The sequence below is a fragment of the Panthera leo genome, chromosome E3 (assembly GCF_018350215.1).
Source record: "Panthera leo isolate Ple1 chromosome E3, P.leo_Ple1_pat1.1, whole genome shotgun sequence".
Classification (NCBI taxonomy): Eukaryota; Metazoa; Chordata; class Mammalia; order Carnivora; family Felidae; genus Panthera; species Panthera leo.
Window position 1 is genome coordinate 18,125,807 of NC_056694.1, and position 68,620 is coordinate 18,194,426.

The following is a 68,620-nucleotide window of genomic DNA, read 5'->3' on the forward strand; positions in this document are numbered from 1 at the left end:
GGCTGCCCCGCTGGCTTGAGGGCATCTCTTACCCGCCCCCCAGCCCCCAGCCCCCAGCCCCCAGCCCCCAGCGCTGAGTGTTCCAGGCACATCGATCTGTTTCCATTTCCCTTTCTGCAACTGCTCAGTGTGCTCTCTGGCCTCTCCAGGCTCCCAAAGTCTCAGCTGCGAATCCACCCTCTCTGATACATTAACCCTTCCCACCCCAATCCCTGGCAGCGGTCTAGACACCCACCCGCTTCAGCCACACCTAAGCGCTCCGGGACTTCTGGACTTCCTTCTCCTGTCCCCTCCTCCAAGCACCACCAGACCACCCCCCCCTCCCCCCAGCCGCCGCTCACATGCTCGCCTGTGACCTCCAAGAGGGCTGACCTAATCCCCTGGGCCTAGCACAGGCGTTGAGGCTCTATACCCATCTGCTAAATTTCAGCTCTCCGGGACACGAAGGCCTCCTGGCCAAGCTATTATAAGGATGAAATGAGTGGCATCCGCAACCCCCCAGCACAGGATCTGGCATATGGTAGGCTCAATATAGCCTTAAAAAGCAAGCTGGTGCCAGACAGCAGAGAAAGCTCAAATGGCAGGGCTAGGTAGCTATTAGGGACAGATGCCCAGAACAATGTCTACTACAGCAGGTGCCCAGAACTGTTTACGAAGGAACAGTGATTCTCAACATTATGGGGAAGAATCGGTCACCCGCAGTGTATTAAACTTGCGGACCTCTGGGCCCATCCCTAGAGATTCCAACTCCAAAGGTCTGGCACAAGGTCCGAGCAGCTGAATTTTAAACCAACTCTCGAGAAACCAACTGATCTGTTCGTGAATATTTATTAAGTGGCTATGATATGCCAGGTTCAGGTTAATCTTCATTGCGGGGACAGAGGAAGAACAAGAAAAGTCTGTGCCCTCAGGGAGTTTACATTCTGGTGGGGATAGAAAATATGAGGTATACAAATAAATGGAGACAGCCAGTGACGAGGTCATCAAGAAACTAGGCAGAGACAGGGTACGAGCTTGGGTGGCAGGGAGGGCCTCTGTCTGAGGTCACTGTGGAACGACAGGACAGAGCCAGACAGTAAGCAACTAGGGGAAAGCATCCAGATGAATCTTCTTTTTCCCCAAGCTCCCCTCAACCCAGGCCTTGGTCCAACTGTATCTCAAAGGAAACCAAATCCTGGAGGGTGACGTCCCCCTCCCCCTTTATTACAGAGGTTTTCAGAGCTGGGATAGACCAGACACAGGAGGCTGGGATGGGAAAGGATCTACTCGGCTCCTTCTCTCTTGGCCGTGGGACCGCAGGCTTCCTCTGGCCAGGGGCACAGGCCTGACTCCCTGCCTGTCGAGAAACCTGGCCCCTACCCCATCTCCCTCATTCAGGTGTCTCTGAAGCCTCAGGCCAAGCCAGACCCCAGAGCTGAGCCAGCAGGTGCGACAATGCCCGGCTCTCAGACAGGTCTCTTGGTGCCCTAGGAGCACTGCCCGTATGGGCGGGGCCTCCTGAGCATCCTTCCTGATTTGAAGTCCAGGTCCTGGGGAATCCTACTGGTGGGACTGGTCCTCAGGATTTCAGAGAACATGGCATCACCAAAGAGGCCGACGCCCTTCCCAGCAGGCCGGACAACACATTAGGAAGACGTGAGCCTGGGACCTCGCGGGAGTGAGAGGGGGAGCCGCGTGGCACAGCGAGACTCCCAGGGCAGGTGGGCAGCCAGGGGCTGGAGGTTCCGGGGTCACTTCTTCCTGGCACGGTCCGCGGCGTCCAGGGCAGCCATGTTGCGGGCGGCTGTGATCAGGTGGACGACACTGATGAGAGACTTGAGCACCGCGATAGGGGCGGTGACCCAGAGGCCCACTCGGAAAAGACCCACAGAGCCAACTGCAGAAGGGAGCACGGGGGGGATACAAAGAAAATGGGAGGCAGGTGAGGGAGAGGCCTGGGAGCTGGCGGCCTTCAGGCCTTCGTCACCCCGGGGCAGGCCAGGCCCCCCTCCCACGCTCCTGCCCAGCCCCTCGCCTCCTACCTAAAGGTCCCTCGGAGAAATTGAACAGGTAGAGGAGACAGTAGAAGAGCTCGTTTCCAGCACACAGGGTAAACAGAGCGGGCTGCACAAACAGCAGATCGGCTGCTTCAGCAAGGGTAGTGCCGCCCCTCCCCCTGCGAAGGGAGGGGGGACCAGAACCCTCTGCGGATGGGTAGCCGCCGGGAAGAACCAGACCCGGGAAATGGGTGTGCAGGGTGGGGCAAGGGTGAGAGGAAAGAGCAATCTCAGCTCTCTCTTTATTGCTTCTCTCTTGAAACATCCTTTCAGACACGACCTCCGCTTCCAGAAAAAAGCCCACACTTGACGGCCTAAGACTCCTTGCGCACTGGCTCCACAGGCCAATCTGGCTTCGCTCTCTCTCCTTCCCTCCCGGGGAAGGTTCCCCCTCTCTGGATGCACCTGCCCCTCTCTGGGTGCACCGGGCCTCCAGCCCACCTGCTGCCTGCACAAGTCCTCCTCACCAATCCTGCCCTCCCCTTCGTGCCTCAGCTTACAGGCCTCCCCTGCCCCCTCCGGAGAAAACTCTGGGTTGGTTCCTCCCTCCCGACCCCTAAGGTAGGACTAGGGCTGGGCCCCCGCAGGAGCTGAGGGAGCTGGGGGAATAAGGGAGGGGCAGGAAATGCTCACCCTGGAGGTGTAGTAGATGCGAAGCACGGGATTTCCAGACAGGTCGATCATCTTGTGACTCTCACTGCCTCGGACCACAGAACTTGGGGAGAAAGCAAGGGGAATCCATGAGCACTCCTGACCACTAACGCCCATCTAATCCTCCTATCCACCCTCACGACGTAGGTGCTGGGATCTGGGATCGTCCCTGCCCTACAGAGGAAGTGGGGCACAGCTGAGGACCACAGTCTTGCCTGAAGCCACACAATTACCTCCTTGGTAATTACCTAGCAGAGTCAGGATTCGAAGGCTGTTTCAAAAGCCCCCAGCTGTTATCTATTTGGAATTCTGGGACCATCCGGTCTGAAGAGTTTTAGGGATTGCTTAATTCAACTGTGAACAGGACCAAGAGCTGACCGACAGAGGATTTGCCCAGGGTCCTTCAACAAAGGAGAGCTGAAAGGGAGACCTCCCAGGAAGCCGGAAGCCGTCCCAAACACCCTCCCAGACAGCCTCCCCCCCTCCCCACTCTAGTTTCTTCTTCAGCTGGTCGGCACCCCCAGAATCACAGACCTGTGGAGGTGCAGCCAGTGGCTGGCCACATCCAAGCTCATGCTGAGCTGGAAGAGAAGGGTGGCCCGTGGGTACAGCAGGGCCAGGTTGACCAGCAGACACATGGTGGAGCAGCGGTCCGTCAGCATGTCCAGCATGGCCCCAAACCGGGTCCCTGAAAAACGGGGGCTGTTAGGTGGGAAGGGGCCATCAGGGGCAGGGACCAGGTTTGCTGTGTCTTTCTGATGCAGAGTCTAAAAGAAGCCTGAAAATGTCAGCACCTACTTGCCTGGGGAGGAAAACAGGCTGCTGCTATCTGTGCGGTGTGAGGTCAATGGACAAGGGTCACCATGCAGGAAATGCAGAGACACAGGAGCGAGTAGCAGGGCCTGAGAAGGCTAGGTCTACAGCTCATCAATCCCAGAATCAATGGTCCGGGACTCAAGACAAGCAGACTTAAAGTCTTAGGGAAAGTCTTGCTGGTGGGTTTGGAGAACAGAATAAAAAAAATCAACCCTCCAGAAACCATCCGTCTTCCTTCTCCATTCTCCCTCTAAACATGCCTTCTGGAACCCCTATTCCTTGTGCCTGGCACACAGGAGACCCCCCAGCAAACACCTGTCGAGTGGATTTTTATTCAGAGAGACCTTCAGCACTGCCACTGCCACCTCGTCTTGCTTACCCCACACCCTATCAGTGAGTTCTTCTTCAGAGCCCGCTAAAATCCCTTCGGTTACAAAACCAGGCCATTCTGTTCTGCCTTCTAGAGATGGGAATGACGGAGCCCTCTGGTTCCGAGTACCCGCCCGCCCTAAGGTCTCAGGAAGCAGGAAAAGGGGACCGAGGGTTGTCGGGCCCCAAGGCTGGTTGGGAGGAAGGTGTCAGTCACCTTGATTAAGGGCTCGAGCAGCGTGTCCATCGAAAGCGTCCAGAAGTCCGCTGAGCAAGTAGAAGGAGGAGGCCGTGAGGGGGCAACAGGGCATGAAGTAGAAAGAAACGATGGCAAAGACAATCCGGGCATAACCTTGGGATGGACGGGGGCAGAGAGGGTGGAATCAGAAACCCCGCCCGAGGCCCCTCACCCTCCCGTTCGGCCCGGAGCCGCGGGCAGCACTCACCGATGAGGTTAGGCACAAACAGGAAGATATTTTCGCCTGGCATCGCGGCGACCCCCTTGCAGCCCCGGGCCCGATCTGGAGGTGGCAACTGAGTCCCAGCCCCGCCGCGCGGCCTCCCCCTCCGGCCCGGCGCACCGGCAGCGCCAAGAGCGCGCAGCTCCCCGCTGTCCCCGCCCGGCCCCAGGTGTTAGAGCTCGCAGCCCGCCGGAGCACCGGCCGGCCCAGATGTGCGTCAGGCGCCGGGGCGCGCACACGCCGCCCTCCCCGGGGGGGCAGGCCCTCGCGCCTCCAGCGGCCGCCCTCGCCACCCCAGCTGAGCCCCACCGGGCAAAATTGGAAGAAAAAAGAAAAAAGAAATAAAAAGCTTAAAAATGGCTGCGGCCCCTTTAAGACCTGCCCGCTTCCTCTTCCCTTTCCTCCCTCCGCCCCTTTCCATCGGCGCGTACCAAAACGCAGAGGGAGGAGGGGGCAAGGAACCCATGACGCCGAGGAGGGAACCGAGAAGGAGAGGTCAAAAGAAAAGGAGGCCCAGAGGAACTGCTTCCACTCTTCCCTCTCCGGAGGGTATAGCTTCCTGGAGACGAAGACACGGAGAAAATATTCCGCCCTCCTAGACCTACGCGTCCCTGAGATACAAGGTTATTTAGTACAGCCCACATGGTTTCTTCCCCGCCCCTGTCTCGCCCTTGCTCTCGCAGGCTCCAGGGAGCGAGAGAATGGCTAGAGAGGTTGGAAGGCGGCCGAGGGCGGGGTTGTTTCTTGCGTGCCCCTAGTGGTAGGAGGACTGGGTCCCAGGCACTACCTGTGATCTTCCAAAGTTTTTCAGACTTCTGGTGCTGGGCCCAGCATCCCCAAGGAGGGACCCAGAAGGAGGTGGAGTGGAGACCAGAGGAGCGAACGCGACATGCTGGGAAAATGCTCCCCGTCCCCGGCCCCCGCCTTTGGTTCTAGAATCCCTAATATCCTGGCAACCGGGCTGCAGAACGTCCGCAGACACCAAGGGTTTTATAGCGACGGTAGCCGCACCACCTCGGTCCCCCCCTCTTTCCAACCTTCCTCCCCAGCGCCTACTCCCCGTCCCCTGAGACCTAAATAGGAGCTCCTTAGCCCTCTCCGTTTACCTCTTCCCGAGACTTCAACTCCTGCCAGGTCTGGGCCGGCAAGCCAGCTGCCTTGATTTGGGAAGGGCCTTAGGTGGGAGGAAGGAGAGTGTCCCTGGGAGAAGTGGGGGTGGGGAGAGGATTGTTGTGAGCGTCCCTATTCCACTCCCTCCCCCCAGGAAGATTTAAGGCAAGGATTTCCCCCACCCAGGGAGAGAACTGAGACAGCAGGATGGTTCACCTAAAGGCCTTATTTAAATCTGGCCCCGAGGAATGGTGGTGGGATGGGTCTGGGGGAAGTGGGCTGGTTTCTCAGCCTAACACAGGCTCCACCTGTTCCCAGGAGGATGGCGTCCACACCTACCAGGAATGAGGAGGAAAAGGGCAGCAGGATGTCCCAAGCTGCAACCTCCTTGGGTGGAGGTCCAGTGAGCATGGGGGTGAGACGGAGTGGAGAGCTCCTAGGCCAGGGGTTAGAGTCTCCAGCCTTGAGAGGCTAGCTTCAACCCTGAGCCCATAGCCCCCAGCACTAGGCCCTCAGGTCCTCAAAGAAACTCCCGCCCCCCCCTAAAAAAAAAAAACAACGCCCCCCTACTTCCAGGGCCGCCTTTGTCAAATCTCAAGACTCAGCCCTCCAGTACCAGACTCCTTAGACCCAGAGCCCCAGCCTGGGAGCCCCCAGTCCCAGGACTCCCATGTGGGGACTCCTAGGCTGAGTCTCTCTGATTTCCCCTTTTGCAGGTTTCATTATCCCGTTCTGAGGAATTCCTGACCCAGATCAGCACAGAACTTACTGATGAGGCCTTGTTTACCGCTGGCTACGGCACGAACCCTGTGCCCACCAAGGAAAAACAGACCCAAGACCGAGGGACTCAGATATCCAAACACGGTGACCCCACCTCCAGGACCACTGTGTCCAGAGACCCCACCATACCCCTAGTTCCAATCCCTGACCCCTCCCAACCACAGCTGAGCTCTCCAGCAATCTCACGTCTCACAGCCCTCCCTGGGACTGCTTAGTGCTTCCCCCGCACAACTCACCCAGTACCCACTCCCCACTGCTGGCCAGGAATCACCTCAGCCCCTTCCTCTCTAGCCACATCTCTTTCTGGCTAGAGGGGTAGGAAATTCTCTGACTGGGGCTTCTACTTCTAGTGTTCTTCAAGACCCGAGGCACCGACACCCCGTGAGTAAATCTTCAATGGAGATGCCCTTTGTCCTGGGAAAAGGATAAGGAGCCTGGAGGGGAGAGAGGGAGGGTTTGACAACATCCTAGCGGGGCAGAGGGATTTTTAAACCGGGAAGTCCGATTCTCTTCTGGTCTGATCCTCAAATTCAGACTTCTCAGCCCTCCCCTTTCCGTCCGCCATCTCTAGTTCTGACAGAAACCGTACCCGCACCAAGACCCACCTCCTGCCATCCCCTCGTGACAAGGTTTGTACCGAGTCCATGAATGACAACGCCATTCAGTATTAACCGAACGTGTGGAGTTCACAGGCTATGCGAGTCCCCGTTTCAGGAGGTTGGGACCCAGAAACGAACGATACGGTCTCTGCCCCTGAAGAGTTCACGGTGTCGTGTGGGACCGGTCAAGTAGATGGTCAGTTACAGCATAATATGTATAAGAGCCCTGTAATAGAAGTGTAATAGAAGTGGAAACAGTGAGAAGAGCCCTTATCCCAGCTGCAGTTGGAACAGCAAGGAAAGGAATCATGGGACTTCCTGGAGGGGGTGACACCGAAAGAAAGAATCTTCCAGGGGAAAAAAAAAAAATGGATTGGTCAGTGTATTCCAAGTGGTAGGGCTTGCTTGGGCGAAGACACAAAGGCGAGTCTCACTAGATGCTTAGGGCAGGGGAGAGGGTGGGGCCAGAGGCAGTTTAACCGCGGGAGGACTCAGGCAGGGTAGCCAGGGACTATTCAGAGACCTTATGTGTGCTTATTAAGATCAGAAGTCACTGAAGAGATTTGAGCAAGAGAGGCTGCAATTTTAGATCAGTCACTCTGGTGGTCAGTGGGGAGAATGACCTGGAAAGGGAAGACCGGAGGTGGAGGCCAGTTAGGAATTGTGCCAAGAGACTGAGTCGGTGATGATTAGGTCTCGAATTGTCACAGTGATAGTATCGATGAGAAGAGGAGCAGATATGAGAAATAAAGACCAGGAAGACTGAGTTTGGTAATTGATTAGAAATGATAGGGGAACAAATAAAAGAGGGAATCAGATGACCCCTCCCTCCCCCCAGGTTTCTGACTTAGGTAACAAGGCTGATGACCTCATGCTTCTGCTCCAAACTCCACACTAGTTCCCCGTTTCAGAGTAAAAGCCATAGCCCATCATAGCTTATAAGGCCCTACATGATCTCTGTCCTTCCCCTTGTTTGCCCCTGTTCCAGTCATGCCAGCCTTCTCACTCTTCTTGGAGTATGGCAGCCATGCTCCCGCCTTTGGACAGATCCCACTCCGTGTGGAAACGTAGTGTAGATAGTTGGAAATACGGCTTCAAAACTCACTGGAGACATCTGGGCTGGCGACAGAAATTGGATTTCGGAGGGAGTTGGCAGTTGAAGGATGTGTGGTTGCCCCCAGAGGTGGGGGTTATGCAGAGTAAGAAAAAAGAGGACCCTGAGGGCAGAGCCCTGAAGAGTGTCTCCATGTAAGGAGTTGGTGGAGGAGGAGACGGGGGTCATGAAAAGGAACTGACAGCAAATATTTATTGAGTGTCTTGTTCGTGCCCGGTCCACCAGGTCTGAGGGATAGTCATTTCTCCAGGGCTGCTGCTTCAAATGTTCATGACCAAGACCAGAAGCACAAGAGAGCTGAGAACAATCCACTGTTCTTATCCTCAGGGAGCTGGCTTCCTAGTGCCTTTGGGACACTTGAGGTCTCCCAATTGGGCTTTGGTGTTAGAAGCAGCTTGAAGTAGCAGAAAAACCCTGGGTTAATCTGGTGTCAACCTAATAGTTAGCTTAGATAGGAAGCAAGTTGCTTTCTTCCTCCCCATGTGTCAAATGGGAGCCTTGGACAAGATGCTCTGTAAGGGCCCTACCTGCCCGTACAGTGGTTTCCTGCTTCTTCCCAAATGGCACTTGATTGAGAATTTCATCCTGAGCCAATACCCTCTCATCCCCCTGGGCAGCACCCCATGGTCCCAACGGATTTTTTCCTTCCTCAAGAAAGAACGTGGAAGCCTACAGACCTTTGAATTGCCCCTTGAAATATAGGTCATTGTAGGTGATCGAAATGTTGAGTGGGGGGATGGGTGAGTGGATGGAGAGGGTAGGCAAATGGATGAATGGATAAATGGTTAGGTAAATTCACTGAATGTTCATTGGACACTTTCTATGTGCCAGCAGTGCCATAGGGACTGGAGGCTAGAAGTGAGCAAGATAGAGTCCCTGCTTTTGAGAAGTTTAAATGGGGGTGGAGTGATTAGGTGGAAGAGAGGTGAGTGAGTGGATGGATGAATGAGGGATAGGTGGATGGGCAGACAGATGAGCAGAAAGATTGATGAAGAATGATGGGTTGATATGTGGATAAATACGTGGATGGATGGATGGATGGATGGTGGGTGGGTGGGTGGGTGGATGGATGGATGGATGGTGGGTGGATGGATGGATGGTGGGTGGGTGGGTGGGTGGATGGATGGATGGATGAGTGGGTAAATAGGGAATAGTGGTTGCATAAATAGGTGAGTGGGGTATATGGGTTAGATGGATAGGTGAAGGATAGAAGGATAAGAAGACACGAGCCTTGGGTCCAAAGAATCAGAAGGATTCTTAACATCTGAAGGATGACCCCAACCCTCTTCGGTGCTGCTCTTGGCCTCTCAAGTCCTCCCCTGTTCTGTCCTTCTAGAACGTGCATCAGAGCTCCTCTTTCACGAGTCATTAACACTTCACTTTGCTGGGACTTCTGGTCATGAGCAACATACCCCTGGAAGCTTCCTAGGTGTTCAGGAACCATCACACACCTCTCCCCCTCAACTGGCAAGAACATCACCAGAAATCAAAGGCTTTAATAAAAAGACAGAGGTCCTTCCCTCCTCCCAACCCAGGTCATGCTCTGGAGTGACTTCTCTGGGGTGGGGATATGAGAGGGTGGCCCTGTCTCCCCCCGTGCCTTCCTTCCTTCCCTCCTTCCTTCCTTTGTCTCCTCCCCCCTCCTCCTGCTCCTTTTTTTTGTTTTGCCAGATGTGTGGGCATATTGGTGGACAGGAATATTCCATATTATTGGAATGGCTTTAATATAGGCGGTTAACAAACTGTTATCAGTCAACCTGTTGGCAGAGATGAGTTCATGGATCTAAACCCAGCCTCGTAGCCAAACTCCAACAGCTTAAGGTCTAGGCCTCTGGCATCTGACAAGATACACCCTTGCTTCTGGCATCTGAGGAGCTTCTCTGCCACTAATGGCAGTGCTGAGGCCTCCCCTCCAAGCTCTGGGGCCTCATGCCTGGGGGAACAGGTCACACCCATTATAGCCAGCTTTGTAGAGTTTGCATTTAAATCTGAGGGCGGGGGGTTGGGGTGCACCTGGGTGGCTCAGTTGGTTCCGCATCTGACTCTTGGTTTCAGCTCAGGTCATGGTCTCACGGTTTCATGAGATCGAGCCCTATGTCAGGCTCTGCACTGCCACCGTGGAGTCTGCTTGAGATTCTCTCTCTCTCTCTCTCTCTCTCTCTCTCTGCCCCTCTCCCACTCGTGCTGTCTCTGTAGCTCTAAATAAAATAAAATAAATACATAAATAAATAAATAAATAGAAACTTAAACAAAATAAATCTGGTCCGGCCACTTATTGGAGCCTCATGAGGAAGTCCATTCATATCTCTGAGCCTCAGTTTTCTTGTGAGAAGAATGGGAATAATTGTCCCTGTCTCACAGGGTCCTCGTAGGGGTTAAAAACATAATGCATAGAAAGTGCTTAGCACAATGCCTGGCACAGAATAAACGCCCAGAAATGCAGGCTGTTATTACTAGTAAGATCAGCTTGCATCATGTTCTCCTAAATTCAACCTCCTTTTGAGTATTTCAGTGTCCTTTCGAGTGTCCTAAGAGTGTTTATATTTAAATATAAAAATCTGAATTAAGTGAAATTCAATTAATTCGGAGATTCTTTAGACAAATGGGCTACAAATTCCTTATAATGTTCAAAAGTGGATATGCCGGAAAAGGAAGCCCACAGGGTAAAAAACAAGCTCATTCTTTGTGAAATGCTACAAATTTGACCCTTCCTTAGTAGATGTGTAAGAGCAGATGAGGGGACAAAAGAATGGTATACTTGGATGGATACAAAAGTTCTCAAAAGGAGCTTGCATTTTAGGTACACTGGTTATGAAACAAATGGAAAGCTGTTTGCCTCCTGCCTACTGTCCGCCATCTCCTGACTAGGTGCTTCTATACGAGCCTAGAAGCACCAAGCCCTGGCAGAGAGACAGCTGAGGCCCAGAGGGGCTCAGCTTCCACAGAGGGTGAGACGAAAGCCAGGCTTTTTGACCCCTAGCCAGCCCGCCTTGACATTGCCCTGTGCCCAGTCTTGGAATGCCATCTTTTTTCCAAATTGTTCCCCTTTCCCCAGGCCTCTCCCCAGATGGGCCACCGTCACTGTGTCCAGCACTCTGTGACCCACCTTCCCACGCCCCACCAGCCCAGTTACAAATGGTGGTTTTCTGTTTATTGCTCAAAAACAAAAATCCATAAGCAAAGGCGGGGAGATTGTGGGCTGGGAGACGGCATGAAGTGGGTAGGGGCCTTGTCCCTGTTTTCCTCCTACATCTCTCTTCCTGTGACTCTCCAGAGCCCAGGGGTTAGGCCTGGGGCCAGAGCGTCTGGGAAGAGGCTTCATGGCCAAGGGAATGCAGAGCTCTCAGGCAGTCCTTTGGCAGGGGGCGGTGGGGGGGGGGGGGTTGCCCTGGGCTGGAGGGGTCCCAGGAGTTGCGGGGGGGCCGAGTTCCCCTCCCAGGGTCCAAAAGCCAGTAGGGCCAGAGGGGAGGGGCAGGCCCCTTGTTTGGCAACTGAGAAGAGGAGGCTTGGGCGGCAGGATGCTGGTTTATTTACTGTAGGGTCCCCAAGGGCCATCAAAGCCCCCTCGTGGGACCAGGAGACTATTTACACATCAGGGAGAAAGGGAGCCGGAGGCAAGGTCCTGTACTCCTCCCTGCCCAGGAGGGAGAGGGGAAGGGCGTCCTGGGTCCTGCGGCCTTAGTCTTGGGGTTCAGATGGAAACTTCATACTCCCGTGTATCCTGGAGACAGAGAGGTGGGATCAGTTGCTGGAGTGGGAGGGGGTGGAGGAGGGAACAAAGTGAGAGGAGGCACCCACAAGGAAGGGGAGAGACCGTGGGCTTTTTAAAAATAACATGGATCGCGAGGTTTGGGAGCCAGGGGGTGGGAACAGCCAGGGGATGTTCGGTTTATCTTATAGTATCTTAAAATCACATACAAAATCAGAGTTTCTGGATTGTCTCGACCAACTGGAAGATCTGGCAACTGCGCCCGAGTCTCCACTACGGACCCGATGGGGTGCAAGGTCTCCATTTAGCCACAGTCCTCACCACCCTCTATTGTTCACACCTGACTTGCTTTGTTCATTGGCGTGGCCTTGGTAGGCAGATGAGGTTGAAATTCCCCAGACAGGTATTACAGAGACTTTGAGAGAAGGTTATGGAGTCCTGGGGGAGCTGAGAGGTGTGGCGCTCCGGGGGGCAGGGGAAGGGCTCACCCCAGCTTCGTACAGTGGATTGCTGAAGTCTGACTCCACAGTGATGGGGCTGTAGGAATGGGAGCCCGAGAAGCCGAAGAGGGATTTTCCCTGTAGCCTGGGAAAGGGAGGAGATAGAGGGGCTTATCGAGAGGTGAGCCCCCAACCCCCCCTCACCCAGGCGTCTGTGCCAGGCAGGCAGGACGTCTGCCCTGGCTCGAAGCTTCCCGAGTAGGGTACTTACTTGGTGTAGTATATGTAGACGCCGCTGCCGAGGACAATGACCAAACCCAGGGGCAGCAGGATAGCCAAAGCCAGGTTCCCGCCCTCCAGCTGACGCGACGGATCTGTGGTCTGGGTCACTGGGGAGAGGAGAGGCCAGTGAGCTGGGGCTGGGCCCAGCCCTGGGCTCTCCCAGCCTCCTGCCCTGGGCCTCGAACCCTGGGCCTCACCCCTCCGGGGCCTGGCCTCCTGCCCCCGGCCTCTGCCTTGCCCCCCCGACTCGGCCAGGCCTGGTTCTCCACCTGTGCCCTCACTGACCTTCCAGTTTTCGGTTGTCCAGGAGCTCCTCATAGGCCACTGCAGGGAGAGGAGGGGGAGGGGACGGGGTCTGAGCCAGGGAGGGGAGGAGGCTGGGTAGAGGCCGGGAGCCCAGGGGGGCTGGGCTGGACAGCCTGGGTCTCTCTGCCCTCTGCTCACCCTAAACTTTATCCTTCCCTTGGCGGGGGCGTGGCAGGAGTAGTCAGGGCAGGGCCTTCTTCCTCCTTCTCCAGACCCCTAAAAGTTCAGCCTTCTGGGGCAGTCTAAATGAATCGGGTCTGTGGAATTTGTCAAAAGTAGGGAAGTGGAGACTGCTCCAGAGGGCACGGGACTTCCAAGCCAAAGCCCCCTCTGCTCCATCATCCTTCAGGACAATTCTGTAATACCCGTGAGGATCAGAGCCCTCCGTAGGTGAAGGGGGAGCTCGGCAGGGTTAACCGCTGGTCTCAAATTCGCTTCCTGACTTTCCCAGCCCTGTCACTCCCCAGACACTGCTGCGCCCCCTCCGGCCCTGTCTGCCCAGGCACCTTTGCAGAGTGGGGGCTGGCTGGTCCACTGGGAGGGGTGGCCGGGCACACAGGTGATGGTGACCTCGCCGATGAGCTCAAAGCCCTCGTAGCAGAAGAAGCGCAGAGACTCGCCCGCCTGGTAGTGATGTTTATACAACGTCTGATAGCCATTCTCTGGCACCCCTGGGTTCAGGCACGGCTCATACTTCACTGCAGGGCACATGTCAGTCACAGGCCAGCTCGCTGCTGAGCAGGCCACCCAGCCACCCTTCCCAGGGTGTCCCCAGACTCACAGGCACACTTGGGGACCCGGTCGCTCCACTTGGGTGTGCCTGTGTCCCGGCTGTAGCAGGTGAGTACGGCCGCCCCCTCCAGGCTGTACCCGGGCAGACAGCGGTACTGGACGTGGGAGCCAACAGGGAAGCCAGCGTCCGAGGTGGTACGGTGCCCATTGGTGATCTCACCAGGGTCGGCACAGGTCATGACTGTTGGCAGGAGGGCAAGGTCAGGGGGAACTCGGCCCTTAAAGGATCTCCCAGAAAGCTTAGGGCTGAGCCGTGGGCTGTCTTCCCTCTAGGCAAGCCCCCCTCTCCCCCTATTTCCTCTGAATGAGGAGATCAGAAGCTGGAAAACCCTAAACCCCCATGCATTTTAGGTTTCAGGCTTCTTCCAGAAAAGAGTGGTGGAGGCAACCCAGGCCCTCACCCTAGGGTGAAATTTGAAATATGGTGGCCCCTGTACCAGAGCAGACCAGCTACATCCCAGCACTGCCAGCCCTGCATGGTGGATCTTGGGCGGGACAGCAGCTGCTCTCTTTAATTTTATTTTTGAGAGAGAGAGGGAGGGAGAGAGACAGGGGGGCAGGGAAAGGGGGGAGAGAGGGGGAGCATGAGCCGGGGAGGAGCAGGCAGAGAGAGAGACGAACAGAGGGTCCAAAGCAGGCTCTGTGCTGACAGCAGAGAAGCCAGTGTGGGGCTCGAACTCACAAACTGTGAGATCATGACCTGAGCCAAAGTCGGACGCTTAACCGACTGAGCCACCCAGGTGGCCCAGTAGCTGTCCTCTTTAGAGCCCTCCTGCTCAGCTCATCACTGTCCTTCCCAGCCCCTTGTGTGCTCCTACAGCCCGCCCTGCAGGTGCTTACTTACTTGCAAGAAGTAACAATCATAGCCATTTCTTGTACTTAGACCTGCACAAGGCACCCTGTTAAATGTTTTACATCCACGGTATCCTACACCCTGATGGTCCCGAAAGGCCAACGTGTCTCCTAGGGCTCAAGGCGGTCAAATAACTGGTCCACGGCCACTCAGCCAGGTCACAGCCCCATAACACTGGGCTGAGATTCGGAGACTTGAGTCTCAGCTCAGCTTCAGGCTCAATGTGCTGCCAGGCCCTTGGCCAGGCCCTATCCCCTGTCCCCTATCCCCTCTGGGTCCTGCCTCCGTCCCTTCCTGTCTCTGTCCCTGTCCTGTCCTGTCTGGGTTTCAGACTGGACATCCTGTGAATCCTTCCAGAGATGGGGAGCTGCGTCCTCCAGAACGTTTTCCTTGTGCGCAGCCCAAATCTGCCTTCCTGAGCTTAACCTCATCGGGCCCACCGTTGCCCCCAAGGACCAGGTAGAAGACCTCCCATCCCACGTCCTCGCGGCCGGCTTCCCCAAATTTGAAGAAAATGACAGCAACCACCCCTTTCTGCTATTCTAAGAGATAAACACTCCCAGCTCCTTTCAATGTCACCTCCTCTGCGAAATCTCCTGTCCCATCCCTGGAACAACGACCCCCCTTCCCTTCCCTTCTTCATATTTATAGCAGCTACTACTTACTGCTGCTGACACGCGCGCTGTGTGAACTTGATTTGCTCTTCACAGCCCCTTTTCCTATCTCACCGATGAGGCAGCCAAGGCTCAGAGATGTTAAGCACTTTGCCCCAAATCATCCCGCAGTTACCACTGTGCAATATTCTGAGTTGTTTAAGCGTCTGTCCCCCTTCTGGACTGTGAGCTCCGCCAGGGTCGGGAGGGACCCCAGACCCTCTGCATAACCCTAACCCCGCATGGGGCTTCAAAGCCTGCATTGAAATAAACCGAATTCTCTGACCAGCCTCGGCCCTAGTACAGTGACTCCCCGTAAGGTCAAAGGTTAGGGACTGAGAGACTGGAGCAGGGTCTAGAACGAAAAGAGCGAGCGGGAGCTGAGAGCTGACCCGGAAGGCCGGGAGGGGTGGAACTCGGCCTCAGCAGAGGCGGGGCCAGTAGGCTGTGGGGCGGGGCCGCGAAAAGGTGAAGCTGGACCCAGGGCGCGCGGGGTCAGAGCCCAGAACAGTGCACTTGAGGGATGCCGCCCGGAGATGAGAGTGGGTCCAGAGGGGACAGTTTTGGGACACCGAGGATCGGAGGAATGGACCCCAAAGGGAAAGGGGGACGGGGCCTGAGCAAGATCTGGGCAGAATCCAGAACGAAGGGATGAAACGTGGCCGGGATAGGGGCGGGGACACAAAGGGACCGAAGCGGGACGCAGAGGGGTCTGGCGGCGCCCAAGCTGAGCCGCGAAACCCAGATGGGAGGGGCGGGGCCATGAGAGATGTGGGCGGGGCCCGAGCTCACTCTTTTGGCAGGCGGGCGGCGCTGCGCTCCAGGACAGGTCCCACTGGCAGGTGAGAATGTCGGAGCCGAGGAGCTCGTAGCCAGGCTCGCACTGGTAAGTAAGCACGGTGCCCCGGATCAGGTCCCCGTGGGAGGCCGTCCTCCAGCCCCACTCCGGGGTGGCAGCTCGGGGCACGTGTCGTTCCTCGGGACCTCTGCAGGGGAAAGACAGAGAGTTTGGATGCTACCCTGCGAATGACTCGGGGAGCCCTTCCAGCCTCGGGGACCTCGCGCTCCTCCCGCGATCTCTGGCCTACCGGACCCCTGCCCTTTTCAGGACCTTAGACCTCGGTACCTTTGAAGTGCAACACGAAACCCTGCCCCAGGCCCGGGTTTGGGGGCCCTGGCGGTGCCTGGAACTGCAGCGTGAGGTCGGGCCCAGAGGAGAGGAGGCGGCGGCGCGGTTGGGGTCCCCGCAGCTGGGCCAGGACTCGGGCGCTGGGACCGTCCCCGTCGAACAGTGTCAGCATGTCCCCTTCGCGCACATTCAGGCTGCGGGGAGTGGGACCAGATAAGGGGGCTGGGTTATGATCGGCCCCTCCTATCCGGTTCTGCCCAATCCCTAACTCAGTTCATTAGTAACCCTACCTACTCTCCAGCCCTGCCCACATTCTTCCATCCAAGGCCCGGCCCCGCCTTTTGACCAATTTTGGGCTTCTCTGTGCTAACCACTCCAGGTTCCACCTGTTCTGTGGCTCTTCCCAGTTCCTGCTTCCCCATTCCCAGTCCAACTCCTTGCGAGCTCGCAGTCATTGGTCCCTCTTCCATCACGCGGTGAGCCACAGTCTCGCACAAGCCCCGCCCTGACCAATCACAGGCCATGTTCATTTACCACCAGCCCAACTCCAGGCCCCACCTGAGTATCTGCAGGCCCGCTTCTGGTTCGTCACGTGACCACCTCACACCAAATCAGCTCACTGGATTCTCCCCACACCCACACGCCCCTTGGGTGCTGGTGGTGATACAATAGCTTGGGCCTGGGCCCCTGGAAGTTACTCCAGGGGCGGCCTCAGAAACAGCCAAAGAGTGGGAGACTCCAGGCCAGAGCCCCCTGTTCACTATACCTACCCCCCCCCCCCCCCCCCCCCCCCCCCCCCCCCCCGCCGCAGAAGACTGCATTAGCCCATTTCCTTGTCCAAAATCGCCTGGCTAATAATTTGTACCTAGGTCTACCCGACAACGCACTCCCCCATCCTGAACCCTTAGTTGCCTCTTTCATTAGGTCGTATATTCACCAAATCTCGTGTAGACGTGCAAGCCGGCCAGGCTCAGAATGCAGGCTAGGCTGTTGTCATACCACACTTCACCGACCCACGCCCGCCGCACCCCTGCAGCACCCAAACGTACATCTCCACTTGGAGCAAGATGCGCTTCTCCTCTTGGACATGTAGGCCCCACACGCAGTCCTGGCCGGGGCTATAGCTCTGGGGCCAGTCAGGAGAGAGGACCACACCAGCTGCCTCTGACAGCTCCCCACCACACATGGCTAGGGTGGAAGGGGGGGGGTGTCAGATTCAGAACCCAGGTGGGAGGGCGGTCTCCAGTTCACCACAGACCTCACCTCTCCCAACTGCATGCACTAGACCACCTCACAGGTTTCCTGTTACCTATTAAGACACCTGTTTCTCGATGTACCCAGTCCTGTTGTACCCAATCCCCAGCCCTGCTCTCAATTAGCCCTGCCCATGCTCCAGCCTATGCCTTACCCCCCCCCCCCCCAGCCAACCCATAACTTAGTTCTATTTCTAGCTCTTCAAGACATTTGGGTTGTGACCCCTAAGTTTTGTAACAAACCCACCAGTTATTTAGTTAAGAAAACTATTTCTGAAAGGGACAGGGATTTGCCCAAGGCCTGGGTTTATTAGGTTTGGAGAGGCAAGTCTCCTCCCTGAATGGCCTTCCTAAGATTCCCAGCCCGGGGGGAGTCTGTAGACTGAAGGACCTCCTGGCGATGTCGAGGGCTCACCCTTGCAGGCTGGCTCTGTGTCGTTCCAGTGGGGCTCTGTGGGATCCACACACTCGATGGCATTGGGGGGGCCCGGGGGCTCTAGGGCATATCCTGGGAGGCACGAGAAGGTGGCCAGTGCCCCTGGGCGGTACTCAGGGTCCGTGGTGGTGACATTGCCATGTGCCAGGAAGGGGGCAAAACAGCGATCTTCTTCAAAGGCTAGAGAGGAGTCAGTCACAGAAATTAAGCATTAAGATAGGTCTCAGGGGTCTCAGACTGGGGGGACTTAGGCTGAATTCAAGTGTCGTTTGGCCATTCCGTGGTCTGTTTACAATGGAATGCTTAGGGCTTAACTTTCACTCTCCAGACTCCTCCAAACCCTAACACTTCTCATTTACACATTTCTGTTACCTTCCTGGCCTCTGGAGGAAAACTGCTAGGCTAGTCAAATCCCAGCTCCCATTCTACAGATGAGGAAACTGAGGTCCAAGGACGAAAAGTCACTTGCCCAGTGTCATACACTAGGGCAGTGGCAGAATCAGGTCTCAGACTCACATGGCTTGATTCCCAGCTAGAGACACTTGGTTTTAGAAACTGCAGAGGAGGGAGAGGAAAGGGTGCCTTTGGAGAACTGGCTCATGTAAGTGTGTTCTCCCCTCAAAAATAACAGATTCTGATTACCCCTGATCATCCATGCTGTGGCTAGAATCCAAAAGTGCAGTGAATGCAGAAGCTACTCAATTTTGATTTTGGACTAAGTCAGCAAAAATAAACATTTGGAGAGCATTTTAGTTTTGGCCCACGTGATCATATCTTAGCTGCAAAACTACACGTGAAGAGGAATCTGAAGCTCATGGAACAGCAATGACCCACAACTAGGGAGGCAGGCCTTAAACCTGGAACTCTTTTCACATTTTCAAAGACAAAATGCAAATTATTTTTTAGATCCACTGTTGTAGTTTACTGTTATTTAACCCGATGAGGTTAAGTGTCATGTCCAAATCCTATGCACCCATCAGGGCCCAGTGCCAATTCCATTTCTCCCTTGATTCATACCAGAGACCAGCCCCTCCCATCTCTGAGCATTTCATTTTCTTTATCTCTCTCCTGCTACTGTTTGCACAAATCCTCTGCTCCAGTCACACTGAAATTTCCTGTTTCCCAAACATACCAGGCCTTTCTATGACTCTTTACTATTGCTCACACTGTTCCTTTCACCTGAGATGCTCATCCCTAATCTCCCTCTCTTATTTATTTATTTTTTTAAGTTTATTTATTTATTTTGAGAGAGAATGAGTGGGGGAGAGGCAGAGTAAGGGAGAGAGAGAATCCCAAGCAGGTTCCACACTGTCAGCACAGAACCCCACTCAATGCTCCAACTCAAGAACCATGAGATCATGACCAGAGTGGAAACCAAGTCAGACCCTTAACCGACTGAGCCACCCAGGTGCCCCTAATCTCCCACTTTTAAAATTCTCTCTATCCCAGAGCCTGGCCAGTAGGTAGAGTATGAGACTCTCAAAATTCTCTCTATCCTGTAAAGGTGTTCAAACACCTCTTCTCCCATGGTCGGCTGACCTCCTTGTTTCTACCTGTCCAGTATCCGGTCCCCCTTCTTCTGTTTACAGCACTCCTTTTTTCATTTTGGGATACATGCCTCCCCGGTCAATGAGGTCTGGTTGGGGCCAACTCTGGATGGTTATGTGATGTGGATCTGCCAATCCTAACACCACTTGACCCTAGCTTTAATGAGGCTCGGGTGTAGGCACATGACCTAAGCCAGGGAAATGAGAGCCCTTCTTGGCATTTCTGCTGAGAAAGTGCTATACTTTCTCTTTCTGGTTGACTTACTAAGTTGGTGGTTTATCAGTCAGAACTGCTAGGTCCACCACATATGAGAGCCTGACAATGAAGCCAACACAGAACAAAGAACTGAGAGATTAAGGTAATTGGACTCTTGGCTGTGTATCTAGAGCCAGCCATATATGAAACTTAAAGAGAAAAAGCCACTTCAGGAATTAGAAGGGGTCCATCAGAGGGGATTTTTAGAGTTTTGGGGTGGTAAAGCAAGTTAGGTTCCAGGGATCCAAACACAGAGATGAACAGGGACAGTGTTTGTGCTTGTGACTGTACCTGGCCATCAGGAAGAGGGGAGAGTGCAGGAGTTGGGGCCCCGAGAGGAGGGCGGTTACCTTCAAATCGGAGGCTTAGCAGCAGGGGATTGGCAGGTGTCTCTGAGAGCAGCTCCACATACAGGGACTGGGCATCACTGATGAGACCCCGCTCTGGGACATCATCCATGTCTGAGTCATAGATGACTGGGGAGAGGGGACTGCCCCCTGAGCGCACCATTAGCCTGAGATGGACAGAAGGGTCGTCAGGAGCTCAGTTTCCCCTCAGAAGCTGCCCCACTTCTTGCCAGGCTCTCCTCACTCATTTTCAAGCTATTGTTTTCAAAGGTCGACTACATGCCAAGTATTCTAAGCCTTTACACATTTCGTCTCATTTTCTTTTCTTTTTTTTTTTTTAATTTTTTTTTAACGTTTATTTATTTTTGAGACAGAGACAGACAGAGCATGAACGGGGGAGGGGCAGAGAGAGAGGGAGACACAGAATCAGAAGCAGGCTCCAGGCTCTGAGCCATCAGCCCAGAGCCCGACGTGGGGCTCGAACTCACAGACCGTGAGATCGTGACCTGGGCTGAAGTCGGAGGCTCAACCGACTGAGCCACCCAGGCGCCCCTCTCATTTAATTTTCACAAGAGCCCTTGAGTGGGTACTCTTTATTACTCCTTACTTTAGAGATGAGGACACGGAGGCCCAGAAAGAGTAAATAACCTGCCCAACATCACACAGCAACTCGTGGCAGAGCTGCGATAGCAGTTAGATAGAGGGGGCACCAATGATGATGAGGATGCCAAGCACATTTACAGTGCTCTCTGTGGGCCAGGCACCCTTCTAAGTATTTCATGTGTCTTAACATGTATCCTCGCAGAAACCTTCAAAAGGAGGTCCTATTATTGCCACTCTACAGGAGAGGAAACTGAGGCACAGAGAAGTTCAGTGATTCATCTAAGTTGACACAGCTATACTGCCTAAGAAGGGGAAGGACCGATCTGTATTTGACACAAATTTTAACTGGGATCCACCCCAGACCTGTCTGACCACCCCCTGCAGCCTCCCTGTTTCCCAGAGGTGGGGACCTCTGACTCAAGGCGCAGATCCTCACCGGTCATTGTCCTCATCCAGTGAGACCCTCTCGAAGTGCAGGTGAAGCCGGCGTCCCTCAGCTGCTTCAATGACCCAACGGCAGGTGAGGTTGGGCCCTGCCGCTCCCCCAGGCTCAGGGGACACGATGCGGCCCAGTGTAGCATTGTGGATGGTGCCACCACAGGATGCTGTGGGGGGGGGAATATGTTAAGGTGACTTGTCCTCCTGTCTTCAGAGCTGTTACATCCACACCTTTGGTTGGGACCTGGCCTCAGGGTGCCCTACAGGCTCACGGCAGAGGACAGGACATTTCCAGGCCACCATTCAGGTAGGGAACCAGCCCTAAAATAGGAAACCCCAGAATGGACACCTCCTAGGATGGAAATCCTGCTAATATGAACACTCTCCAGATGTGGATACCCTGGCATCTGGAGTTATGGGGGATCCCCCAAATTGAAGCCCTCAAATGGAAAATCTTCCAGACGGGATCACCAGGATGAAGACTCTCCAGGATAGAGACCCTCTAGATATGGACCTCAAGAATGGTTTCCTTGAGGATGAGGAGTCCCTAAGAGAAGAGGCAGCCAGAATGGTGACTCCCCAAATGGAAAGCCTCTAGGCAGGACATCCCCAGATAGAGACCCCCAAGAATGGAGATTCTCAGAGGATAGGGACATTCAGTGTAAGGAGCTCCAGATGGAGACACCAGGATAGGGACTCTTCTAGGCAGAAACCACTTCAAGATGGATGTTCCCCAAAGATGGAGATGCCCAAGATAGTACCCTCCCAATGGGGCTCCCAGGACAGGCCCCATTTAGCATGCAGGAGACTCACCCATACAGCTGGGGGGTTCACCACTCCAGGCTGGCCGGGTGCCATTGAGGCAGATAAGGGTCTCCTCACCCTGCAGCTGGTAGCCCGAATCACAGTGGAAGGTGGCAGTACCCCCAGGGTGCAGGTCTGTCACGCTCACATCCCCATGGGTCGGCCGGGGAGGGAAGCCACAGCTCAGGAGATAGGCTGGATAAGGCAGAGCAGGGAGAAGGACTCTTTTCTCCAGGCCACTCTCACCAATCACCCAGCACTTCCTTCCCCCTTTCCACATCCCCCTGGAAGCACAGACTGGCTCCTTACTGGAGTTTTCACATGGCTACTTGGTCTAATGAAGAGATAACTTCAATATCTCTTATCTCCCCTAATCTTTGTAATCTACCCACTTTGGCTTCCATTTTACAGATGAAGTATCTGAGATTCAAAGACATTCTGACTGTGGTACATATTTGGTGTGTGACCTCAGGCAAATCAGTTGACCACTCTGAACCCATCCAGCTCTAATAATAACAAATAGTATTTCCAGAGCCTGTTCAGCTGCTAAGGTGAGTTTATGCAGCACTTTTGAGGTAGCCAGAGTAAGACTGTGATACGTTTTCCAGATGTAGAAATTGGTTACTAAGTGCCTCATCATGTTTTCTCCCTCCTTTAAAAGCATTTTTTTTAATGTTTTATTTATTTTTGAGACAGAGAGAGCATGAGTGGGGGAGGGGCAGAGAGAGAAGGGGACACAGAATCTGAAGCAGGCGTCAGGCTCCGTGCTGACACGGGGCTCAAACCCACGAACTGTGAGATCATGACCTGAGCCAAAGTCAGAGGCTTAACCAAGTGAGCCACCCAGGCGCCCCTATGCTTTCTCCCTTCTACACATACAGACTCTCTTCCACGGAGGTGCGTGGTAGTAGGATTCCCTCAGCTTTCATCCAGAGGAGCCACATGAAACTCCTTTAGGAACTTTGACCATCTTGTCATTAAAGACCTTCATACTCAGTGCCCCCTAAATGAATCCTCCAGTGAAAGTGAAGTGCTAGGGAAAGCTTTGCTTTCCTTTGTTTCTCTCCTCCTCTCTTGCAGTGAGAACTATCCAATCTCTCTTTTTGTGCTGGCTGCTAAGACGCTCGGAACCAGATCGAGGCTTGTCCCTAGCAACAAGGGCCTGTCCATCCACGTCTATTTTTTCATCTTTAATACGCACTTCCTGGCACCAATTTTCTTCTTATTTTATTTAATTTTGCTGTGTTCTTTTTTGAAAGCCTCCTGAAAACCTTGTGGAATCCTATGAGAGAAATAAATAGAAAGTGACTTTGGGGATGCCTGGCTGGCTTAGTCAGACGAGCATGCGACTCTTGATCTCAGGGTCATTAGTTTGAGCCCCATGTTGGGTGTAGAGATTAATTAAATAAGAGAAAGAAAGAACGAAAGAAAGAAAGAAAATAGGAAGGAAAAGAAGGAAGGAGGAAAGAAGGAAGGAAGGAAGGAAGGAAGGAAGGAAGGAAAGAAGGAAGGAAAGAAGGAAGGAAAGAAGGAAGGAACAAAGAAAAAGAAAGGAAGAGACTTGGTAGTAAACAATGGACTCTAAATTTGGTCCTGACACAGTTCTGTGTGTCTGTTTCAGACCAGTCACAGTCCATCAAGAAGGGCTGCCAGGCGGAGGTGCACCAAAGCTGGGTCTCTGTAGCAGGGGTAGGCTCTGGGTAACCGTGCTTGGAAGGTACCAGTTTGCCTGGGCCTTTGTTTTTGCTAACTCTCCAGCCCTAAGTGATTCTGTCAGAGACCTGGTCTCTCCCTACTTCAAAATTCAATAAGCATTTCCTTGGCTGGGCGCTGGGCACAGAGAGGCAAAAAGGGCCCCCAGGCTTTGCCCTTCGGGAGTTCACAGTCTATGAAGATAAACAAAAACCTTCCAGAATACAGTGCTTTAAGTACATATTAGCCTCTTGATGACTCTCCACAGTTAGCAGAATCAAGTCCAAATGCTTTGGGTTGACATTCAAGTGCCTTCCATAGCTGGGTCCAGCGCAACACTCCCAGCGTCAGGTCTTAGCACCCGCAATCCGTATATCCTACCCAATGTAATTTTGTGACTTCCGTATCTTTTCACACCATTTCCCCCACCTGCAAGGCCCTCTTCTCGCCCTTTTTCATTTCTCAAGGAGTAACTTAAGAACCACCTCTTCCAGGAAGTCTTCCTCACCCCTCCCCTTTCCAATTGAGTTCGTTTCTTTCTTGCCTCTCCACATGCACCTGCATAATCTTATCATCACATTGACTGCTGTCTATTGCCATGATGAGACAGAACCACGCCTTATTTATTTTGTCTCCCAAAAGCCTAGCCTAACTGGTCCACTGATGCGGCGGCAAAGAGGATTTTTGGAACAATACACAAGAGCACTGGATTTGGAACCGGGCAGACCTGAGTTCTGGGTCCAGCTCCAAGACTTATTAGCTGTATGACCTTGAACAGGTGATGTCACCTCTAGGGCCTGTCACCTGTAAATGGCAGTAATAACCGCTATCATTGACAACTGGCCTTCAGGTTAAAGGAAAGAAACACGCAAAGCACCTGACACATAGAAAGTACTCAGAAAAGCTTAATCACTTGCCACTCCACCTCAATTAATGAATGCCTCAGAGTCAGGGCTGGGGACTGACTGCTGACTCTGCAATGAACTTACAGGTGGTTTAGCATCCATCTGACCTTTCATCCTCTCAGAGCTGGGGGTCACTCTCGGGGGTGCTGGGAGATGCAAAGGAAACCACAGTTGGCGCAGGGGTTTTGTAAATGGGAACGCTCGCTGGGCTTGGGGCGAGCAGTGATGGAGCCTTTGGCCTTTCAGAGAAGCTAATGAGGCCACTTTGGACCAGAGGCCCCTTCTAGTGCAGACTGGGGAGCGCTTAAACAGGGCCTCGGTCCCAAAGGTGCCCTGAGAAGCTGCAAAGCAGGGAAGACCGAGGCAGGTAATGAAGGCCAATTTATGCAATAGCCCTGCTTCCCCAAATGTTCTACTTAGTCTAAAGAGTCCTATTTTCAATGCCCTAGGGAAGTGGCTGCTTAAGAGAGCCAGCAGGGAGCCATTTTGTAAAATCGGAAGTCCTGCCCTGGGCCCGGGCCCTGGGCCATGCCCTTGCTTCCTGCTGATCCGACCACCAGTTACATGGCCCCCACCTCACTGGGTTCTCCGCGAATAGGTCTCTCCACCTTGCACACATGAGCCCCTGGGGCTGGGCAGAGGCCTCAGGAGAAACTCAAAAGGGTGTGAGGAAGGGGTACGGGTGGTGTGTGAGCTGGATAAAGCCCACAAGGGAAACGGGGGGCAGCAGGGCACACAAGAGGCAGGCAAGGCCATGAGGTGATGTAAATGGGGACATTGGGCCCAAACATAGTTCCCTCTCTGTTTTCCAAGGAACACAGGGACTTTGGAGATGGCAGCAGGGTCTGGAATGGGACAGTGGGCTGGGACTGTTGCCTCATACACACGTGTATGCTAGAACATACCCTTGCACTGTGGGAAGGTTCCCGTACACACGGGTGAGCACCAATGTCCACCTGTTTGTAGGCTGTCCGTGGGTGGTTGCTCATGAATGCAGTTGTGCCTCTTACGCCCCCCAAACCCAGCAGGATCTTTCTAGGTCACATATCTGAGGCTGTCACTATCTTGCTTAAAACCTCTCAATCCGTGCCCCTTGCAGGATAAAGTCGTCTGTACTCCTTACTGAAGCTGATAAGGCCCCTCATGATCTGAATCCAACCTACCTCCCAGTCTGGTCTCTTAGAGCCTGCTTCCCGCCCACCACTTTCTGGGTTTTTCTGTAGCAACAACTGACATTGCTGAGCTCTCACTGTGTACGAGACACTATTTTAAGCACCTGACATGTATTAGTTAATTTGATCTTCCTAATAATGCCATGAACTAAGTATTATGATCCCCACTTTTCAGGTGAGAAGTGAGGCACAGAAAGGTTAAGTAACTCCCCCCAGGTCACACAGCTAAGACAATTCTGTCTTCCATGCTGAATCACTTCAACTCCTCAAGGAGGCCATGCTTTTTCATCCGTCAGGACACTTGCCTCTTTCTCCCCCTCCCACCTTCCCCTAGCAGCTCATCTTTTAGTTCCCAGCTTAGTTACCTCCTCCAAGAAGGTGTCCCTGTATCCCTTAGGAGAAATTTAGGTCCCTTTGAAATTTGTTCCCTCTGCCTGTGTTTCCTTCATCATAGGGATATAGGTCCGAATCTCACTGAATTATAATCATCCTGATTACTTGCCCATCTCTTTACCTAGATTCTGAGTTCCTTGATGATTTACATCTAGCTTGTTCATTTCTCCCTCCAGGGATAACACAGGGCCGGTATGAAACGGGTGCTCAATAAACATTTGTCGAGTGAATGGGTGAACTGCCACCTGGATGTGTGCACACCCAGACACAGGTCTGTGAGTGTGTGAAATAAGTGTATGTAGATCTCCTCTATGGGCTCTGCCCCCAGGGTCCTAGACAGGAGGAAAGGCTCCTGGTGATGTCCCTTGTGCCCAGTGTGGCCCCTTCCCTTTCACCAGCACCCCAGACTCCTCACCCTGATAGTGGATCCTGAAGCCACCGCCCCTTGGGACCCGTGGACTCTGGAAGTGCAGGAGCAGTCGGTTGGTTGGACTCCTAAGGACCTGTCCTTCTCCCAGCATGGAGGAGTTGGCCAGGAGTCGGGGGGCCAGGCCTGGGGACCCCCCACCAGCCAGCACCAGGAGTTCCTCCTCCCGAGACAGGTTCAGCGTCTGCACCTAAAGAAGCCAGACCCAGACCCCCCGGGACAAGTCAGTGAGGGCGGGTGATCCCTAAGTCCCCCACCCCTCGCCTTCCCCTCCCTTGTGCGTGGCAGCCAAATATCACTGTGACATCGGTCAAATCATAGAACTCTAGGAGCGTCTTTGAGATCCTCGGAAAACAGGCCCGCTTCAGTTAGGAAACAGGTTCTCTGGTTCCCAGGCCAAAACTGTGCACACCCCTGGGCCTAGAGGAAAGGGCTTGGGGGCTTCAAAGTCCAGTTACCTGGATCTCAATGCCGTAGCCAGGGTAGACATGGATGCTGTATGTGCAGTCCAGGAGCCCCACGGTGCGGCTGGCTGCGCTCCCCAAATCTGGAGACTCCACGTGCCCTTCGCCCTCAGAGATGTTGTTATTACACAGAACTGAAGAGATACAAGTGGCTGGAGTTGGGAGAATCACTGGATTCTTGCCCTCCCAGCCAAGCAACTCCGGGGGTCCTCACCTGTCTTGGCCCCAGCACCCCTCACCACCTTTATCCGGTGCTCCCTCTCCCCCCTCGCCCTCCCCCGTGCCCACAACTCCCTTCCCCAACCATAATGGAGATAAAACACATAGAGAGGTGCTGGTACATAGCAAGGGCATATGAATGCCAGCCTTTATTATTATTGAGCGGAAGCCCAGACCCCTTCTTCCACACGTTCCCAGCAGCCTCTCCCCCTGCACACCCGCTCCTCTCCCACATTCGTACTCCTGCACACTGTCCCCATCCCCTTTCCCTCGCCTCACCTGGGCTGGTCACCGTGGTGGTAACAGTTGTCGTGGTGATGATGGTGGTCGTGGTCTCCTCCTCTCCTCCCTCGGGCCCGAGGGGTGGGCCTGGGGAGGCGGGGCCAGGAAGGGGCGGGGCCGTAGTTCCTGGGGGCGGGGTCAGCAGCTCTGGTGCGGTGGGGCCTGCCCCCCTGCCCCCTTTAGAGGTTACGGCTGTTGTCAGAGGCCCTGTCCCTGGCTCAGTGGCCCGTGGCAGGGAGGGCGCTGCAAGAGTCTGGCCGGCTGGAGGGGTGGCTAGTGTGGGGTCTGGATCAGATCCTGGGACAGTGCAACGGAAGTCAGGGCACAGAAGGAGCAAATCGGGGGGGCCATGGGTAGGGAGCAGGGCTGAGGGAAACTGGGGGCTCCCCCACTGAACCCCAAAGACCTCCCCCACAAGGTGCAGCCCCCCCCCCCACGTCTCCCTTCCCCACCCGAACTTTGAGCCTCCTCCCAAGGCGTCCACAGCCTGACCCCCCATCCCTCGCCACCTCTCTGCCTAGGTCCTTCCATTCTGACAGTCTCCTTGAGCCTCTCCATGCCTCCCCCTTCAGATCTGGCTCCCCTTCCTGTGTACCCCTTTCTCTCTCCTCTCTCTTTCGCTCTCTCTGGAACTCTTCTCTGTTTAGTATTCCCGTGGCTCTCTGACTTTATGAGTCTAAATTTGCTACTCTCTGCATTTCTCTCTTTCTGTGTCTCCCTCCCCCCTGTTCCTCCGAGTCTGGTTCTCTGAGTTTCCCTCTATGTTTCTCTCTGATGGTCTGTTTTTCTGTCTGGCTCTGTCTCTTGATCATTCTGTCTCGATTTCCCTGGGTCTCTGTCTATGCCCAGTTTTGACACGCTCTAACCATCACTCTCTGAACGTCACTGGCTTGGGTTCCCATCTCCCTGAGTTTATTCCCTCCCTCTCTGTATGCCACTCGTGCCACTCTGGGGGCCTCACCCGGCAGGTAGCCCATCTCTGGACCCCTCCTCAGCAGGGCCCCATGGAGCAGCTCGGCCAAAGCCTCGGAGGCTACTGTGGGGGCCTCACTTCCGGGCTCTGGCAGTACCTCTTCTTCCTTCAGGGGCAGACCTAGGAGATGAAGTTGTGTGAGCCCTTCCACTGCCCCACACTCTTTCCTTCTCCAGAAAGATCTTTTCCAGAGCTCTTCCCCTCTCCCCAGTCAGCAGGGCCTGCAGGAGCTCAGAGGGTCCCAGACTGGGCTGAGAGCCAAGATTGGAGGAGGGGCTCCCAGCTGCCTCACACACTCCTGCACCTTCCCCTCTCCCCCCACCCCCCAGGCTGAGTGGGCCTTCAGTGAACCCTGGACAGCGCCAGCAGCGTGGCCACAGTGCTACCTTCATTTTCCCCTCACTGGTGCTCTTCCCCAACCCTGGAGCTCTGCAGAGGGTCTGGCAGTACCTCCCAGCCCTTGCTTCCGCAGTGCCCAGCTTTCTTTCTGGGTTTCTGTCTCTGCAGTGTGGTGTTCTCTCTCTCTCTCCCTCTCTCTCTCTCTCTGTCTCTCTCTCTCCCTCTCTGCAGTCTCTGCCAGCTTCCCTGGAGTCTGGCGAGGGGTCAGATTAGAGGACTGAATATTTGGTCTCTGGTCTCTGAGCACTGCCTCTGTTCATCTGTCTTTGTCCATTCGTCCAAGAGCGTTTGTGTGTGCAGTGCCTGGCGTTTCTCCCCCCACCTCCGTGTCCCACCCAGGTACCCTGCATGCTTCATGCCGCCTCCGCAGACATCTCCCCAACTTCCCCAGCCCTTCTTCCTGGATTTAACACCCCCCACCCCGGCTCTGGTAAAAGCTCCCCTCATTCATTCCCCCACCTCTTCAGTATTGGGGGTTAGGGCTCCAGGCACCAGCGAGAAAGCCCTGGCTTGCCCCTTCCCCATCAGCTGTACCCCTCCCCTCCCCCGGAAGCTCGGAAAGCCCAGGATGTTCAGAGAAAGGATGGCAGAAGACCCAGCTGAGGACCTTCCCCGGGCCTACCCCCACGCTCCCATGTCCTTACCCTGAATCCAGGGACAGCTCAGCAGAATTAGGAACAGCAGCTGGGGAGGCGGCGGGTGCTGGACCCTGGGAGTCCCCATGGCGACTCACACCGATTTCTCTCCTCTGCGTCTCTCCTAAATAATCTGTCACCTTTCCTCCGTCTCCTTTTATCTTTCCCTTTCCTTATTTATTTTTTTCCCTGCTAGCATGGAGCAAGAAAGACAATTTCTCTGCCCCTTGGGTTGGAGGGGCAGAATTGGGCTGGAGGTCGCCTGGATCCCACCCCTCCTTGCCCAATCTCCTCTGTCTTCTGCTCTCGGGTCTGTGGGAGAGGGGGCGCGGCTCCGGCTGCAGGGGGTGGGACCAAGAAGCCCGAAGGGGCCGGGTCGCTTGGGTTACCCTCTCGCTCGGGCGCCTGGGTCCCCCCAGCTGGCTGGATCCCAAGCTGGGGGAGTGGGGAGAGGCAAGGCAGCTTCAGGGGGTCTGGGGTGGGGTCGAGGATCAGGAGGGTCCCTACTGTGCTCTAGCGGGGCTTGGCGGGGAGGGGAGGGGGTTGCGGAACCTGGAGAGCCGAAGCTCGGGCACAGGAGCTGCGGGAGGGAGAAGCTGAGAAAGGTGTCGAACCCACGTCAGATCCTGGGGACGGGCGAAGGGAGGGGCCAGGATTTATTTGGGGGCGACGGGGAGGGGGGAGGGAGAAGGAGGAAGTGCAGATGGAGGAAGGAGGGACCACATGAGCCAGACCGTAATCCTCACTCCCGCGGCCCCTAGGGGAGGCAAAGGAAACTCTGGTCCTAGCTGTAATTACAACCTCTTCCCCCAGCCTTTCCAGCACATCTGGAATCTGAATCTCCTCTTCCCAGGGTGCCGAGGGGCGGCACAGCTGGGTTCACGCTTGGTCGGCTTCCCAGTATGCCCCCTACCCACATCCAGGACCCCCACCCCCCACAGGACTTCCCTTTCTGTTTTACAATTCATGTGCAATGGGCTCCCCTCTTCCAGGAGAATGGCAAGTTTACACGTTTATGAGAAGTCGCAGGGGCGACAGGCCGGGATCTGGGGAGGGGAAACCCCTTCTCTTACATTCACGACCCCGGCCAGCGGCCAGGCAGCTTCAACTTTGATTTTTTTTCTCCTGGCCTCTGTCACCACGCCTCTGGGGCGCCCTTTTCAGCACCACCAGCCAGCGGACAGCTCTTCTCGGCCCAGCCGGAGCGGGCCCGGCCCCCCGCGCCGCCGGCGATTGGCTGAAGCCACCCTCACTATCAATCAGGCTCCCGCCGGGGGCCGGCTCTAGTGAAGGCGGAGGGGGAGGGGAGTCACAGGCCGACTGGTCAAGGGATCTGCAGACCTATGGACGGGCCGCAGTGTCCCTGTCCTCAGTCCGCGAGCGCCGGCCTTGTCCATCAGTCCGCGCGCCCGCCCCGCCCCTTGCCTTGCCACGCCCCTCCTCAGCCCCCGCCCCTTCTTTTCGCATTGCGGGGCGGCTGGAGGTTGGCACAGTGCCCCCTGCGCCCCACGTGGCGCCCCGTCGGGGCGGGGAGGCAAATCCGGAGACGACCCCCCCCCCCCCCCATCCCGGCTGAGATGCGGCTGCCACTGGGTGGGGGCGGGGGTAGCTAAGCTGAGAGGACTGTGGGGATGGGTGACGTCAGGGTGAGTGGGAGCCAAGGAAGGAACGAGTAGGAGAGAGGGAGGGAGGGGGGAGAGAGAGAGAGAGAGAGAGAGAGAGAGAGGAAGAAGGAGAGGGAGAGGGAGAGAAGACCCGCGGGTCGGGTCGAGTGAGAAGCGAGGGCAGAGGGGAGAAGGGGGAGGAAGGAGAGAGAGAAGCCGCTGCGGAGGACGACTGGTTGCGGGTTCCCGGGGCTGCGGGTCCAGGTGGGGTAGGAACTGCTGTCCGGGGAAGCTAGAAGGGAGGGAGAGCTTAAAGAGGGGCGGGGAAGGGAGGGAAGAGAGGAGAAAGGAGAGGGGGAGACAGAGAGAGTGGGGAAAGGAGAGGCTGAAGGGGAGAGAGGAAACTGCCGGAAGGAGAAAGGAGAGGGGGTTGGGGAGGAGGAAGAGGAGAGTGTTGAAGGAGAAAAAAGAGGTAGAAGGAGAGAGAGATAGAAGGGAAGAAAGAGAAAGGAGGGTTGGAGGTATTTGAAGGAGGTGAGAAAGAGGAAGCTAGAAGGTGAAGAGAAGACCTCAGAAGGAGATAGAACCAAGAGTGGGAAATGTGGAGGGGAAACAGCCCAGGGGGTAACCCTGGAGCAGCCACAGAGGGAACCGGTGGAGAACTGGGGGGACAGGGGAACTGGGGTCTGGAAGATGCCCCAGGCCTCCTGGCCAGGGCCTCCCTGCCCATCGTGCCTGCGTGGCCATCGCCCCTGGCCTCCTCAGCCCTTACCCTGCTCCTTGGAGCCCTCACTTCCCTTTTCCTCTGGTACTGTTACCGTCTGGGCTCCCAAGACATGCAGGCCCTGGAGGCTGGGGGTCGGGCTGGGGGTGTCAGTGGAGGGCCTAGGGGATGCTCTGAGACTGGCAGGCCAAGCCCTGGGAGCTCTGGGGAGCCTGGGGAAGGACTCAGGACAGAAGGCCTAGTGAGCCGTCGCCTGCGGGCCTATGCCAGGCGCTACTCCTGGGCGGGCATGGGTAGGGTGAGGAGGGCAGCTCAAGGTGGTCCAGGCCCTGGGGGAGGGCCAGGGGTCCTGGGCATTCAGCGCCCAGGCCTGCTTTTCCTGCCAGACCTGCCCTCAGTCCCCTTCGTGCCACGGGATGCCCAGCGGCATGATGTGGAGCTCCTGGAGAGCAGCTTCCCTGCCATTTTGCGGGACTTTGGGGCTGTGAGCTGGGACTTCTCAGGGACAACTCCTCTGCCTCGGGGCTGGTCCCCACCCCTGGCCCCTGGGTGCTACCAGCTCCTGCTGTACCAAGCAGGCCGGTGCCAACCCAGCAACTGCCGCCGGTGCCCGGGGGCCTATCGGGCACTGAGGGGCCTGCGGAGCTTTATGAGTGCCAACACCTTCGGCAATGCTGGCTTTTCTGTCCTCCTGCCTGGGGCCCGGCTTGAGGGTCGCTGTGGGCCCACCAATGCCCGGGTCAGATGCCATCTGGGTAAGTAGATGCTGCCTACAGACAACCTGTTTGCCTTCACGATTCCTCCTCCAGACTCTTCTCTGCCACCAGAGCTTTCTACACTATGGTTCTGATCATGCCTCTCTTCTCAGAAATCTTCCATGACTCCCTGTTGCCCACAGCAGCATTTCCTGAGCTTCAGTTACCTGCGAACCATCTTCATAAGCTTTGCCATGGTCATTTTCCACCTGTACTGTTTTTCTCGATACCGATTCTCCCTACATTTTGTCTCGCTTATTTAAAAGGAATCTTTAGAGAACAATGATAATCAGTATTACTTGCTCCAAATAGAAAGGACTCATAAAAACAAATTTAAACTTAAAGAAAGAAGCAAGCTTTAAAAATCCCAGCTAAATACTCTAGTCTCTCTGAGGCTGAAGCCTCCACTCTGTTCCTTTAGAAGGGAGCAGTGTTGGTGGGGTGTTAAAGTTATGGTAGCACCAAACTGAGAGTCTCTTCTTCATGTTTTAAAAGCTGAAAGAAAATGGAAAAGGAAACATTTTTTTGTTATTTAATGTGCTGTTACTTAAAACCTTGTTTTGCCTAAAAGCATTTTGTGTGCCACCAGTTTGACGTGTCCTTCACTTCGAAGCACACCGGTCTCAGGATCAAGTCCAGATTCCTTCTCTCCTCATCTCCCACCTGTTCCCTTCCTCCCCTTCCCTCCCACCATGTGTTAAATCATGAGAGCTTTCTGGCTGATCCTGGCAGATGCCACACTCACGCTATCCTCAGTCTAGAATGTCTTTCTGCCTTATCACCTCCTGGAAAAATCCTACTCAGCCTTCAGGACTCCACTTTCAAGTGCCGCACCGCCTCTGGGAGGTCTAACTATTCCCCATCATTGGAGTTGGTGCCCACTTTTCTCACAGCACTCTACTGTGTTGTGGTCCTGGGGCCAAAGTGGATCCATCAGTATTATACTAATGAGGGCCAAGCACACATTATGTAGCTTCTTGAGTTAAATTGGCAGAAGCCCAAGAAAAGATGTCACTTCCTCCAGGGAGCCTTCCCTTTTCTCTGAAACAAATATTGTGCTTTGCACTGCCTTTCCTGTATCTCCCAGCACTTCAGCTGCTACTATATCGTAATTACATTTGGGTCACCTTCCAGACAGCAAAGAGGGACACTACATGGGGTGCTTAAGACTTGCAATTCTGCATTTTGACTAAATGGGGTGGGCCCATTTGACGGAAGCAGGGGTGTTGGATGCCCGGGTCTCTTTCCACAGGCCTGAAGATTCCTCCTGGCTGTGAGCTGGTGGTCGGGGGCGAGCCCCAGTGCTGGGCTGAAGGACACTGTCTACTGGTGGACGACTCGTTCCTGCACACAGTGGCTCATAATGGTAATGGGCTCCCGTTCTGCTAGGAGGGATGAGAGACTGAGTGAAAGGGAATAGAGACTGCAGAATCAAGCCCAACCGGCTTCCTGTCCTAGCACCATCATTTTCCAGCTGCATGACCTTGAACGAGTCCTATAACTTCCCCAAACACCTGTGAAATGGGGCGATCACCTTCTTTATTGGGTGACTGCAAGGATTAAATAAGTTAATGTAGGTGCATAGCCAAGTGGTTAACAGCACAAGAGTCTGGGCCTGAACCACCTGGGTTCCAGTCCTACTTCTGGCACTTACTAGCTGTGTGATCTTGGGCAGGTTACTTAATCTCTGTGCCTCAGTTACTTTGTATAAAACGGGAATAATTGTGGTACTGACCCTCAAGTTTGTTCTGATGATGAAGAGTGAACACATACAAGGGGTTAGAACAATGCCTGGCACTTATTTACAAAGTGTTTGCTGTTAGGAGCACCTGGCGAGTGCTCTGGCATATAAATAATTAATGTCAGCTGCTCTCTTGTCTCCATCCCCATGTGCCCTAGGCTCCCCAGAAGATGGGCCTCGAGTGGTCTTCATCGTGGACCTTTGGCACCCCAACGTGGCTGGGGCTGAGCGCCAGGCCCTTGACTTTGTCTTCGCACCAGACCCTTGAAGGAAGGGGCTCCCTTCAGACATCTGGGCTGGAGAGATGCTGCACTCAGGGATGGCTTGAGTGGTAGCCAGGACTGCCTCTCCACTGCAGGGGGTGGGGTGGGGCTGCGGGTGGGAACGGACCAGCCAACACTGAAATACAGATTTTAAATCCTCTCCTAACTCCTGACTACCTTTTTCTAGCTACCAGCCCAGTTCAAGGCTTTGGGCAGGAGCTCCTGGCCTGTCCCATCCAACTAGCCAAGTACCTCCTTAACACAAGCCATCTCCCCGATCCTCTCCCTCAGAGCCAGCACCAGACCCTCAACTCAACTTTATTCCAATAATTTAATAGAAAATTAAAATAAATAATATGAAATAGATTGAGAAGATGGCTGAGCTGGTGCAAGCCCAGGCCAGCCTAGTACAAAGTTAAGGAGGTGGGGGGGGCTGGTGGGGGAAGGACAAGGGAGGGAAACTACCCTGTACGGTGGTGGGGAGGTGGTTCAGAACATGGTGGATGTCAGTAAGGGCTGGCTTGACACTTTGGCGTGTACAATGTGCTGAAAAAGCGGGGGGGGACGGGGTGGGGAGAGAGAGAGAGAGAAGGGGAGAAAGGGAGCTCTAAATCACTCTAAACCAGCTGGTGAGGGAAGAGCAGGACAAGAATGGGATAAGGGAACAAATGCAGGCCTCCTGAAGGGCTCTGACCTAGGGAGGGGGCTGGAATGTACCGTGCTGTTAGCAGTGAGGTGGGAATGAATGGAAAAGGGCCACAGTGAACTGTACCATGCAATGAAGGGACAGAAGATGGGCCCACGACTTGGCCAGCAAAGCCGGGCAAAGGTATGGGAAAAGGAGGGAAAGAGAGAGGAACTGGGTTCCAGTGGCAGGAGGAAAACAGGGAGAAAGGTCAAAGGTCAGTCCTTGAAGACAATCTGTTGGCCATGAGGACGCTCGTCGTGGGTGATGTGGCGCCGGACATGGATCCTGCGGACACGGTGCTCTCGGTTCTCCTCATCCTCCCCTCGGCCTGCCCCACCACCTCCAGCTGCACCCCCTGTGGCCTCCAGGAGGGCTGGGTCTGGGCCCCGGGGAGTCTCGTAGATCAGGATGTTCAAGGTCTCCTCAAAGATCCGGGCCTCTGGGAACTCCACCTGCAAAAGGCCAGCAACCCCCAGCTGCAACCCTCTGATCCAGATACACAGACGTGCCCCTCCCCCAGCTGGCCCTGCACTGGCACACCCCTGAGCCTTTGCCATCACAGGTTCTTTGGCCTGGACTATCTTCTTTGCAAATTTTTTACTCAGCAAAGTCTTACTTATCCTTCAAGGTCCAGCTCTAAAGTCAGGCAGAGTTAATTTGTTTTCTCTCCTTTGCTGCCAAGTCTTCTTGGTATGTTCTTTCATTTGACAAATTTTTACTGAGTGACTGCACTGTACCAGACATTGTTCTAGACATTGAGAAGATAGCAGTGAACTAAACAAAGTTTCTATCTGCAGGAAGTTTACATTCTAGGGGGAGGACACAGACATACAAGTAATAAAAAGGGGGCGGGATTGTCATGGCCAGGAATGTTACAATTTTAGAGAGGGAGTTCAGAGAAAGTCTGGTGGAAAAGGTGACATTGAACCAAGAGACAAAGGAGGAGGGAAGGAGCCGGGTGGATAAGCAGAGAAAGAGCAGTCTGGGGAACAGGCAACATCAAGTGCAAGAGCTCTGGGGCAGGAGTGCACTTAGTATAGTAAGGAGGGAGGCAGTGGAGAGAGTGGAAAGGAGTGAAGTGAGGAGGTGATGGAGGGTCTCTTTGTGTGGCCTGGAGGGATATAACTAACTCTTAACAAGCTGCATTCTCATTACTGGTTTATCTTGTTTTCCCAATTACAGTGGAAACTTCTTGGAAGGTGGGTTGGTCACTCATTCATTCATGCATGCATTCAATGAATGTTTCCTAGCTTTCGCTGTGTGGCAAGTGTCTGTCTAGTACTAGAGAGATAGGAAGAAAAGGTAGATCCCCTACGCTCAAGAAGCTAACCCCTTGCTGCTGGTGTGACAGCCCCCTATCTCCGCCTCTGCCTGCTGCAGACTAAGAAGGAAGTATGATCAACTCTGGGGGTGTGGGGTTGAAAGTTCATGAGCGAAGGTGTCCCAAAGAAAGCTGTGCTTGACTTGCGTCTTAAAGATTAAGCACAAGTTCATTAGGCAGACGGGGCTGAGGAAACAGTCTAAGAAGAGGGACAGTGTGTGCAAAGGTGGGGAGGTATGAGATAGCACTGGGTGCTCAGAGGGTGTATCTGAGGCTCTTCCCTCATATCAAGGGCAGAAGGAAGTAGATGCCATGACAGAGCGCTGGTACTTAACCAGACATTTCATTCACCTTGATTTGAAGCCTGGTGCAAAGCTTAGTGCAGAGTAGGTGCTCAGGAAGTTATCTGCTGATGACTGTCATGTTAATGACTCAGGAATTATACACTCACTTGTTCTAAGAGACCTGTGTGTTCTAAGGTCCTGAGGTTTTAAAAGCCTATTTTGAGTCATGGACCCTTCTGAGATTCTAACAACTATGGTCTTTCTAAATGGAAAGATGCATACACACTCCCAAACTTGCAAACCACTTCCAGATCGCCTGGAGACCCAATGGCCTAGGTAAAGAATCCCACTGTAATCCAACACCTTCATTTCATGGCAGAGAAACAGGCCCACAGAAGTAAGGTGACATGCCCAAGGTTACAAAAGACCCTGGAACTCGGAACTGCAGCCCTAGCTCCCAGTAACGGACTCTCCGCTGCCTGGTCTGCTGAGCTGCCTTTGTCCAGTCCAGGGTCCTGGTGCTGCCCACCACCACAGCCCTCCCTGATCAGACTCTGAACCCCTTCTGACCTTGGTCTGCTTCTTTTCCGTGGCATAGACAATGGAGGTGCAGCACACCTCGGCGATTTTGCGGCCCTGCCCGTAGAAGGACCAGCAGCAGATCTCGTCCCCCAGTACATCCTTGAGGAAAAGCAGCCGCCCATGGAAGCGCAGGGCCAGTTTGTCAAACAGCTCGATGTTCTTAAGTAGGTTGTCATCTGAAGTGCTGAGGACCAGGGGCCAGGAGGCCTCAGTACACTGGCTTCCTGCCCGCTGTTCCCCTAGCCTAGGGGCCCCCCTACCCAGCACTCTGGTCCTGCCCAGGGGTTTGGTGCCCAGCAGGGAGCTTCCTCCACCCCTGGGGCCAGGCTAAGCGGGCCTCAGGGAGGACCAGCATCTGCGGAGCAAATCCCAGCACAGCGGAGTGGCTCCCAGTGCAGGCTCTGGGGCTGGGCTGCTTCACCTAACGTCCTAGACCAGCTGCTTTTTAACTGAGTGACACCAGGAAAGTTACTTCACCTCTTGGTGCCTCAGTTCCCTCATCTGTAAAATGGAGATCACAATAGTACCGACCTCAAACGACTGTGAGGATGATGGGAGTTAATACGTGTGAAGCACTGACAGCAATGCCTGTTACGGAAAAGCACTTAGTAAATGCCAGCCATTATCATCTAATCCTCACCTCAAGCCTGTTTACTGGTGATCACATTGAAGCTCAGGAATGAAAATGACCTGCCCAAAGTGCCCAGTGGGTAAGTGGCAGAGCTGGAACCCTGGTCTAGGCAGGCCTTCTCTTTGTCCCTCTGTCCCTCCCCCTGGGCCCAGACCTGGGCTGTGCTTGAGCTCAGGACTCCACCCGCTGCACCTCCCGCCCCGTGGTGGTCACCTGGTGTAGGAGTACTTGTTGTTACTGCGGTTGTGCAGGAGCTTCACCACGGGCTGTGGGCGGAGAGAGCATGGAGAAGGGTGGGGGTCAGGCTGCAAGGAGAGGCCCCCGGCCTCCACCCTACAGGGCTCAGGGGCCTCACCTTGGAGGTGCTGGCCAGGAGCTGCTGCTCCTCCCGGGGAGATGTCACCGTGGGGATGAGGCACAGCGGGGACAGGTTCTCCCTTTTTTGCTGGAGAAGAAGCGGAAGGTGGTTAACAGCACAACCAAAGGTCACTCACTCCCCCACTGAAAAGCTGTCAAAAGTTGTTGTTGCCTTTGGGAAAAAAATTCAGACTCCTTAGTGGTCCACAAGGCTCTGCAGGATTCAACCTCTCGGATCTCATCTCTACCACTCTCCCCTACTTGCTGGGCTTCAGCCCCACCCATAGCCTGTTCCTTGTGCCCACCCAGGCCTTTGCTGTTCCCACTGCCTGGAATGGTCTACACTGTTGTATGTATGGCTGGCCCCTTCATACCATTAAGATAACTCAAACAGTACCCCCCAGAGGGTGTTGGTCCAATTCCTGAAGCTCCCTGACCACTACTAGAGTAAAGTAGGCTCCTCTACTTCCTTTTCACATTAACAGCTCATTCTTCATGGCTCTTAGTTCTTCACATTTTCTCACTTTGGGGTATGTTTGCTTATGATCTGGTCTCTTCTCACCTAGGGAATTCCTAGTATACAGTGGATGCTCAGTGTCTGTTCAGTAAATGAACTTGGTTGGGTGGGATGAGGTCTGAGGCAAAACCAGATACATGGGCTTCTTTCCTCTTTCCTGTCTTTAAGAATCTTTATGCCAAAACCCCTCTCACCTCTCTCAACCAGAAGATCTCTTAACTAGAAATTCCAGAAGATTTTTAAAAATTAGGGCACCTGGGTGGCTCAGTCAGTGAAGCGTCTGACTCTTGGTTTTGGCTCAGGTCATGATCTCACCCGGTTCATGTGTTTGATCCCCACATCGGGCTCCGTGCTGAAAGCACAGAGCCTGCTTGGAATTTCTCTCCCCTCTCCTCTCTCTCAAAACAAACGAACAAACAAACAAACATTAAAAGAAAAAAAACTCATATGACTTTTTCTAAAATTAATATGGAAAAATAAAAGTCTATTACTTAGGTCAATTTTTAAAAAGAACCAAGAGAAAAGACTGAATCTATCATATATTAATGTATCCTACAAAGCCATACTAAAGAAAACAGTGTGGTTTTGGTTTGGGGGAACAAACAAGAAACCAATGGAACACAACAGAGAGTTTGGAAACAGGCTGGTATATATATGAAAACATATTTATAAAGAGGACACCACATATCGGTGGGGGCAAGTATGAAGTATGTATTGGTTACTGCTGTGTAATGAACTATCTCCAAACCTGGCAGCTTAAATCAACAATAAATATTTATTATCCTAGTCTCTGTGGGTCAAGGATTCAGGAGTGGCTCAGATGGGTCGTTTTGGCATAGGGGTCTCCCTTGAGGTTGTAGTCATGTCACCCAGTGCTGCAGGAATCTGAAGACATGCCTGATTTGGACGGTTTGTGTCTGAGAAAGCTTATTCATATGGCTGGCAAATTCATGCTGGCTGTCGGCAGGAAACATCTCATCCCTGTCATCTGGACCTCTCCATAGGGTTGCTTGCGTGTCCTCACAAAATGGCAGCTGGCTTCTCCAGAGCAGATGATCCGAGAGACCAAGGTGATGGGCTCAATGTCTTTCATGACCTAGTTTTGTCAGCTCTGTTCAGTGTGGAAGGAAACTACATGAAAGAATGAATACTAGGGAATAAGAATCACCGGGGACTGCCTTGGAGGCTAACTAACTCTACAGGCCACCTTCTGGCTCCTTTGATTCAACTCCTTCCCATTGAAAAACACACTTCCTCCCTCCCAAGATCCTCCAAAGTCTCATCCCATTTCAGCGTCACTTGAAGTACAGAATCTTATCTAAGTCAGTGTAGGTTGGGATGAGGCTCCTTAGGTGTAGTTCCTTAAGTATAGCTCCATAAACATTTCCACTCTATCTGAAGACCTGTGAACTAAAGAGACCACTCATCTCTCCCATATACCTACTATGCAGTGGTGGAACAGGCATTAGCACAATCACCGGGGCACTCTTGTTCAAACGGTTGGGGAGGAGGTAGGTGGCACACAGAAGTCACTGTTTCGTATCAATTCTGTAATCCAGTTGGATGAATACTGGGAGCTCTCTGATGCCTACTCTTATTCAGAAATGATTCTCTATGGCTCTTGGCTCTGCCCTGAGTCATCCTCCCTTTTCCATGAAAGATAATCCATGCTTGCAGCTCCATGGTTTCCTGCCAGTAGAACTCTGGGGGTCCAAAGGTCTTGCACGGTCTGTCACTTTTGGTCCAAGCTGGCAGTGTTTCTGCCAATATAATTCTCTTAAAAACTTAATGGGTGTCTTGTGAGTCTTGGGGTTCAGTTCATTAGACGAATGCCACACCCACAAATCTTCGTGAGATAAGCTGTCCTCTACTTTGGGCTTGTGCTGAGACTGCTGAGGGGTAACACCCTTAAGTTTCTTAGAAGCACTATTATTTGATTCAAAGGTTCTCTGAGGCATCTTGGATATTTCTGAAGTCTTAACAAAGGATTTTACAATCATATCCTCAGTTTCATCTTTAGATCATGTTTTACTGAGAATGCCCTATATTTGATCTTTTCCTGGAAGCCATTTGTTAATTTTAACATCATGCGTTACCTGGAAAGGCTGGGGACTTTCAAACCCAGTAATACCTGGCTCCTTTGTGTTCAATTGTTTTTCCTCTTGCTTACCCTCTCCTCTTCTATTTTACTATCAGCAACAATAAACCCAGTGGCACCTTCAACATTCTTTCTGGAAATCTCTTTAGCTACACCACCCAGATCATTAGGTACATTTTCCACTTTCTACATTACTGTAGGAGACAGTGTTGTTAAACTTCTGCCACTACATAACAAGGATCCCCTTTACACCAGTTTCCAGTAACATTTTCATCCCAGCAGCCTACTCCAAGGTCATCAGACTTCTGTGAACAGACCCTCTCAAGCTCTTTAGGCTTTTATTAATATTCTCCTCAAAGCCATGCCAGCTTGTGCCCACTTCCCAGTTCTAAAGCCACTCCTACACTTTAGAGTTTTGTTACCACAGAACCCCACTCCAGATACCCAATCTGTTCTCTACTGCTGGGTAACAAATTACTACAAATTTAGCAGCTTACAACAATAAACATTTATTATGACACAGTTTCGGTGGATTGGGAACTTGAGATCACCTTAGTTGGGTGGTCCTGGCCCAGGGTCTCTCATGAAGTTGGAGTCCAGACATTGGCCAGGGCTGTAGCTTTCCGAAGACTTGACTGGGCCTAGAGAATCTGCTTGAGATAGTTCACCCATATGGCTGGGAGTCTGTGCTGGCTATTGGCAGGGGGCTTCAGTTCCTCACCAAGTGAACCTCCCTTGTCCTCGTGTGGCAGCTGGCTTCCCCCAGAGTGAGTGACCCGAGATAGGCAGAAATGGCAATGTCTTTTATGACTTGGCTTTAGAAGTCATACACCATCACTTCTGCAATATCCTACTGATTACATAGGTCAGCCCTATTCAGCGTGGAAGGGAACTAAACAAGAGCATGAATAAGGAGGAAGTAAGAATTGCGGGTGGGCATCTTAGACACTGGCTACCACAGAATATTTAGTAGGTGGCACTGGGAAAACTAGTTCACTCTATGGAGGACAAAAAATAGTTAAATCCCTTCATAATTTACATTTATAACAGTGAATTCCATTTAGACCCATATATGAAAGATAAAACCATAAAGCTAATAAAAGATGTAGAATGGAAAAAACAAACAAAAAACCTTTTTAAGCAAGACCCTGAAAGGATATACCATTAAGGGGGGAAAAAAAGGAGCGGGGAGGAATTTGACATTAAAAATCAAGAATTTCACAGGAAGCCTGGGAGGCTCAGTCAGTAAGCAGCCAACTTTGGCTCAGGTCATGATCTCGTGGTTCATGAGCTCGAGCTCCGCATCAGGCTCTGTGCTGACAGCTCAGAGCCTGGAGCCTGCTTCGGATTCTGTCTCCCTCTCTCTCTGTCCCTCCCCCACTCACACTCTGTTTCTCTCTTTCTCTCTCTCAAAAAAAAAAAAAAAAAAAAAAAACATTAAAAAAAATCAAGAATTTCTCCAGTTAACAACAGAAAACGTGACTTTACAAATAACCCCAGGTCATAATGTTGAAGGAATAATAACAATTATAATTACTCCACAACCCTAATGAAACTACTGATTCACATAAGGATTCTCAACTGGTGTGTGGCTGATAGATAACTGCCATTCACACAGTGCATAAACATTACACAGATTGCTTTACAGCTGGCACGAAGGAAGTGTAACTATAATGGAGGGATCTGACCATTATCATCTGAATCTAGGAGCCAATTCTGAGCATTACCAATGATGGGTCATATTAACAATATTATGGGTCACTTCATATAACACAGTATGAAATACATAAAATTACCTACAATGTATTCTAACCAAAATGTTTAGTGTCAAGTCTTTAAATCTACAGTCTAGTTTATAGAAAACTCAGAATAGGGTAGAGTAACAAACCAAATGACACCACAGGTAAACAACCACACAAATTTGGAAAGTGGGTCACTGTGCAAGACAGCTGGTGGTCTCTTTAACAAGTCAGCATGAACAAAAAAGGGATGGTTTTCGGCTGGAAGAAGACTTAAAGAACAAAATAACCAGATGTAATGCAAAGATCTAGACTGGATCCTGGTTTAGATGAGTCAGCTATAAAAGATGTTTCTGGAACAAATGGAGAAATTTGTATACCCTGGATGTTAGATAAGAAAACATTTTATTGACATGGAAAGATGGCAATTATTAACAAATAAACAAAAAAACCAGACTACAAAACAGCACATACAGCACGACCATAATTTGGCGCGCGCGCACACACACACACACACACACACACACACACACACACACACACACACACAAATAGACCCGGAAGGATATTTGGTGCTTTTATTTTTTTTGATTATCTGTGTTTTCTAAATTTCTACAATACATATATATACTGCTTTAAAAATAATAAATGGTTATTTATAATCAAAAAAATCAAGGATTTCTATTCAACAACAGGTGCCACAGACAGGTGACATTTCAAGAGAAAATACTGGCCACAATTAAAACTGACTAGAAATTATCTGAAACAGATTTTCTCAACTAGGATTCCTCACCCAAATCGCAAACCCAGCAAATAAATAATGTGAGTAACTATTTTCTCAATTCTTCCAAGGATGATAAGCAAATAGTACCATTCTAGCTGCACAGGAGGAGAATAAACTTATTATGTACAATATATGCCTTAGGGCTTAATTCTCCCCAGGAACTAAACTAAAATATGCAAGGCTCTTCTGCAAAGCAACAAGAAAAAGATAGGAAACTCAGTAGAAAATTTGGTAAAGAATATGAATAGGCAATTCACAGAATGGGAAACCAAAAAAGTGAGTTAAGCATATGAAAAGATGCTCAATTCATTAGTAATCAGAGGCATGCAAATTAAAATGAGATCACTCCATACGAATCAGATTTGCAAAATTAGAACACTGGATAATGCTGTGTGTGGTTGAGAATATGCAGAAACGAGATCCCTTAAGCATTGCTGATCAAGAGTATAAAGTGCTACAGTCAATGGGGAGAGTAATCTGATGATACTTGCTGAAATTTATTTGTATGTGTTCTGTGACCCAGCAATTCCACTCCCAAACATGAGAAACCCTGGCCCAGGATCCACACTCACAGTGGCAGGTGGCACTGTTTGTAGGGGAAGGAAGAAGTAGGAGGCAATCTAGGTCTCCAACCTCAGGGGAATGTATAAATAAAATATGGTGAATACAAGCCATAGATTCTTGTGCAGCAGTCAGAAGTAAAGAACTAAATGTACATAGAGCAACATGAATAGATCTTGAAAAAAGTGTTCAAACAGAAAACACAATCGACAGCTCAATGCCATTTATGGATATTTAAAACATGTACATATATAAAACAATGCTTTTAGCTTTTCAAGGGTACAAACATAATCCAAGTATATGTATCAAAACATTAGAATTGGAGGGCTATCTATGGGTCAAAGGGAAATGGGCAAGGGACTGGGAATGACAGGGAAAAAGTAAAAAGAGAAAAGATTTGTATACACCAATAATGATTAAGTACCACGCACTGAGGAGTATGATGAACTCAATTCTCTAAACCCAAATCTTAACAAAAACAAAACCTCCAGGCAAACAAGAAAACTCTGAGTGGGGTGAGGATGGGAATGGTGTCAGGGAAACCTGGAAAGGAGGCAGCTGGAGTACAGAGGAAAAAGCACTGTACCTGGGAATCTGAGCTCTGCAGCTTACTGGCTCTTTGACCTCGAAGGCATCCCCAACTTCCCTCCTTTATGTGGAACAGGAGGTACAAGATGTACACACAAATAGATAGCAGAATTGCTCCTGACACACAGTGGGTGTGAGGTAACACTGGATAAATGTAGAACTACAGAGCAGGAACCCACTTTCAAGATCATTTAGTGCAATGGTTTTCAAACTGCAAGTGGTTACTCATTAGTGGGTCATGAATAAGTTTAATGGGTCCCAAAAAGCATTAAAAAGAGAACAGAATATATCAGTGTGTATTTCACTAAAAGTATCATTTCATATAACTTATTTAAGTTATATATATGTGAGTATAAAATGCATTTTTTCTTCTATGGGATGCAGTTTGAACATGGATATTGCCCAAAGGAACTCTATATTTTTGGATTTCCAGAACCAGTGAGTATTCACCAAGACAACAGAAAGTTGTTAATAGTTGCCACTTTTTAACACATAAAGGGCATTAAGAAAAAACCTCATTATCTCCTATTAATATTGTATCATAAAAGAAAGGACATGTTTAACATTGTAAAAGTAGAACAGAATAAAAGGCTTATGTAAAACTCACTACACTGTACATATTTTTCTTGTTTCCCTATCTTTTGGAACATGAGGACAGAATGCCAGAGGTAGGAACTGATTCAATCAAGGTCATTCAGTGAGCTGTGGGAGAGGTGACACTTAACCCACAGGTCCTGGCTATGCCTTCTATCTCCTCGGAATCCTAAGAGATCCATAGAAGAGAAGCCCAGCAGTTGGGGCTCTGGAACCCCCAACCTGTTGTATTGGGAGCAGTTCTGCTTCTAGGATTTCAACGCTATAAAAAAAAAAAAAAGTTAAGAAAAGGAAAAAAAACCAAACCTGGTTGGAGGTGGAATGCTGCCTCCCAGGACAGAACCAAATCACACAGGTCACTATATTCTAGTTTAAATTAGTTTTTTGTTTTTGTTTTTTCCTAGTGGCACATGGAGTTATTTAAGATTTCTGAGCAAGGAGGAGAAGAGATTGGGATTGTGTTTAAGGACCATCATTCAGGTGGTAGTGTGAGAGCTCCATTAGCCGGGTAGGAACAGCAAGAAGAGAGCAGTTATTTAACAACTACATTAGTCCTGGCATGAGGTGGTGAAAGAGGTCCTTCTTGAGGCAGCAGGGATACAGTGGAAAGCACCCCCAAATTTTCTGTGGTCATGACCAGTCACGGCCAGCATCTCTGGACAGTACCCCATATGCCTCTTCTCTCTCTCTCTTTTTTTTAATGTCCTAGTATCTAACTGCTTGGGCAGCTCTCCCAGGGACATGGGCATAGGGTGGGACCCAGAGACCCTCACCTGCAGTGCTAGCTGGCAGTCCTCAATCAGGCCCTGTACCAGGTAGTAGCGCGCTTCGCCTAGTAGCTCCCCCAGCTCTCTGGTACTCTCAGGCAGTGGCACGGACCCATCCCGCAGGTAGTTGAGGATTGTACCAAAGTGACGGCCGCTCCGGTCAATCAGCACCCAACCTGGTGGGGTGGAGAGAGGCAGGAGGAAGGCTGGCTTTGCAGGTGGCTCCGGAGCTGCTAAACTTTTATGAAAAACAGATTTTCCCTCTTCGAGTCTGAATACTGATCTCAGACCGCTGCCATCCCCAAGAACATCCCTTTTAAAAATCTCCAGGGAGTTCTCCCATAGGCCCCTTTTTAACAACATATTGCAGACACAGAGAATTAACTCCCTTCCAAGTCTGTCCCATTTTGAAAAACCTCTCACCGTGAGAAAGTTATTACAGATTACCGTATCAACAAACTCTAACCTTTGGTGTTAATTCTGACCATCCTACTTAATTAAAATGTCTACCCCATCCTCCAGTTCACTACCATTTTAACGTTTATATTATTCATAGAACTTATTACTATCTGCAATTACATGTATTTTTTGCATATGTACTTGCTCATTATTTTCCTCCTGCTCCCACAAAAAAGTAAAGTCCACAAGACTAATCTTGTTTGATTCATTTACCAAAGTATCTCGGGCACTAACTGGCGCTTTACAAATAATTGCTGAATAAATACATTCTTCAATTTCAGATATTTGAAGACTGAACTCCACCTCTGAAATTTTAATTCTCCTGCTCTTACAATCCTCGTTATATCCCTCTAAATCCCCCCCCCGGCCCCTCACAAAAACTTTAAGGTTCCACCGGGGCATGTGTGTCCAACCCTGAAGGCAACACTCCAAGAACGTAAGGTTCACTTGCCAAAGAGAACTGTCCACCCTCCATTCTGGTGTCTCTAGCAAACCCAAAGCAGCCCTTTTCTACAATCTGCATTTACAGATGAATCCCTAGAGTGTACAGGGACCTATGTTATAAGAACACGCTAACAGACAACTCCTCCCGGCTGGTGGTTAGCAGTGCTGAGGTAGAGAGGCAAACATAAGGCTAAGCAGTTAGAAGGAACCTGAAGGTTGCCTGGAAGGGCGCTGCTGGCAGAAGGGCTGGTTCCCAAGTCGTTTGGGCAGAGGAGTAAAGGGTGGGAGAATTGGAGGGAAGTGATAATAAAAATTCTGAAGTGACATGTTGAATCACAACCGTAGCACCTGTTGCGGGGGGGGGGGGGGAAGTGATGTTCCATAAACATTGGTTATTTGCAGGGGGTGAAGGACTGAGGGAGATTATGGATGAGAAAGGGGAGATAAGACGGGATGTGGGGCTGGAGGGAGGTGAAAAGAGTTGAGTGGACGATAGAGACGAGAGAGGGGGTAGGAGGAGACTGGGCGAAGGCAGACGGGGATCTGGAAGACCACACAGGTGAGGGCGGCGCGGCGTACCTCCCGCATCGGTGAGCACCTCTGCGCGGCCGCTGAACATGGCCTTGAGCATGGTGTCCTGTCCCGTGAGGGTGCGCAGCGTGGTGTAGTGCAGCGAGCCGCCCACGTTCAGCTTCACGTACTTGCTGTTCGGGGTCAGCGGTTTCAGACCGTAGGCGGCGGAGCCAGGCTCAAGACCCGAGGGCTTAGGCGCTTCCAGGGACGGGGCCTCGGCCGCCGCCGGGCCCGAGGCCTCGGCCGACATGCCGGGGAGTGGCGGCGGACGGCTATCCTAGGCTCTCTCCGCACCCTCCGGCGGCTCCCAAGTACCCGGAGACCCAAGCCCTCGGGTCACACCACCCGGCCCGCGCGACCTCACGCCGCCGCTATTCGGCGGCACTGGCCCTCAGCTCCATCGCGCCGATACCGCCCGGAAGCCGGGGCCGAGCAACTGCGCAGGCGCCTCAAGGTCCCGCCCCCGACCTCGCGGGCCGGCGGAGCATGCGTGCTGGCCTTGGGCCGGGTTGGGAGACAGCGCTCCGCCAATGGCGAGGCGGGGCCTTGTGCAAGGCGGGCGCCCCTCCGCGAGCCCGGGACCCTGAGTGTAGGAGGCCCCCCCCACTCCCCCCCCCCTCCGGTCGCGAGTCTGCTGTGGAAAACGAGGTCTCCTCCGCGTCGTTGGGTCTCTGCCCTCAGAGCGCTTCGTGGGCGTGAAGGGCAAGGTTTCCCGCCTCCCATCGCCGCGTTTTTGACAAACCGAGAAGAGCTGCGAACAAAGCACCAAGGGAGATTCTTACAAGAGACTGCTGTGAGGTGGCCTTCTAGGGGAGGTGACAGGAGTGCTAGGGCACGCTGGGTGTGAGTAGGTAAGGTCTAGAGGGAGTGCGTCCCTGAGGAGGTGATGCGGGGCCGAAGCAGAGAAGAGGCGGCCACGTGGAGGTGTGAGGGACAAGAGCTCCGGGCTGTGGGAAGGGCACAAACACAGACTCCAGGCCAGAACGCGCTTGGTGGTTTTGAGGAGCAGAATGAATGTCAAGGGTGGCTGCTGCAGCCAGCCAAGGGTCTCAGAATCCCGGCTGATGTCACGAGACAGCCAATCCTGAAAGAAAGAAGGAATAAGATCGGAACACCTTGTTGACAAGAGCGTGTGTTTTATCTGACTAAATCTACTTTCCTTCTAGAAGCTGCTACTTCAGAGATTTAATAATGGGCCTTTAATGTCTAGCAGGGAAAAACGGAGTTGTAGTTCCCACCATGCTCCCAGTTCACGGAGTGATCCTAGGCAAGCCGCCTCTCTCTGGGCTTGGTTCCTTTTTTGCTCAGCGAGGGGTGCAGATTTCAGTGCCCGGGGACGGGAGTGTAAATGAGTGGGGTGGGCCATTGTAAGGCACTGGGGAGTAATGGGGCCTGGGGTGACCTAAAGAGTTCATGTTTTACCAGAAGGGATTGTCGATTGTGATTTTACAAGTGTAGCTGGTGAAAAAGAGAAAAGCAGCCCATCACAGCTGAGAGCTGGTGGGCACTCTCCCTCTAGAAGCCTTGGTATTGCCAGGAGCTGGCCTAGCACTGTCAGCCGGGCTGTGGTGTTGTCCTTTTGAGCATAAACAATTTCACAGAACTCCCAACATCAGACAAAGGCAGTCTCTGATGGATTGAAAGACCGTTTCATAATCATGTCTGAACACAAAAACAAGAACATTGTCCCAACCACAAAAATGACCAAACATAACTCTTTCTCCCCCCCAGTTTGAGTGACTGCCTTTTTATTTTTTTACCAAGTACGGCTTTAATCCTTGATCCGTTCCTCCTAAATTCTAGATAAGAATTATTAAGATAACCAAAAAGAATTACCCCTACCTCCTGACAACTTCCAACCTAGCGCAAATCTCCCGTTTCTCAAACCCTCCTTGAAAATCATCCAACACAAGCCTAAATCCTGTAATAAATAAGTCCTTCCTAACACACGCTTGCTGAGATGTCCATGATGGGGTTCCCCGTGGTGTGCCATTGCCCCTGTTTAACTACAGGTGTGTTCCCGTTGATCTTTGGCTGGAGGGCATTGTCAGAAATGGGGAATCCACAGAGATTCAGCTAAAGCCCTTACCACCGTGGACTGGAACCCTCCACTCTAGTAATAATGTACACATCTGAGATCCCTTGTGTCTCAGAGGTGCCATCCTGTCCATGACCAGGAGCCAAGTTCTCACTATATTGAGCTCTAATATTTTGTTAAGACCCTTATGTGTTAGGATTATTTTGTTTTCCTTGGTATAATGTCCCCGTTGGTTTTTTGGTTATCCAATTCGATTTTTATTTTTCCTTGGTAAAATTGTTTTCGGGCTTTTTATACCTGCTGTTATGGTCTGACCTCCTGTCTAGTGTTTTGAATGCCATTTGTCTATAACAGGAAACGTTTCTAGGGAAAGGACAGGTATACAGTCCTGGATGTCTAAGGGCATCACAAACCTGTTACTGCTCAAACTCTAATGATTGAACGTCACTTGTCCCTTTAAGAAGCTGGAGATGCCAACCACTCAGGGGTCATATAACTAGTTAGCATGCTGGAGTGTCATTTATTACCAGGATAAACCAGACAAATCACTCTATCAACCAATGCCCAATAAGTCTGTACTATAACGAGTCTTAGAGGCTATGAAATTCAAAAGGTATCCTCGGACCAGTGTCTTTTGGGTAAACTTTGCAGCAGATTGCCATTTTAAATTGCTATAAGGTCTTCTTCCTCAGTTTTGTTTGTGTCCCTGCAAACTTCTTTGTTTCATTTCTTCTGACCAGAATCAGGACATTTTCTCTGGTCCCTGTCAATGAAAATTGGCCTTTGGCAAAGTTCTGCAGATGCAAGGTTGCACAGCATCCTTATGGATCCTTGTCTCAACTAAGATTGGGCCAAATACCTGCTTCCTTCTCACAATTATACTAACTTGTACCCTTATCTCTCTGACACAGTCTCACTAGGGACAATTTAGAATTGCAGTGGCCCCTAACAAGATTATTTATTTGAGAGGTACCTTAGAACAAAAAAAAGGAAGAAAGTCTCCTGAGGAGATTATTTGTCTTATTTGTCAAAAGGAGAGATTATCTTATGGGGTGCCTGGCTGGCTCAGTTAGTGGAGTGTGCACCTCTTGACCTCAAGATTGTGAGTTCAAGCTCTGTATTGGATGTGGAGCCTACCTAAGAAAGAGAGAGACAGAGAGAGAGACAGAGAGAGAGAGAGAGAGAGAGGTTATTTTGTTTAACATAGGTGATTATTTCATTTCCATACTTTGGAGATTAATAAATGCTGACTTTTTAATTGTATAGCTGTATTACATTGCCAAGTGCCTCATTTATTTTTTTTTTAAATAGGCTGGAATATCACTGTGTGTGTGTGTGTGTGTGTGTATTATGTCAAAATGCGTTTTGTTTTTTTTTAACATTTAAACTGTTTTCCTTCTCCTTGCAGGAAAAACATGAATTAGCCTTTTAGAGTGATAATTTTATATTTGCCTTAAGTAGCTACCTCTCACCTTTTTTGCTGTCCATTTTCTTCTCTTGGAAAACTTTAGGGAATTATTCTGTTGAATGTGTGCACTCTAGAAATATCTAATCTAGTTAAACAAACATGTCTAAACTAATTGTTAAACTATATATGATTTCTTCAGTGTGCACTGAAAAGTATATTTATGTAATAGGCTTTGTTATTATAGTACAAGATAAGAAAAGGCCTCAGTTCAAAGATAAAGGAAGAGCTTTTGGCATAATCCAATGTCTTTAAATTTAAATTTGCCATGTAAAAATAATACCAGTACGATATTTTGGTTTGTATAAGATCAGTGTCAGTCTTCTTGTGATTTAAACCTTCTTATATTTTATATTGATTTTAAAAGTTAAGTAAATTATCACAGTTTTCAGATACTATTTTCCTTAAAATATTTTTCTTTTAAAAATAGTCACCATGTTGGGGTGCCTGGGTGGTTCAGTCAGTTGAGTGTCTGGCTCTTGATTTTGGCTCAGGTCATGATCCCAGGGTCATGGGATCGAGGTCCACATCAGGCTCTGTGCTCAGCATGCAACCTGCTTAAGATTCTGTCTCTCTGCCTCTGCCCCTCTCCTCCACTCACTCTCTCTCTCTCTCTCTCTCTCTCTCTCCCTCCCTCCCTCCCTCAAATAAAAATAAAATAAAATAGTCACCATGCTGTACATTACATCCCCAGAACTTATCATATAATTGGAAGTTTGTACCTCTTGACCACCTTCATTCATTTCCCTTTCCCCAACCCCTGCCTCTTTCAATCACCAATCTGTTCTCTGTCTCTATTAGTTTTGCTTGTTGTTGTTTAGATTCCACATATAAGTGAGGTATTATGGTGTTTCTCTTTCTTTAATTTATTTCACTTATCATAGTGCCTTCAAGTTCCATCGATGCTGTCACAAATAGCAGAATTTCTTGCCTTTTTATGGCTGAGTAGTATTCCATTGAATATACATATCAATCACATCCTCTTTATCCATTCATCTATCAGTGGACACGTGGGTTGTTTCCATATCTTGGCTATTGTAAATAACCCCTTGGCTTCAATAAACATAGGGATGCATATGTCTTTTTGAATTAGTATTTTCATTTTCTTTGGGTAAATACCCAGTAGTGGAATTACTAGATTATATGGTATTTCTATTTTTAACTTTTTGAGGAGCCTCCACACTGTTTTCCACAGTGGTTGCACCAATTTTCATTCCCAATGACTGTGCACGAGGGTTCCCTCTTTTCCACATCCTTGCCAACCCTTGTTTTTTCTTGTCTTTTTGATATTAGCCATTCTCACTGATGTGGTGTGATATCTCCTTGTGGTTTTGACTTGCGTTTCCCTGATAATTAGTGATGCTGAGAATCTTTTCATGTATCTTTTGGCTATCTGTATGTCTTCTTCGGAAAAATGTCTATTCAGGTCCTCTGCCCATTTTAAAATCAGATTTTTTTTTTTTTTGGTGTTGTATAAGTTCCTTATATATTTCAGGTAAAAATATCATTATTGGAGTTTTTTTTTTAATGTTTATTTATTTTTGAGAGAAAGAGAGAGAGAGCGGGGGAGAGGTAGAAAGAGAGGGAGACACAGAATCCAAAACCGGCTCTAGGCTCTGAGCTGTCAGCAACAGAGCCCAATGTGGGGCTTGAACTTATGAACTGTTGAGATCATGACCTGAACCAAAGTCAAACACTTAACTGACTGAGCCACCCAGAACCCTAATCCCATCATTGGATAGTCATTTACAAATATCTTCTTGCTTTTAGTAGGTTGCCTTTTTGTTTTGTTGATAGCTTCCTTTGCTGTGCTAAAACTTTTTATTTTAGTGTAGTCTCAATAGTTTATTTTTGCTTTTGTTTTCCTTGCTTGAGAAAACATATCTAGAAAAATGTTGTTAAGGCTGGTGTCCAAGAGGTTACTGCTTTTATGTGTTAAGAAGTTTTATTATTTCAGGTTTCACATTCAAGTCTTTTTTTAAAAATTATTTTACGTTTATTTATTTTTGAGAGACAGAGAGAGATAGGGAGAGGGGCAGAAAGAGAAGGAGACACGGAATCCAAAGCAGGCTCCAGGCTCTGAGGTGTCAGCACAGAGCCCGACGCGGGGCTCGAACCCACAAATTGCGAGATCATGACCTGAGCCGAAGTCGGACGCTCAACCGACTGAGCCACCCAGGTGCCCCTCACATTTAAGTCTTTAATCCATTTTGAGTTTATTTTTGTGTTTGGTGTAAGAAAGTTATCCAGTTTTGCATGCATTTGTCCTGTTTTCCCAGGATAAACTGTTGATTGATGAGACTGTCTTTTCCCTATCGTGTATTCTTGCTTCCTTTGTTGTAGATTAATTGACCATGTTAAGTGTGGGTTTATTACGAGGGTCTTTTCTGTTCTGTTGATTTATATGTCTATTTTTTGTGCAAGTACCATACTGTTTTGATTACTATAACTTTGTAGGATAACTTGAAATCAGGAATTGTGACACCTCCCACTTTGTTCTTCAGGATTGCTTTGGCTACTTGGAGTCTGTTGTGACACCATAAAAATTTGGCGATTATTAACTCTTGGTACTTTATTTTTTTTAAGTTTATCTATTTATTTTTTGGGGGGAAGGGCAGAGAGGGAGAGAGAGAGAATGCCAAGAAGGCTTAGTACTGTCAGTACAGAGCCTGACACAGGGCTAAATCTCACGAACCATGAGATCATGACCTGAGCTGAAATCAAGAGTCAGATGCTCAAACCAACTGAGTCACCCAGGCACCAAGTATCTCTTTTCTTTAGATATTTGTTTCCTGTATATTGTTTCCTCTACAACTATTCTTGATTTTTCCTTTCCTAGATTCAGTCCTCAAAATTAGACTAATAACACTATTAGGATATTTTTTATGCCTAAATTAGCTTCGATTTTCTAAAAAAGCCATTAGGTAACACAGAGATCTTCTCCTTTACTTTATAAAATGAAGAACAATAGGAATCATTAGGTTTACCAGGAATTCTCCAAACTCCTCTTCTCCAAATTCTCCTATTAGTTTGAATTCATTAAATAAGAACTCTTTTGTCTTCTATACTCATAATTAAAAAATAATAAACCAAAGAGTTTTCTTCCTAAGTTATTTACACGTGACTAAAGTGTAGGTTAATGTAAATATCTGTCAATGATTATATGCTTTTTAGTAAAAAAAAAAAAAACATAATCATTTTTTTAAGTTTTTATTTATTTAAGGGGAGAGAGAAAGAGAGAGTACAAGTGGGGGATAGGCAGAGAGAGAGAGAGAGGGAGAGGGAGAGAGAATCCCAAGCAGGCTCCACACTACCAGTGCAGAGCCCAATGTGGGACTCGAACTCACAAACTGCGAGATCATGACCTGAGCTGAAGTCGGACTCTTAACCAACTGAGCCACCCAGGAGCCCCAAGCATAATCATTTTTAAACACAAAAATTGGTGTGATAACTACAAAAAGATCAGTTTCCAAGATTTTAGTGTCACAAGCATCTTTCCTTTATCTTCATGAAAAGTCTGAACAAGGGGCTCCTGGGTGGCTCAGTGGGTTAAGCGTCTGACTTCGGCTCAGGTCATGATCTCACAGTTCATGGATTCGAGCCCCGCGTCGGGCTCTGTGATGACAGCTTGGAACCTGGAGCCTGCTTCGGATTCTGTGTCTCCCTCTCTCTCTGCCCCTCCCCTGCTCACGCTGTCTCTCTTTGTCTCTCAAAAATAAATAAATGTAAAAAAAAATGTTTTAATAATAAAAAAAAGTCTGAACAAGCATTAGGAGTACTGGTCAACTTTCAGATGGGGGTCATCAGAGGCCTACTGCTTATTTCAGTTTTTCATTAGATCCAATAGCCACGGCATACCTACCTTGTCTAAGAGCTATAGAAACAACAGCAGAATGCATACAACTTTCCATTGATTTATTTAGTTCTAAGGTCTCTGCTAACTATGGTTCCCCATTCTAAAGACTCTTCTACTGACAGAAAACACTCAACACTTCTCAGCTGGTGGCCTATCTCCGTATGAAATACTATTATTTTCCCTTTACGTGTCATTGTCCGTCACTGCAACCCTGTAAATCAGACACCCTCCTTTTCTTACATGGAGGAGGAGAAGCCCATGGTTGTTTTTCTCTCTTAGGGAACTCACAAATCCTGGAAAGACCTTCTAGAGATTCCCTTGTACCCCTGCTTTAATTGCGTTTGTTGATTAATCTTACTTTAAAAAGATAAATACCAATACCAGACATAATGGAGCTTAATGAGGAAAGACTGAAAGCTTTTCCTCTAAGATCAGAAAAATAATGAGAATGCCTACTATTGCCATTTGTATTTAACATAGTACTGGAAGTCCTAGCCACAGCAGTTAGGCAAGAGAAAAATTAAAGTCATCCAAACTGAATAAAAATGTCATCCAAATTGGAAAGAAGAAGTAAATTTTTCTTTATTTAAGGATGACATGATCTTATACGTAGAAAGCCCTAAAGATTCCACAAATCCCACTAGAGCCAATAAAGGAATTTTAACAAAGTGTGCAATACAAAATTGACACTCAAAAATCAGTTGTTTCTACATACTAACAATGACCAATCTGAGAATGAAATTAAGAAAACAATTCCATTTACAATAGCATCAAAAATAACAAAATACTGGAGCACCTGGGTGGCTCAGTCATTAACCATCTGACTTTGGCTCAGGTCATGATCTCACTGTTCGTGAGTTCGAGCCCTGCATCAGGCTCTGGGATGGCAGCCTGGAGCCTGGAGTCTACTTCTGTCTCTGTCTCTCTACCCCTTCTCTGCTTGCTCTCTCTCTCTCTTTCTCTCTCAAATGTAAAATAAAACATAAAACAAATTTTTAGTAGTGAAATACTGAGGAATAAGCTTAACCAAGTAGACAAAGGGCTTGTACACTGAAAACTATAAAATGTTGCTGAAAGAGCTTATGGAAGAACCAAATAAATAAAAAGAAATCCAAGTTTATGAGTTGGAAGACTTAATATTGTTAAGATGTCGATACCACCCAAATTCATCTACAGATGTGTGCAGTCCCCTATCAAAAGCCCAATAGTGATTTTTGCAGAAATAGGACAATCCATCCTAAAATTCATATGGAATCCCAATGGACCCTGAATAGCCAAAATTGTTTTGAAAAGTAACAAAATTGGAGATCTCACAGTTACTAATTTCAAAATGTACCACAAAGCTATAGCAATTAGAACAGTGGGGCACTGACATAAGGATAGATAATATAGACCAATGGAATAAAATAGAGAGTCCAGAAATAAACCCTCAAACATATGGTTAAATGATTTTCAACAAGGATACCAACATCATTCAATGGGGAAAAGCTAGTCTTTTCAACAAATGGTATTGAGAAAACTGGATATCCACATGCAAAAGAATGAAGTCGAGCCTTTATCTTACACCATATACAAAAATTAATTCAAAATGCATGGAAGAACTAAATGTAAGACCTGAAATTATACTCTTAGAAGAAAACATAGGGGAAAAGCTTCATGATGTTGGATTTGGCAATGATTTTTTAAATAAGACACCAAAATCACAGACAAAAAAAAAAAAAAGAGAGAGAGAGAAGAAAATAGATAAACGGGAACTACATAAAAAATTAAAATTCTGCGTATCAAAGGACACAATCAACAGAGTGAAGAGGGAACCTGTGGAATGAGAGGAAATATTTGCCAATCCAGTATCTGCTAAAGACTTAATATCAGGAACACGTAAAGAACTCCTACAATTCAACAACAGCAACAACAAAAAATTAACCTGACTAAAAAATGGGCAAAACACTTGAATAGATATTTTTCCAAAGAACATATACAAATGACCAAAAACACATGAAAATATGCTCAACATTACTAATCATTAGGGGAATGCAAATCAAAACCACAGTTAGTTACCACTTCATATCTACCATATGACCCAGCAATTCCACTTCTGGATATATACCCAAAAGAACTGAAAGCAGAGTATCAAAGAGATATTTGTACACCCGTATGTATACAGCATATTCACAAGAGCCAAAAAGTAGAAAAAACCTAAGGGCCCATCAACAGATGAATGAATGAATAGACCAAATATGGTATCTGCATACAATGAAATATTATTTAGCCTTAAAAAGGAAGGAAATTCTGACATATGCTCTAATATGGTGAACCTTGAAGACATTATGCTAAGTGAAATAAGCCAGTCACAAAAAGACAAATACTGTATGATTCCACTGATATGAGGTACTAGAGTGGTCAAATTCATAGAGACAGAAAGTAGAATGGTGGTTGCCAGGGCTTGGGGAAAAGGGGAAGGGGAGTCATTATTTAACGAGAACAGAGTTTCAGTTTTGCAAGATGAAAAAAGTTCTGGAGATGGATAGTTGTGATGGTTGCACAATGTGAATGTACTCTTAAAATGTACCTTAAAAATGTACTGAACTGTACACCTAAAAATGACTAAGATGCTAAGCCATGAGATTTACTTTATGTGTATTTTACCACAATTAACAATTTAGAAAAGAGAGAAATATATGGGACACCTGGGTGGCTCAGTCGGTTGGGCATCGGTTGGTTTTGGCTCAGGTCATGATCTCACAGTTTGTGGGTTTGAGCTCCATGCTGGGTTAGGCGCTGGTGGTGCGGAGCCTGCTTTGGACCCTCTCTCTCTCTCTCTCTCTGCCCTTCTCCCCAGCTTGTGCTCTCTTGCTCTCTGTCATGATAAAGAAATAAACTTAAAATTTTTTAAAGATTTATTGGTTTTCGAGAGACAAAGTGTGAGTGGGGGAGGGGCAGAGAGCGAGGAAGACACAGAATCTCAAGCAGGCTCCAGGCTCTGAGCTGTCAGTACAGAGCCCAACACAGGGCTCAGAATCACAGACTGTGAGATTATGACCTGAGCCGAAGTTGCACACTCAACCAATGAGCCACCCAGGTGCCCCAATAAAGAAATAAACTTAAAAAAAAAAAAAAGAAAAATTAAAAAATAAATCCAAGCAGCCTATGTTATCACAATCTTGGATTTATCCTTGTAAGCTTGTTCCAGATGTTAAATCAGTTCAGATGGTAAATAAATTACCTTCACCCAGGCCTGCAAACTGATGAAAGATAATAAAACAAATATTCATACCGACAGTGGGTTTACACTTTTAGGTCAATTCCTGACTTCAAAATGCATCGGAAACAGACATTCTAACTTAGAAAAATGGTGTGGCTTCATCTCATAAAATTGAACACTCATATATGCTATTGTGCAGGTTCTGGGCCTATTTGCTCTTGGAGCCACTCCTCATAGTCCCCTGCTGTGCTCAGTTTTATGGCTGGGTGACTGCTACAGGCTATCCATCTCAAGCAGCCATGTCAGCTGGCTTCCAGTTGGGTTCAAGCAATGGAAGGCAATGGAGGGAGAATGTAAAGCAGAAGAAAGGGAGGAGCCAGGGTATTTCTCTACCAGCACCCTCCCCCACCCTCACTTCCTATTCCCATAGTATACCCTATGATGGCTGTAGCTATCACATCTCCCATGGGAGAGGCTGGCCATAATTCCAACTTCTACAGGTGACCCTGACCCTAGGATCTGGTAACACTAAACTTTGTCCCTCCATCCTAAGAGTGGTTAACAGCTTTCAGCTATTGTTAATTTTTGGAGAAGCTTACCACCTCCTGTTAGGGTTCTCAGCCATTGGTTATCATACTACTCAGCAATAAAAAGGAAAAAACTATTGAAACATGCAACGACTTAGACCTCAAGGTCACTTACATAAAATTATTTAAAAATTTTTGTGTGTGGGGGGGGGGGAACTTGAGCGGGGGGAGCAGAGGGTGAGAGAGAGAATCTCAAGCAGGCTCCTGTATCTTGATGGTGGTGGTGGTTACATAATTCTACACATGATAAAATTCAGTATGTACACAGAACTGTATATACACAGACACAAATGAATGCATGTAAAACTGATGAAGTCTGAATAGTCTGTGGATTGTACAAGTATCAATTTCCTGATTGTGACACTGCACTACTGTTATGTAAGATGTTACCATTGGGATTGTTACCATTTCTTTGGGTGAATGCCCAGAAGTAGAATTACTGGAATCACTTGTGGATATGTTATTATTTCCAAATAAAAACTTATTAAATTTTAAAAAAGAAACAGATTTCCTGACATATCCCTCTAAAATGGACAGCAAATTAAGAACTTTTAGATGTTTGGGGTGCCTGGGTGGCTCAGTCGGTTAAGCATCCGACTTTGACTTGGGTCATGATCTCACGGTTTGAGTTCAACCCCCACGTTGGGCTCTGTGCTGACAGCTCAGAGCCTGGAGCCTGCTTTGGATTCTGTGTCTCCCTCTTTCTCTGCCCCTCCACCGCTCATGCTCTCTCTCTCCTTCAAAAATAAATAAACATTTAAAAAAACTAAAAAAAAAAAAAGAACTTTTAGATGTTTTGCTGTTATCTAAGAGGTAAACATAGTCAAAATGGAGTTTAGTATAAATGCTTCCTGATACTGCCCATATAGCAGAGATAAATTAACAACACTGAACCAACATGTGTGGGGGTAACTTCCAGGGTCTTGCAGAGGATGCTTCCAATGCATGCCCTAATTGCCAAGGACATATTCCCTGCAAGACTATCTATAAAGGTAGGACATGAACAGGAACCAAAGCCTCCCAGGCCCTGTGAACACCTCCAGATGAACTATGAGTGTTCTGGTTATTGTGGTTTATTCTCACGATGGATTAAGTTTTTCTCTCGCTGGAGAGCTATGTACGTACTAGTGGAGAAAAAATCACTTGGTTTTAAAATTCCCGACGTTGGTGGTGCTGGGGCGGGGGGTGTCTCAATTTATCTCTCTAGTAACAGAAACACATGCACTGGTACCATTATTTTCTTAATTTCTTTTACTCAGAAAATAAACTCTCCATATCATCCACTATCTTCAGCAAAAATAAGAGAACTAAAGGAATTTGAAAGCTCATAATTATCAAAACTCTCAGAAACCCCAAGCTTTGCCACTGCACTTGGTACCACAAGATCAATTCCTTCCAGGATTCACAATTATTTCCTACTGAGTTAACGGCCCCATGCATTTGGGAATTACTTCTAATCCTAGACTGATCCTGTTATAAACTTATATGACTAATTTCTGCAGGGACTCGTATAATACCTCCAGACTTACCACTGATAAGTATTTCCAAAACATCCACCTAAGCAGCTCTGCATGATCTGATACCTAGAGATTTGGTCTTCTGGAAAGGAATGAAAAACAACAACCACAACAACTGCCCTTGATCCTCTAAACAAATGACCCTTAACAAATAACTGATACGATAATAAACTCCAAATTGTTGACCCTGAGGCTCATATTTCCCAACTAAAAAGACATATATCACTTTCTCCTGAATACTGGCATCTAGTCCAATAGGGGACCTCAAAATGAGGATTCTTGGCATTTCTCTAGAAATTGCTGACTGTGGGCAGCTTCTGTCCCAGATGATGGAACAGGATGCTAATGGAACAGCTTCTACAGAAGACAAGATTAATTTTTTAGTTCTTCTGTACCCTTTTCCATACCCTTTGTTCTACTAGTAATTCTACCTATTATTGTCTTTAACATCCCCTCTTTAATTGACTAATATTTTCTTAATATGATCTTCTGTATCTTCATTCTGTTACTTTTGAACCCCAGTGGTTTCTTTTTGTTACTTAAGGGGAAAAAAATGCTGGTGCATATTTCTCAGACCTTAGCTACTGCTCTGAATTTTCTTTCACAGATAGGTAGGCAGTGTTTAATTATTTTACAATGTGCACATTACAAAAACATTAAAATCACATTTTAAATGTTATCTATCACTAATCTAAGTAAAGTACAACATTCCATTAAAATTTTTTTCTATTTTTAAAATAGAAATGACACACAATGTTATTACATTAGTTGCAGGTGTACAACATAGTGATTGGACAATTCTATACATTACTCAATGCTCATCACTATAATATGGTGTAGTCACCACCCAACAGTATTACAGTATTATGAACTGCATAATTACTGACTACATTCCCTATGCTGTTCTCTTCAACTGCATGGCTTATTTATGTCATAACTGGAAAATTTGTGCCTCTTAATCTCCTTCACCTAGTTTGCCTCCACCAGCTTATTCTCTGTATTTATGAATCTGCTTCTGTTTTTTTTTTTTGTTTGTCCATTTACTCTGCTTTTTAAATTCTACATATAAGTGAAGTTATATGGTATTTGTATTTCTCTGTCTGACTTATTTTACTTAGTATAATACCCTCCAGGTCCATCTATGCTGTTGCAAATAACAAGATCTCATTCTTTTATATGGCTAAGTAATATTTCATTATGTATATATACCACATCTTTATCCATTCATCTATTGATGGACATTTAGGTTCTATATCTTGGCTAGTGCAATGCTGCAATAAACATAGGGGTACATATATCTTTTCGAATTACTGTTTTCATTTTCATTTTCTATTTATTTATTTACTTATCTATTTATTTATCTATTTGTTTATTTGTTTGTTTTTAGTTTTGAGAGACAGAGAGAGACAGAGCATGAGCAGGGGAGGGGCAGAGGGAGGGAGACACAGAATCTGAAGCAGGCTCCAGGCTCTGAGCTGTCAACACAGAGCCCGATGTGGGGCTCAAACCCATGAACTGTGAGATCATGACCTGAGCCAAAGTCGGATGCTTAACCAACGGAGCCACCCAGGCGCCCTAGTGTTTTCATCTTTTTTGGGTAAATGCCCAGCAGTAGAGTTACTGGATCGTATGGTATTTCTATTCTTAATTTTTTGAGGAACTGCCATCCTTCTTTCCACAGTAGAAAGCACATTTCCAATTCACATTCCCACCATTCACAGTGCATGAGGATTCCCCTTTTTTTCATATCCACACCAACACTTGCTTTTTGTATTGCTCTGAATTTAACTCATTGCTGGACCTGTCGCCTCTCCAGCTAATCTTGCTGACAAAAAAACAAAAGCAAAAACAAAAAACTTCCAGAAAGTAAAATTCCTTCCACAAGTCCTTTCCAGTCTTGAGTTCTCCTTACATAATTAATTCCAAAATTTAGTCCTGTAGAAATTGGACCTGAACAAAATGTTTTTGCTGAGGTCATTATAACCCTACTAGTAAAACCTAGGTTATCGGGAATGGGAACTAATGTTGGGGCTATTCTTGCTACAGACACTCTAGCCTACTTATAGTAATTATGTAATCCCACTCAAGGAATCTGTCTACCTCAGGAGTTCAAAAGTTGGATACACTTATTTTGATACATGATATTTATCTCCCAATACAACCTATGCCTTGCTGGGGTCATACTTCTTGTTCAGACATCAAGCTCTTACTTGCTGCTACACACTAACTTATCCTACAGATTCAGGGTAACTGTTAGAGCCTTTCGGGTATTTTCAACAACCACCTTTCCAGTGGATCATGTTTTCCTGAGAATGGTACCTAGAAATCTCTGAAATGAGACAAGAATAGGCTACTCAGATAAATTCCCAGGAGGGATAACCTACTCCCTAATCATGCATGTGATATGAGCTTCACTTCCCAGAGAGGGAAAATACTACTGGAAAAGAGGATGCAAAACTTGTCTGTAACCTCAGTAGACATCATAAGTGATACATCTACTCAGAAGCTCAACAACCAACTTAAACTTGAATTTGTTAACCAAGGTGAAAGTTATGCTTCTGTAAACACTTGTTGCTGCACCTGCAAAAATACAGGTCAAGTAGAACAGTCTGCAACTGTGCTAAAAGAAGTCACTTGAGGGGCACCTGGGTGGCACAGTCGGTTAAGCATTGGACTCTTGATTTTGGCCCAGGTCATGATCTCACAGTTGTGGGATTGAGCCCTGTGTGGGTCTCAGTGCTGGGCATGGAGCCTGCTTGGGAATCTCTCTCTCCCTCTCTCTCTGCCCCTCCTCCTCCTCCTCCTCCTCTTCCTCCTCCTTCTTCTTCTTTTTCTTCTTCTTCTTCTTCTTCTTCTTCTTCTTCTTCTTCTCTCTCTCTCTCTCTCTCTCTCAAAATAAATAAACATTAAAATAAAGAAGAAGTCACTTGAATCTCTAAAAAAGACAAGCTGGGCTTTTGGACATGGTTTCATTGCCTGGGTTTGATAACCTGGGCCACTGTCTTGAGGACCTATTACAAGAAGTAATAGTTCGATAGAAACTAGTTTGTTTTTGGTAATTTCCTGTAACGTAGTTGGCTGATGTACCATTTTCAGAGTCTTTCTTAAAAATATTTATTTATTTATTTATTTTGTGAGACAGAGCAAGAGTGAGTGGGGTAGGGGCAGAGAGAGGGAGAGAGAGAATCCCAAGCAGGCTCCGTGCTGACAGTGCAGGGCCTGACGTGAGGCTCGAACACACGAACTGTGAGATCATGACCTAACCCAGAATCAAGAGTTGGATACCCAGGGTGCCTGGGCGGCTCAGTCGGTTGAGCGTCCCACTTCAGCTCAGGTCATGATCTCATGCTTCATGAGTTCGAGCCCTGCATCGGGCTCTGTGCTGACAGCTCAGAGCCTGGAGCCTGCTTCTGATTCTGTGTCTCCCTCTCTCTCTGCCCCTCCCCAACTCATGCTCTGTCTCTCTTTGTCTCAGAAATAAATAAACATTAAAAAAAAAAAATTGGATGCCCAACCAACTGAGCCACCAAGGTGCCCCTTGTCTTCAGAGTCTTAAATGCTACTGTGTAACCAAAATCATGTCAGAGGATTCAACAACTCTTGCTGTAACAAAAGGAGAAGGTGAGACTGACCTAAACTGAACTATAGGTGTTCTCTTGGCAATCTCCTAATGAAAAAAATCTTGGCAATGGCAAAGAGCTGAGTAGTAGACTAAAATCCTAAGTCCTGATTCCATCTGCCCTTGGCCAAGAGGGAGACTGAGAAAGAGAAAGCATCCTCTGACAGCCTGGAGACTGCCTGACACTATCACCTAGGCTTTGGTGTTGATCGGAATTCGTATGACACTCACAGCTAGACTGTGGGTTTCCCTTAATAAACATAAACAATTTCACAAAACACTAACATGACAAGGCTACCACCGTGAGGGATCAAGGCAAAAACATGACCATTCTATCATGACTGAACACCGACAAAAACGAGCATCATCCAAACAGAAATGACCAAATATTCTCCATCCTGGCTAATATGAGAATTATGCTCCTTTATCAATTATAGCTTTAGTCTTGCTCCTTTCTTCCCACCTTTAATTTATTTTTTAAAGTTTACCTTTAAATTTATTTTGAGAGAGGGAGAGTGAGGGCGGGGCAGAGAGAGAGGGAGAGAATCCCAAGCAGGCTCGGCACTGTCAGCACAGAGCTCTCTGCAGGGCTTAATCTTGTGACCTGCAAGGTGATGACCTCAGCCCAAATCAAGAGTCAGATGTTGGGGCGCCTGGGTGGCTCGGTCGGTTAAGCGTCCAACTTCGGCTCAGGTCATGATCTCGCGGTCCGTGAGTTCAAGCCCCACGTCGGGTTCTGTGCTGACCGCTCAGAGCCTGGAGCCTGTTTCAGATTCTGTGTCTCTCTCTCTCTGTGCCCCTCCCCTGTTCATGCTCTCTCTGTCTCAAAAATAAATAAATGTTTAAAAAAAAAAAAAGAGTCAGATGTTTAACCGACTGAGCCACCCAGGCACCCCTCTTCCCACCTTTTATATAAAAAATTTTAAGATTCCCAATCATGGAACTATCCCCATTTCCTCATAGCATTCAAACCAGAGCAAAGCCCCTTTCCCTGGGTCTTCTCCAGAAACTTAACCCAAGCTCAAGTCCTATACGAAGTCATTTCTAACATCTTCTTATACTGAAATGCTCTACAATTTCCCATCTTGTGTGGTCTCCCTCATTGCAATGAGTCAATAAACCCAACTTTGTTCAATTATAGGTGTGTTCTTGGTTGCCTTTGACAGGAGGACATTGCCACTGGAAATTGGCTTTGTTTGTTTGTTTTCACTGAAAGATACTGATTTTTTTTTAAGTTAACTCAAAATAAGTTTTAAGAAGTCTGAAATCATACACAACAGGTCTACGGCTTGATTTGGCCCGAGGGCTGCCAATTTGCAACCTTTCTGTTGGAAGATCTCCCTTCTGGATGTAAAGATTAATATTATGAATAGTTAACAGCCATTAAGTACCTAAGCTGAACAAGGGACTGAACACATACTTTCACATGTACTGTTTTATTTAATGTTCTTTTCTGCATAAGTCATTCAGAACTCCCTGAATTCTATTCATGCTGTGCCATTTGCAAGGTCGCCTGCTGCATGTTTGACTATAAATGAGGTCAAATCCCTATTTTACAGGAAAATGCTAATGTATACCTGCTCCCTTCCCACTGTGAGCCTGTAGCCATAGGAACTGTGATCAAGTACACAATAACATCTCCGTGATCAAGTCCCTGAGGAACAAAGTTCATTTTAATGAAGCTGGTCTGACTGCAGAGCAATCTGAGGGACTTCCTGGGCTTCTCAGCAGTGTGCCACCTCCTAACTTCCAGCTGGCTTTGGAGGAAGAGAAAGTGGAGCTGTCTCAGGTATGGGCTTCTTATTGGGAGCTAGGTCTGGGGCAGGCAGAAAAAGGCTATGGGGAAAAATCCTTTGGGCATGCTTCTTCGGAGGAGAAAGAAGGAGAAAGGGGCTTGTATACCAGGTAGCATGGCCTCTGAGGGCTTTACCAGATCTCTGAGTGTATGAATTGTGCCTAGAGTATAGAAGGATTCTACCATCACCCGGGGCATTGGCTAGAATCTTTAAGGATCCTTCCAGCACTGGAATCATAGGAGCAAGGGACCAAATTCTATGACATCTTTGGTTTGTGAAGATGGGAGAAAACAGAAAAAGCTTTAGGCTAAGTGCTCCTACTAACTCACTTCCCTTTCTGTATCCTTGCCATTTCCCACACCATATGTCCTTCACTCTATTCTCCAAAAAGCCCAGGGACCTATGTCTTCCTTTGACTGCCTAAGGTGAGCCCTGGGAGTCTTAAGCCCATAAAACCCCTGCCTTTCCCCTTTTCTCTGCTATGTGGGCCAACGTTTCTGCCTCAATTTCCCCGAATGACAAAACAGTTTCCCCAGGACTGGCGCTAGCTCCCCTGGCCAATGCTGGCCCTTGGAGTCAAGACCGTCTTCCTATGCTCATAATGTCAGGCTGAGCCTTGTTGTAAGAAACTGATTACTCAGAACCACATTCTGAATATAGCCACTACAGAGAGTATTTGACTGCCTCTCGGGTACTATATGGATCTGAACAGCCTGAATCAAGATGCCTTGGACACAGTCCTGTGGCTCATGGCCATATCTCTCAAGGAGTGGCTCTGTGCAGGACCAGGTTCCCAGCCCAGGTCTCCAGCCCCAGTCTTGTCCTCTTTCTCACCCTAACCATGCTACTGACAAGATGTCTCTCTGGCCAAGCTGCTCATTTTGAAAGAGATGACAAAAAAAAAAAAAAAAAAAAAAAAAAAGATGAGATAAAGACAGAGACAGAGAGAAAAGGAGAGGAGAGAGATGTGTTGGGGACAGAGGCTCCTAAAAAAGATCTGTCGTTTTTCAGTCGATCAATCAGTCACCCAAGGCATAATGGAGGGCTACATCTCTTCTCCATCCTTGTCCAATATGCACCTTTGGGTCTTATTTTATTAATTAGGAAATTTTTAATTCCTATTGAAAATATGATACACATGATAAAAAATTCAAACAGTAATAGAGTATGCAGTATAAAATTCATTTCCTCCCCACCCCCGACCCTGACCTCTAGTTCTCTTCTCTAGAGGCAGCCCCTGTTTCGAGTTTCTTCTTTATCTTTACAAAACACACTATACATATATAAGCACGTGTGTATCTAATCTCCTTTTTGTGAAACACACTAATTAACATACTATATGTTTTCTTATATTATACTGTTTTCACCTAAATAAGCTCCACTTGGGACTTATTTCAGGTCTGTACATGTAGATATGTCTCAGCAGCTGCACCATATTCTATTATGGCCCTACTGAGGGGACAATTCCAGTGGTGTTCTTTGTTTTGATGGTATAAACAATGCTGCAATGAATATATTTGTAATACTTCTTGAAATACATAAATAAGTTTGTCAGATAAATTCCTAAGGGTAAAGGTCAAAGGTTATGTTCATCTTGACAGATATTTTCACTTTGTCCTGCAGAAAGTTTAAATCAATTTAGACTCCCATCTACACTGAAGGTGGGCCTATTTTCCCATCCCCCCACCAATAGGATATTTCCAGACATTCGATCTTGGTGCAGCTTTATTAGTTTATTCATCAAAATGATGCATATTATTGTCAGGCCCTGAGTTGAGCACAAGAATGTAAAAATGAAAAGGACAAGTCCTGAACTTTGCCCTCATAATTGAGACATGCAAACTACAGTATTATCTGGAAAATGCAACAACGGTACAAGGTACAAAGGTAGCACAACAAAGGGAGAGGTTAATTTCATCTGTTTGAGGGACAGTGGGGTTTGTTCACAGTCAGGGAAAACTTGGCGAAGAACCAGATATCTGAGATAATTTGTGAAGAATTCATTTATTTAACAAATATGTGTTAAGTGCCTGCTATGTGCCAGGCACTGTTCTGGATTCTTAGGCTGTATTAGTGTCAAAGATTCCTGCTTCATGAAACTTACATCCTAGTGAGTCAATAACTAGTAGATATAATAAATAAGTAAATTATATCACACGTTACAAGGTGATGCGCATTATGAAAAGATAAAAAAGCAAAATCCGGTAAGGGGAATAAGGAGTATCTTTGGTAGAGGGGGATGTGAATAGCAACATTAAGTAAGATAGTCAGGTAGACCTTGTCAGGGAGGTGATTTTTTTTAATGTTTTTATTTATTTTTGAGAGAGAGACAGAGCGTGAGCAGAGAGGGGCAGAGAGAGGGAGACACAGAATTTGAGGCAGGCTCCAGGCTCTGAGCTGTCAGCACAGAGCCTGATGCGGGGCTCAAACCCACAAGCTGTGAGATCATGACCCGAGCTGAAGTCAGACACTTAACTGAGCCATCCAGGCACCCCATCAAGGAGGTGATTTTTGAGCAAAGATCTGTCAAAAGGGAGTTGGTTAGGAAATATCTAAGGAAAAGCTTTCCAGGTAGTCAGAACACCCAGCACAAAGGCTCTCGGGTGAGTGTGGGCCTGACATATTTGAAAAGAAGCAATAAGGCCAGTGGACTGAGGGAGGGGAAGGATGGTAGGAGAGGTAGGTCAGAGAGATGATATGGTCCACAGCTTGTAGGGCCTTGTAGGCCACTGAGACAACTTTGGTTTTTCCTCTAGGTAAAATGAGAGTCACTACATGGTTTTAAGCAGAAGAGTAACATGATCTTCCTTAAAAAATTTTTTTTTTCCCTTTAGTGGCTCAGTCAGTGAAGCACCTGACTCTTGACCTCAGTTCAGGTCTTGATCTTGGGCCTGTCAGTTCCGGCCCCACACTGGGCTCCATGCTGGGCCTGAGGCCAACTTAAAGATAAATAAATAAATAAATGAAATATAAAAAATTAAAAGAAAAAATAAAATAAAATAATTTTTTTATTTGAGATAGAGAGGAAGAGTGAGTGCACACGAGTGCACCATTGGGGGAGGGGCAGAGAGGGAGAGAGAGAGAATCCCAAGCAGGTTCTGCACTGCCAGCTGGGAGCCCC

The 68,620-nt window shown here is 48.9% G+C and overlaps 5 protein-coding genes across 10 annotated transcripts; 2 read left to right on the forward strand and 3 right to left on the reverse strand.

Annotated features, from left to right (window-relative positions):
* Positions 1–809: 809 nt before the first annotated feature.
* CDIPT (CDP-diacylglycerol--inositol 3-phosphatidyltransferase) lies at positions 810–5,201 on the reverse strand. 2 transcript variants are annotated; one of them, XM_042922315.1, is made up of 6 exons: positions 5,121–5,201; positions 4,090–4,224; positions 3,222–3,375; positions 2,670–2,751; positions 2,022–2,103; positions 810–1,876 (listed from the first exon to the last, which is right to left on the reverse strand). In XM_042922315.1, exons 2-6 carry the CDS (start codon positions 4,181–4,183, stop codon positions 1,731–1,733), a joined length of 558 nt encoding a protein of 185 aa, XP_042778249.1. In that variant the 5' UTR covers positions 4,184–4,224; positions 5,121–5,201; the 3' UTR covers positions 810–1,730. The 2 variants fall into 2 exon arrangements, with proteins under 2 accessions (XP_042778249.1, XP_042778248.1); XM_042922314.1 differs by lacking the exon at positions 5,121–5,201 and adding an exon at positions 4,319–4,718.
* Positions 5,202–5,289: 88 nt separating this feature from the next.
* Positions 5,290–9,470, forward strand: LOC122209976 (putative protein T-ENOL). Of its 4 annotated transcripts, none has more exons than XM_042922317.1 (6): positions 5,290–5,334; positions 5,762–5,858; positions 6,160–6,307; positions 6,574–6,604; positions 6,795–6,852; positions 9,273–9,470. In XM_042922317.1, exons 2-6 carry the CDS (start codon positions 5,766–5,768, stop codon positions 9,306–9,308), a joined length of 366 nt encoding a protein of 121 aa, XP_042778251.1. In that variant the 5' UTR covers positions 5,290–5,334; positions 5,762–5,765; the 3' UTR covers positions 9,309–9,470. The 4 variants fall into 4 exon arrangements, 3 of the variants coding, with proteins under 3 accessions (XP_042778251.1, XP_042778253.1, XP_042778250.1); XM_042922319.1 differs by lacking the exon at positions 5,290–5,334 and adding an exon at positions 5,341–5,512; XM_042922316.1 differs by lacking the exon at positions 5,290–5,334 and adding an exon at positions 5,341–5,467.
* Positions 9,471–11,417: 1,947 nt separating this feature from the next.
* On the reverse strand, positions 11,418–29,433 carry SEZ6L2 (seizure related 6 homolog like 2). The gene is given in 19 exon segments (XM_042921682.1): positions 11,418–11,657; positions 12,134–12,230; positions 12,357–12,474; positions 12,653–12,691; positions 13,180–13,371; positions 13,455–13,646; positions 15,764–15,922; positions 15,925–15,957; positions 16,098–16,294; positions 17,150–17,288; positions 17,769–17,969; positions 19,943–20,106; positions 20,979–21,147; positions 21,794–21,979; positions 26,362–26,563; positions 26,832–26,971; positions 27,336–27,635; positions 28,300–28,431; positions 29,355–29,433. Coding segments are annotated over 19 exon segments (2,769 nt in total). The 3' UTR covers positions 11,418–11,627.
* Positions 29,434–31,449: 2,016 nt separating this feature from the next.
* Positions 31,450–34,631, forward strand: ASPHD1 (aspartate beta-hydroxylase domain containing 1). Its single transcript, XM_042921683.1, has 3 exons — positions 31,450–32,428; positions 33,681–33,794; positions 34,328–34,631. The coding sequence occupies exons 1-3, from the start codon at positions 31,549–31,551 to the stop codon at positions 34,435–34,437; spliced, it is 1,104 nt and encodes a 367-aa protein (XP_042777617.1). The 5' UTR covers positions 31,450–31,548; the 3' UTR covers positions 34,438–34,631.
* Positions 34,632–34,744: 113 nt separating this feature from the next.
* On the reverse strand, positions 34,745–47,863 carry KCTD13 (potassium channel tetramerization domain containing 13). 2 transcript variants are annotated; one of them, XM_042921684.1, is made up of 7 exons: positions 47,426–47,863; positions 45,950–46,119; positions 38,294–38,383; positions 38,152–38,204; positions 37,839–37,895; positions 37,296–37,491; positions 34,745–35,572 (listed from the first exon to the last, which is right to left on the reverse strand). In XM_042921684.1, exons 1-7 carry the CDS (start codon positions 47,667–47,669, stop codon positions 35,336–35,338), a joined length of 1,047 nt encoding a protein of 348 aa, XP_042777618.1. In that variant the 5' UTR covers positions 47,670–47,863; the 3' UTR covers positions 34,745–35,335. The 2 variants fall into 2 exon arrangements, with proteins under 2 accessions (XP_042777618.1, XP_042777619.1); XM_042921685.1 differs by lacking the exon at positions 37,839–37,895 and having other exon boundaries at positions 47,426–47,861.
* Positions 47,864–68,620: the final 20,757 nt, after the last annotated feature.

Excerpts from the sequence above, each read along its gene's own strand:
- CDIPT (XM_042922314.1), bottom strand. The coding sequence starts at position 4,361 with ATGCCAGGCGAAAATATCTTCCTGTTTGTGCCTAACCTCATCG. Across the intron at positions 3,376-4,089 it reads TGCTCGAGCCCTTAATCAAG|GGACCCGGTTTGGGGCCATG; the intron begins GTGACTGACACC and ends CCCGTTTTTCAG. Across the intron at positions 2,104-2,669 it reads GCATCTACTACACCTCCAGG|CCCGCTCTGTTTACCCTGTG; the intron begins GTGAGCATTTCC and ends CTGTTTGTGCAG.
- LOC122209976 (XM_042922317.1), top strand. The coding sequence starts at position 5,766 with ATGGCGTCCACACCTACCAGGAATGAGGAGGAAAAGGGCAGCAGGATG. Across the intron at positions 5,859-6,159 it reads GAGGTCCAGTGAGCATGGGG|GTTTCATTATCCCGTTCTGA; the intron begins GTGAGACGGAGT and ends CCCCTTTTGCAG. Across the intron at positions 6,605-6,794 it reads ACCCGAGGCACCGACACCCC|TTCTGACAGAAACCGTACCC; the intron begins GTGAGTAAATCT and ends CGCCATCTCTAG.
- ASPHD1 (XM_042921683.1), top strand. The coding sequence starts at position 31,549 with ATGTGGAGGGGAAACAGCCCAGGGGGTAACCCTGGAGCAGCCACAGAG. Across the intron at positions 32,429-33,680 it reads CCGGGTCAGATGCCATCTGG|GCCTGAAGATTCCTCCTGGC; the intron begins GTAAGTAGATGC and ends CTCTTTCCACAG. Across the intron at positions 33,795-34,327 it reads GCACACAGTGGCTCATAATG|GCTCCCCAGAAGATGGGCCT; the intron begins GTAATGGGCTCC and ends CATGTGCCCTAG.
- KCTD13 (XM_042921684.1), bottom strand. The coding sequence starts at position 47,669 with ATGTCGGCCGAGGCCTCGGGCCCGGCGGCGGCCGAGGCCCCGTCCCTG. Across the intron at positions 46,120-47,425 it reads GGTGCTCACCGATGCGGGAG|GTTGGGTGCTGATTGACCGG; the intron begins GTACGCCGCGCC and ends CCACCCCACCAG. Across the intron at positions 37,896-38,151 it reads AACAAGTACTCCTACACCAG|GCATTGCTGTCAGTGCTTCA; the intron begins GTGACCACCACG and ends TTTCCGTAACAG.